Source organism: Notechis scutatus, chromosome Z (assembly GCF_049901735.1).
Source record: "Notechis scutatus isolate UNSWTSFEM ecotype Mainland chromosome Z, rNotScu1.2, whole genome shotgun sequence".
NCBI lineage: Eukaryota > Metazoa > Chordata > Lepidosauria > Squamata > Elapidae > Notechis > Notechis scutatus.
In genome coordinates, this window is record NC_142025.1 from 106897384 (window position 1) to 106969472 (window position 72089).

General features: G+C 36.5%; 3 protein-coding genes and 3 pseudogenes across 3 annotated transcripts; 2 read left to right on the forward strand and 4 right to left on the reverse strand.

Annotated features, from left to right (window-relative positions):
• Positions 1–6340: 6340 nt before the first annotated feature.
• Positions 6341–6934, reverse strand: LOC113424035 (olfactory receptor 5V1-like). Its single transcript, XM_026685641.2, has one exon. It carries the CDS (start codon positions 6932–6934, stop codon positions 6341–6343), a length of 594 nt encoding a protein of 197 aa, XP_026541426.2.
• Positions 6935–15692: 8758 nt separating this feature from the next.
• Positions 15693–16630, reverse strand: LOC113424036 (olfactory receptor 5BS1-like; annotated as a pseudogene).
• Positions 16631–39493: 22863 nt separating this feature from the next.
• On the forward strand, positions 39494–40414 carry LOC113424069 (olfactory receptor 5V1-like). The gene has a single exon (XM_026685671.1). It carries the CDS (start codon positions 39494–39496, stop codon positions 40412–40414), a length of 921 nt encoding a protein of 306 aa, XP_026541456.1.
• Positions 40415–54353: 13939 nt separating this feature from the next.
• LOC113424068 (olfactory receptor 5A2-like) lies at positions 54354–55274 on the reverse strand. Its single transcript, XM_026685670.1, has one exon. It carries the CDS (start codon positions 55272–55274, stop codon positions 54354–54356), a length of 921 nt encoding a protein of 306 aa, XP_026541455.1.
• Positions 55275–58813: 3539 nt separating this feature from the next.
• On the reverse strand, positions 58814–60888 carry LOC148129074 (olfactory receptor 5M5-like; annotated as a pseudogene).
• Positions 60889–66223: 5335 nt separating this feature from the next.
• On the forward strand, positions 66224–66818 carry LOC113424038 (olfactory receptor 5AN6-like; annotated as a pseudogene).
• Positions 66819–72089: the final 5271 nt, after the last annotated feature.

A 72089-nucleotide genomic window follows, 5' to 3' on the forward strand; every position in this document is an offset into this window, starting at 1 on the left:
CCTTCCAGCAGCAGCTCTGTCAGAGCCTAGAAGATCTGGCCACCTGTGCAAGTGCCTGAGTTATCTGAAGGACTATGCATGCTCCGTTCTAGGGAAAGGAGTGTGGTGTTCGGAAAAGACTGAGCTGAAGTCTTCACTCCGGTCCGTGTTTCCAGCGGGAACACAGACCGTTCCTATTGGCTGATGCCGTTTGACAGCTGGCTATAAAGGGAGCTGTCAAACGGCATCAGCTGCATGTCCACCAGCTGGCTGCCTTGTTAGTGTGGCAGCTGTGGCAAGCCTTTATTGTTTCAATAAAGAAAAAGCTGAAGTTCGCTCCATGTTCACCTCAGGTTATTCCACTGCTCTTCAACACTGACACACAAGATTGTCTGACTGAGTAGCTGACTATTAGCAACCCTTGGCTCTGAGGACTTTTCATCTATACTCTTGGATGGGATAGTACTGTTTCCCCAAAATAAGACCCAGTCTTATTTTTTTCCTCCAAAAGAGGCATTAGTTCTTATTTTCAGGGGATGTCTTCCACTGTCTTACCTCATGGTGGCAGCACCAACAGCCCCTCCCAGCAGGAGCCTATGTGCCTTCAGGAAAGACCTCTGTAGCCAAGAAATGAGTTCTGGATTGATGTGCATGACACTCCCTGGCCTCTGTTTCACCATCAATGAAATGGAGGCCAGGGCTGCTCCATTCACCTCAGCCTCTACCCACTTGCCTTGGTCTCTGCCCACCCTCCTTGGCCTGCTCCCATTCACCTCAACCTGTTCCCAATTGCCTTGGCCTTGACCTGTTTGCCTCAGCCTGCTCTCACTTAACTTGGCCTGCCCCACCCCCCACCTCAGCCTCCATCCACTTGCCTTGCTTCCCTGGATGCTTGCTTCACTTCCTGGTAGTAGCAGCTCTTCCTCTGTTCCTTTAAGACTAGTCCCTCTGATCAGAGAAGGCCAGTAATTTCAAGTGTGTTTTCTTTAAGACTGAGGACAATTCTCCTTTAAAATGAGCCATCCTGTTGAATTTATTTTTGAACATTTATATTGAATGATCTGAAAAAATAACATTTGGGCAATTGTTTTTGCCTGGAAGGCATAAATTATATCAAATCAAAAAAAAAAAATTATGATCTTTGGGCCAGAAAGAATATAAATATTTGGATTGTGACATTTTTCCAGCAAATGACTGCATGCAAATATTTGAGTCAGTTCAGAAGAAACGTTTTAAAAGATTGCTTGGGTAAAACTCCAAACATCTTTTATAACTGTAAAAATTGTGAGTCAGTGATAGTCTTTTCCTTCAGGCAGAAGTGTATGTGTGCCATTACAAATTCATTTGTTATTGCCTTAATCTGTAATCAAAATTTGAATCTTTTATTTAGGATATAGAAGGAGTTACCTTGTTTTATTTTGCTCAACTCTTCCCCTGGGCAAAATTATGCAAGTATTTATTTGAATTATATATAACCCTTTGTCAAATGAATAACATGTATGCATTTGCCTTATGCAAATTTTTATGCATTTGCAAGTGATTTTTAAGTAAAGGAATTAATCATAATCACACACAGCAAAGAGATTCCATAGAAATCCCAAAGATGATGGATGGATGCATGGTTACACATTCATGGAAATTTAAAGATTGCCTTTCCTCAAAGGAATATAATTAAAACTTAATATTGGAACACAGTCAAAACCAAATGAATCATTAAAAATATGAATTTCAGTTTATACTGAATAATAAAATCTCATTAAAAAGTTGCCTGGAATCAGCTCCATCACATTTGTTGTTTCTTTATTGTGATTGCTTTGGTTAGATTGGGCAAATGATACTGTCAATTCACTATGGAGGAATGTCTCCACATTTCCACACGATAACATGTGAGGCTGATCACCAATTATAAGGAGCATCTAAGTACATTTATTTATATAACTGAAGGTGGTGTAATACATTTCTGGATCTAAGAGGTTTATTGTATGGCAGAATATGTGCTATATTATTTTGTTTCTGAAATAAATAAAAGTAGCACCAAACTTTGGTTTATTTGTTTATTCCAAGTCCTTTTATATATCAGCAGGATTCAGATAATAAAGTTGGAAAAAGGTGAACAACAAATAACAGGACTATAGATACGTTGAGGCCTTTGAGAAGAGTGGCTCGGAGGCAAGGATAGTGACCAGGCAAGGTGAAGTCAGGCCAGGTGAGGCAAGGTGCCTCTTGACATGAGTGATATCAAGTTGGCCATTCCCACCCATTCACATGCCCATCCAGCCAGTCATTAGGGCAGAAAACCAATTAATCAACAGTTACATTATTTGAATTCTACCACTGTGTAAAAGGTATTGTTTAAATTACAAAATGAATTCAGTGTATTTTGTAGGTTTATGTAATTTCACAAAATGTAATAAAAATATCTCAGCTCGAAGTTGGAATTCAACTTTTAAGATTTATTTAGTTATATTATAAATCGTTTTCTAAAACATTGAGATTTGCAATGTTGTGATTACATATAAAATAATGATCTGTTCATAGCATTTCCACCAGTTTTAAGAAAATGAACTATACATGCCTCATGCCATTTTTCTCTAACATTTGATGTAAATTTAATATTTTTCTTTAACTGAAAATCCCTTGGTTGGGTATTTAATGCTCATCTAAACTCTGTATCAAAGTGATCATACACTTTTTGACTTGTTATCTTTTTGAGTCATATTTAACTAGTTTTTTTAAAAAATAAAGTTTAGCAGATGCTCCAAATTAAAAGATTTTCAAACTAACTCTACTATCTAAATACAGGTAGTCCTCAACTTACAACAATTCATTTAGTGACCATTCAAAGTTACGACACTGACAAAATTGACAAAATTTATGACTGTTTTTCACACAATTGCTGCATCCTCATGGCTACATAATCAAAATTTGGATGCATGGCAACTGATTCATATTTATGATGGTTACAAAGTTATTTTGATGTGATCTAATTAGAAAGGTTAGTTAATTTCCAATCAACTGCCACTGCAGCACATATAGTTCAAGTAGCTGAACCTTGATTCATCTGCAATGATAATCAAATAAGGTTGCAATCAATGGCCCTTCCAATATACTGTGTCTTGTACTTTTGCATTTTTGATAGTGCAGTTACAATAGAAATGGTGTATACTAACTACATTCATGACAAAATTTAGAATGCAATGATATTAGTTTTATGTAACATAATGATAAGAGTAAATTAATAGTAAAAGTCTGATAAGTTCATAAGTTACATGTCTTTTACATGTCAAGAGAGACTCCAATACATATTTGATTTGGAAGAAGATGAGTAAATTTTCTTGGATTACCACACTAATGGGAAACCCAGTGTTGGAAAACAGAAGGCCCATTTATGCTAGCTTCTGACTTTGATTTCAACTCTTTTGCTAAGCTAACAGGTTCATGGTCAGAGCTAATTGTTCCATCAAGATACATATTTTCATATTTTCTTCTGTAACTGGAACAAAGTATTGGTTATTTGGTTAATGGACAACATTGTTGCAACAGGTGCATTGGCACTGAGAAGATTGAACGAGAATTATACTCTCTCTATATATAACCATTATGTTCCAGGTTTTTCACCTATAGTGTATCATTAGTTCTTATCTTACATTCATTCATTCAACAACTGTTGAAAGTTATGACATCATTGAGATAACAATTGAGAAGATGTTCTAATCCTTTGTGATAGTAATAAATTCACTATGGTGGGAATAGCGAAAAACAAATCAGACTCCCAAAGTCCCCACCAGCTGAAGCTCTCAGCAGTACAGCTTCAGCTTCCAATTTCATATAACATAACATGATAGCTAGGTTCAGACTTGTGAAATTTCTCAGACACAAAACATGGAATGGCTAGTAAGAATTTTCAATGGTCTCTAGGAGAAAATCAACCTGGATTACCTTTGGAATCTCTCTAATTTAACATGGTCGAAGTAGAAATTAAAATAATTTTGCCACTGATTCCAGTAAAAGAGATGTTTGTTAAAGCATTTATCTTTTTCTTTCTTTCACTTTAAACCCTTATAATTTTGGACAATATAGCTCAGAAAACACATGTTATTGCAGATTGAATGTAGGCTAAAAGGAATTAGGTTGTTTTTTACATGTAGTCAAACACTCAGGTTTTCAAAGGAATTCACATAATAACTAATTTTTGTGCAATTATTGGGCAATTTAGTATTTTTATTGCAAGTGTTATAGCCAGGAAAAGAGATGTTACGTTTATTTTAATCAATTTATTTATTTACAGGTTTTATATGACTGTATCTCATACTCTAGCTGGCTCAGTCCAATCCATAAAATATGAATAAAACATTGTTTTTTCTTTGGGGACCAGACCAAATATCCTTACAGTGCAACCTGCCATTCTAGCCCTATGCCAAGGGGAATCTAGATCTTCAAAGCTCTTTAGAACAGAGATCTCCAATACCTGTGCTGCAGCCCACTACCAGGCCTTAAGCCATTCAGAATGGAAATGGTGAGCAGACATGAGCATGCACATCTTCACATGCATGAGCAGTGGATGAATGCATATATACATGCTCCATTTACATGAGTGCATGCTTGCCTATTGCTTACACAGAACCATTCATCTCCCCACTGCCAATCTGCAAAGATTGGGGAACTCTGCTTTGGAAGACTAAAATGGTAGGGTGGGGGTTAAGGTTGGAAAAGGATGCATTTAATAATTTCCTTGGAGATCTCCATATTGCCAACTCCAATTAAACTTTATGACTTAGAAAAATAAAAATAAATCATATATAACTTTTTTTAAAAAATCTAAAATTGAAATGAGCTAACCCAAATTAACAGACTCCATCAATTTAACATTCGATGAAAAAGTAAGCAATCTTATACAGTTTCTACATATATGAATTGAACTCTTCATATTTTTGTACCTTTCATGCCTTTTCATATCCTTCTTACTGTCTTGCTGTCATAATTTGGTGCAATCAAGGGCACGATGAGGATTTTTTGAGTTTTAATTTCAAAGCAAAATTCAATCTCTGAGAAAGATTCTTTCATGATATAAGCAAAACAGTATTCAATAAATAATTTAAAAGGAGCATTGGTCTTTATCATTGTCATTATATGACAAAGAATATATTTTAGAGCATTTGTAATTTATGCTTTAAATATCTTCACAAAGCATACATAAAATGGACAGTTAATCTTTGTGTAGAATTTTCAGTGTGAATCAAATTGTGTGAATTAGGACTAAAAAAATTATATCAGGACAGCAAAACTAGCTGCAACTGAAAAATAGCTTCATGATGAAAATATGCAACATATTCCCAAAATGTTGTTGATGACAGCTATCGTGATATGTAAAGTTAATAGAGTTTCTAAGCAGTACCTGATATTAAATGAGAGATTCCAACTTCCCAGATTAGTATGCAGATCACATTAAAGTATAAAATATATGCAATATAATTTATTTGATATTGCAAATAACCAGTTCGATTGTCTGTCTGTCTGTCTGTCTGTCTGTCTGTCTGTCTGTCTGTCTGTCTGTCTGTCTGTCTATCTATCTATCTATCTATCTATCTATCTATCTATCTATCTATCTATCTATCCATCCATCCATCCATCCATCCATCTATCCCTTCCTTCTCCTCCTCCTCCTCCTCTTCATCTTCATCATCATCTATTTACAGCATGTGTTTATGTACTGTATGCTTGTATTTTTGTATGTGTGTGTGTTTAGAAATTAGATTTGGGGGAAATACAGATAGATAGATAGATAGATAGATAGATAGATAGATAGATAGATAGATAGATAGATAGATAGATGAATAGATAGATAGATAGATAGATAGATAGATAGAGATAGATAGAGATATAAAGATATAGTGTATATTTTATGAGTTGACATATAAGATAGATAGATGATAGATAGATAGATAGATAGATAGATAGATAGATAGATAGATAGATAGATAGATAGATAGATAGATAGAAATACATGGATATGCAATTGGTAGAACCAATTTTTAAAAAAATACATTTTAAATGGGAGTTTATTAAAAAAAATAAAAACTATCAATACAATAAAAGATATCTATCTCAATTTTTGTATCCATATGCATTAAATTTCTTTTTCAGGTGGTTTTAAATACATTATTGAATACATTATTATACATTTTAGTCTCCAGTATCTTGGTTCTCTTATTCAATATTACATAATATTATACCAGCCCCCAAATAAGAAGTTGCCATTGGGAGATAGGGAGGCTGCCCTGAAACCAGGCTAAATTGTTAAACCTTTTATGATATGGCTACTGGGATTGCAACTATGTAGTTATAATGAACTAAAAATATTTCAGGCATGAGGAATGGGCCTCCATTTTCCAAACATTTTCAATAGGACTGATCTGATCTCTTTGTTTTTCAGACTGTAAATGATAGGGTTTAACATTGGAGTTAAAATGCTATATTGAATAGAGATTACTTTGTCCAGATCGATGAGTGATTCTGAACTTGGCTTTATATAGTGAAAAAAAGATGTAAAATAAAATAAACCCACAACAATAAGATGGGAGCTACATGTGGAGAAAGCTTTTTGCCTACCTTGTGATAATTTAATTTTCAGGATGGTTGAAATGATGCGAATGTAAGAGACCAGAGTGAAAAGAAATGAGCTAAAACCTAATGCAAACACAAATATTAGAAGAATAATGTAATTAGTGAGAGTCTCTGTACAAGACAAAGCCAAAAGTGGAGGAAGATCACAAGTATAGTGTTTAATGACATTGTTGCTGCAAAAATTGAGATTTAGCAAAGGAAGGGCATTGGCTATGGAATGAACGAAACCCAGGAGCCAAGCACCACCCACCATTTTATTGCATACCTCTTTTGTCAAGTATCTGCTGGAGTGCAGCGGGTGACATATAGCCACGTATCGGTCATAACCCATTGCTGACAGGATGAACACTTCTGCACCAGCAATTTGGAAAAAGAAGGCAATCTGTGCAATGCATCCTTCCCGGGAAATAGTTTTCTGCTTTTGGATAAAGTTTGCCAGCATTTTTGGAACAGTGACTGAGGAATAGCAAATGTCAATAAAAGCTAAATGTCTGAGAAAGAAGAACATGGGGGTCTGAGGATGAAGCTCAGACCTGATCACCATTATAATTACCATATTAGCCAGGATGGTGACTAAAAATATGATCATGAAGAAGAAAAGAAGGAAATCTTGTATCCGTGGATCATTGGAGAGTCCCAACAGAATAAACTCTGTTATTACAGTTTGATTTTCCAGTTCAGATGATTCAAGAATCATTAGGAATGAAATTTGATAAAGACACTTTGTGCCAGTCACCCTTTCTCAGTCCACAATGTCAGGCTTGCTGAACCAATTCCTGGCAGAACTGAATGGATCAACAGTTTGCTGATCCGAAAATTTGAACTCTGAACTTGCAAGAACGCACTAGAGAGAAGAAAAAGAAGATGTAAGCTATCTTTTCAGCATCGTACACTGTATACATGAGATATTCTTTCTCTGTATTGCATATGAATTAAAGTCATATATTATGTCACGAGAAACTGTTTCCAAGGCAAAACAACCATGCTAAAAATACAGATATGTTTGGAAGATGAAGATGAACTACATGTTTCCCTGAAAATACGACCTACCTCAAAAATAAGCCCTAGTCTGATTTTTTTGGCATGAGCCTAATATATGCCCTACCCCAAAAATAAGTCCTAGTGAAGGCAGTGAGCGTGGCCGTCACAGGATGCAGCCATTCCCTTCCCCAGTCTCATCATGGTTGCTCGGCCCCTTAACCGTGGCCTGCAGATCAGCTGACCCAGTTTTGTCTGGGAATTTTGTCTCTCCAGGTGCCTGGAGATATTTTCAGTATACTCTTGCTAGCCCCAGCCAGGCAACTTTGCAGCCAAGGGCCCCTTTGTTCCACAGTTCACCTTGTGGCTATGGAACAGGTGGCGAGCACAGTTTGCACTCTGCCAGGCCTCCAGTGTTGCTTAGGCTGTTACTACGATGAGGCAGAAAGTCATGCATCCTATCAGAATCAGCTCCCCCCCCCACCTCTACCATGCTGCTGCTTGAGAAAAGGACAGGCAATTGTGGAAGATTGTGGGACGCACCTGCTTACAATAGAAGCAGTTTTAATTTATGATTGCAAAAGATCTGACTAACACATTTTATCAAAAGGCATAAGCTTATATGAAAGTTTATAGGTAGTCTTTACTTCTCAAACACTCATTTACTGACTATTCAAAATTATGGCAGTGCCAATCAAAGAAACTTACAACTATTTCTTGTAATTTCAGCCATCGTAGCATCCCTGCAGGCACATTTATTTATTTGTTTGTTTGTTTATTTATTTATGAAAACGTATATTGCTGCCTACTTGCACATGGCAACTTCAGGTGGCTTACACAGATATAAAAACACCATATTAAAAAAATGGATAATAAAAAGAAAAATAATAAAACAATAACTCCCTACCCTTCACCCTGGCAACAACACACATTCATACAAGCCATTTAATGGGTTCCATCCCGCTCCAGGTTCCCCAGGCCCACTGGCAAAAGCATGTCTTCAGTGCCTTCCGAAAGAGTATTAGAGTGGGGGGCAGTCTAATCTCTGGGTAAAATGATGTTCCAGAGAGGTCCTGCCAGGTGTATCTCCCTAGGGGATGGTACCCACAACATTTCTTGCCTTCCCGCTCTAGTGGATCAGATAGATGTGACCAAAAAGAGATGGTCTCACAAATAATCTGGTCCAAGTCATGAAGGGATTTAAAAGTGACAAACAGCACCTGGAAGCAAATCGGCACCAATGCAGCTCCCGCAGGAGAGTTGATACATGAACACACATGCCGGCCACTGCATTTTGCACCAACTGGAACTTTCAGATGCTCCTCAGGGACAGTCCCACATAGAACACATTCAATAGTCAGAATATGTTTGCTATTTGGATCCTTGGAAACCAGATAAGAAACACAAAGGTCACAACTTCCCTCGGCCATGTAATTGCAATTAGTGATCTTCATTGCCAATTTCTGACAAGCAAAGTGAATGGGGAAGCCTGTAGAAAGTCATAAATGGCAATTGTATATTGTTGTATTGAATGATTGCATGGAATACACTTAATAAGTACAACTAAAATTTCTGCAATTGTTCTCACAAGTCAGCAGAGTCACATGATGTCACACTTTTTCTATGACTAAATGACTATTCCATTTAACAATGGAGTTGCCAGGCTCAATTACTATTTTCAGTAAAGACTACCTGTATATCTTTTCATAAAGTGTGTTTGTTAGAAAATGTGCTATCAAACTCCTCCAGAATTTTGCTGGTTAGGCTAAGATATATTGCTTTTTGCAATTTCCCTCCATCACAGTGCTTAAAAATAATTATATTTATTTACAGTGAAATGGTAATGAAGTAGTTGGTTTGAGGGAAATAATTTTTTTTTTTCATGTAAACATAAAGGAACAATACTTTGATAATATCTCCATGTGGTTTTGGGACTATATGGAGAAGTACAATTACCTATATTTTTCTTACTTATCTGTTCTCTCACATAATGATAATATGCAAAGTATTACATGGTAGAAAAATATTATACAAAATTTATTAATTATGAAATGGGATAGGTGCTAAAGAAAAAAAATATTCAAATAAGAATTTCCACGATTTACTCACTGTGAGATTGCAGTTTATTCTGATGATATGTCTGCAACAGTTCAATATTTTTCAGTGAAAATAATGAAACTATTTCCATGGAAAAAGCGAAAATACTTCATCTATTTTTATTCACTTTGGTATCATTCATACTAAAGTGAAAAATAAAGGTGATTTGATTTTCTTTTTAAACTATATTAAATAATATGTTATTTGTTTCAAGGGAATAATAGATAGCCCCTGAATTTGGTTCTGATAATGTCATTTTCTCAGTGCTTTTAAGGACTACATGTTTTTATTAACCATAATATAAACATATTTTGGTGGATAAGAAGAGACATCTATGTAATATCCCTTTTCCTTATGGAATTTATCCCAGGACATTTCTGCAACTCAGCATAAACTCTGTTGAGGATTTATATTGATGCGTTTTATAGTTTTGATGATTACATCAAATAAAATATAGAAAGAAGAACGTAATGATGTACTTTTAAATAAAAGGGCAGTGAAGAAAGATTTCTGCTATTGATTTAACTCATTAAAATTACCTGTATAACAATTAAACAGGTGTTAAATTTTCAAGCATATAAAATGCTATCTTAGTCTTTATTATTAAACATATAACTTTATTTATTTTTATTTTTATTTATTTGATTTGTCAATTGTTTACAAGATAATAAGTATAAGTGTATACATAGTTATGAATACATGAAATGGGTACATATAAGAAAAATAAAAGAAACAATAGGACAGGGACGGTAGGCACGTTGGTGCACTTATGCACGCCCTCTAGAGACCTCTAAGGAAAGGGGTGAGGTCAATAGTAGATAGTCTAAGGTTAAAGTTTTTTGGGGTTTGGGGAAGAAACTACAGAGTCAGGTAGAGACATTGGAAAGGGGTGAGGTCAATAGTAGATAGTCTAAGGTTAAAGTTTTTTGGGGTTTGGGGAAGAAACTACAGAGTCAGGCCAGACATTGACCACTCTGTTGCTGAACTCATATTTCCTGCAATCAAGTTTGGTGCGATTAACCTTGAGTTTGTATCTATTGTGTGCTCTTGTATTGTTATGGTTGAAGCTGAAGTATTCATTGACAGGTAGGACATTGCAATGTATACCATACTTAAATCAGACTGAAGACAGCATAATTCTATTAGCATAATTCTATTAGCATAATTCTATTATTAACAGCATAATTCTATTCACTGGATGCAATACTGTTGAAGACCATTACAACATATTTTTACTTGAATTCAAAAGAGTCATCAAACTATATGTACCAATAACAACTCCCAAAACAAAACAAAAAAGCAGATTACCCATATCAATAAGGAAACTTCAATCCAAAAAGAGATCACTCTGGCGGAAAAACAAATCTGGTCACGTTGCCAATTTCAAAACCGATACAAAATTTATGCCACCAGATAAAGACCGAATGCACCAATTATCACATTAAACAAGAGGAAAACCTTCTAAGCACCAATTCCACCGTGCTTTTTACAATTTTGTAAACAACAAACTAAAAGACTCAAGGTCCATCCCTCCCTTGATAGGACCTGATGGTAAAGACTGCATCGACGACACCATTAAAACCAACATCTTTAACACATTCTTCGGCTCAGTATTTGTAAACAGCAATGGATCATGCCCAGTATTTCCTAGCCAAACCACAGATAACAACAATGATCTAATACATATCGATTTCACAGAAGACAATGTTGAAAAAGCACTACGCAATCTAAAACCATCTCTATCTATTGGACCGGATGGAATATGTGCCTACTTCAAGAAAGCTATCCACTGTCATAGCCAAACCTCTAAGCATAATCTTTGAAAAATCTTTCAGAACCAGCTCCTTGCCTAACCTATGGTCACAAGCCACAGTCATCCCCATCTTCAAAAAGGGAGACCCAAGCCTAGTTGAAAATTACAGGCCAATCTCCTTATGCTGCGTCACCTGTAAAGTCATGGAATCAATTATTAACCAATCCATCATCCTCCACTTAGAGACAAATAACCTACTCTCCAATAAACAATTTGGTTTCAGAAAAAAACTATCCTGTAATCTGCAACTCTTACACGGCAAAAACATATGGACGACACAACTCGACCAGGGCAAAGCAATAGACGCAATCTACACAGACTTCTGTAAAGCCTTTGATTCAGTGGGACACGACAAACTACTCCTAAAAATAAAATCCTATGGTATCTCTGGACAACTGAATAACTGGATAGAAGCATTCCTGTCAAACAGACAACAAATGGTCAAAATCGGGAGCGTCCTATCAAATCCAGTACCTGTCAATAGTGGTGTTCCCCAAGGCAGTGTTCTAGGACCAACTCTCTTCATACTCTACATAAACGACCTCTGTGATCATATTAAGAGCAATTGCGTTCTCTTCGCTGATGATGTAAAGCTGTTCAATACCACAGACAATACTGCTACCCTACAAAAAGATCTTGACTATGTTTCAGAATGGTCAAACAAATGGCAACTTCAAATCTCAACAAATAAATGCTCTGTCTTACATATTGGCAAAAAAATCAGAAAATAAAATACAAGCTGAATAGTCAAGATCTTGTTGATGACCCATGCTCTGTAAAGGACCTTGGAATACTCACCTCTAATGATCTAAGTGCTAGAGCCCACTGCAACTACATAGCCAAAAAGGCATTAAGAGTTGTTAACCTAATCCACGTAGCTTTTTCTCTGGTAATATCACACTACTAACCAGAGCATACAAAACATTTGCTAGACCAATACTCGAATACAGTTCATCAGTCTGGAACCCACATTACGTATCTGATATTAGCACAATTGAGAAAGTCCAGAAATATTTCACAAGAAGAGTTCTCCACTCCTCTACTCATTGTAGAATACCTTATGCCACCAGACTTGAAATTCTAGAACTAGAAAACCTTGAATTACGCCATCTTCGGTCTAACTTAAGCATGGTATATAAAATCATACATTGCAATGTCCTACCTGTCAATGAATACTTCAGCTTCAACCATAACAACACAAGAGCACACAATAGATACAAACTCAAAGTAAACCGCACCAAACTTGATTGCAGGAAATACGACTTCAGCAATAGAGTGGTCAATGTCTGGAATACTCTACCCGACTCTGTAGTTTCTTCCCCAAACCCCAAAAACTTTAACCTTAGACTGTCTACTATTGACCTCACCCCTTTCCTAAGAGGTCTGTAGGGGGCGTGCATAAGCGCACCAACGTGCCTACCGTCCCTGTCCTATTGTTTCTCTTATTCTTTATTTTTCTTATATGTACCCATTTCATGTATTCACAACTATGTATACACTTATACTTATTATCTTGTAAACAATTGGCAAATCAAATAAAAAAAAATCAAGGTTTTCTAGTTCTAGAACTTCAAGTCTGGTGGCGTAAGGTATTCTACAATGAGTAGAGGAGTGGAGAACTCTTCTTGTGAATATTTCTGGACTTTCTCAATTGTGCTAATATCAGATACGTAATGTGGGTTCCAGACTGATGAGCTGTATTCGAGTATTGGTCTAGCAAATGTTTTGTATGCTCTAGTTAGTAGTGTGATATTACCAGGATTAGGTTAACAACTCTTAATGCCTTTTGGCTATGTAGTTGCAGTGCGCTCTAGCACTTAGATCATTAGAGGTGAGTATTCCAAGGTCCTTTACAGAGCTTGGATCATCAACAAGATCTTGACTATTCAGCTTGTATTTTATTTTCGGATTTTTTTGCCAATATGTAAGACAGAGCATTTATTTGTTGAGATTTGAAGTTGCCATTTGTTTGACCATTCTGATACATAGTCAAGATCTTTTTGAAGGGTAGCAGTATTGTCTGTGGTATTGAACAGCTTTACATCATCAGCGAAAAGAACGCAGTTGCTCTTAATATGATCACAGAGGTCATTTATGTAGAGTATGAAGAGAGTTGGTCCTAGAACACTGCCTTAGGGGAACACCACTATTGACAGGTACAGAATTTGATAGGACACTCCCAATTTTGACCATTTGTTGTCTGTTTGACAGGAATGCTTCTATCCAGTTATGCAATTGTCCAGAGATACCACAGGATTTTATTTTTAGAAGTAGTTTGTCATGTACCACCGAATCAAAGGCTTTACAGAAGTCTATGTAGATTGCGTCTATTGCTTTGCCCTGATCGAGTTGTGTCATCCATATGTTTTTGCAGTGTAAGAGTTGCAGATTACAGGATAGTTTTTTTCTGAAACCAAATTGTTTATTGGAGAGGAGGTTGTTTGTCTCTAAGTGGAGGATGATGGATTGGTTAATAATTGATTCCATGACTTTACAGGTGACACAGCATAAGGAGATTGGTTTGTAATTTTCAACTAGGCTGGGGTCTCCCTTTTTGAAGATGGGGATGACCGTGGCTTGTGACCATAGGTTAGGCAAAGAGCTGGTCCTGAAAGATTTTTCAAAGATTATGCTTAGAGGTTTGGCTATGGCAGTGGACAGCTTTTTTAAGAAGTAGGCACATATTCCATCCGGTCCAATAGATAGAGATGGTTTTAGATTGCGAAGTGCTTTTTCAACATTGTCTTCTGTAAAATCAATATGTATTAGATCATTATAGTTATCTGTGGTTTGGCTAGGAAATACTGGGCATGATCCATTGCTGTTTACAAATACTGAGTCGAAGAATGTGTTAAAGATGTTGGCTTTAATGGTGTTGTCGTTGCAGTCTTTACCATTAGGTCCTATCAGGGGTGGGATGGACCTTGAGTCTTTTAGTTTGTTGTTTACAAAATTGTAAAAAGCACAGGTGGAATTGGTGCTTAGAAGGTTTTCCTCTTGTTTAATGGGATAATTGGTGCATTCAGTCTTTATCTGGTGGCATACATTTTTGTATCGGCTTTTGAAATTGGCAACGTGACCAGAATTGTTTTTCCGCCAGAGTGATCTCTTTTTGGATTGAAGTTTCCTTATTGTTATGGGTAATCTGTTTTTTTGTTTTGTTTTGGGAGTTGTTGTTGGTACATATAGTTTGATAACTCTTTTGACTTCAAGTAAAAATATGTTGTAATGGTCTTCAACAGTATTGCATCCAGTGAATAGAGATTGCCAATCAAGGGATGAGAGATCGTTGTCTATAAGATCATAGTTGCCTTTTTTGAAGTTATAATTGGAGATTATGTCATTATGGTGGTTTTTGTGTTGGCGTATGTTGAGACAAAAGTCAATCATATTGTGGTCACTTCTGGAAAAGGGTTCTTTAGTTTGTATTCCGTAAATTAAATTCAAACTATTGCAGAAGATGAGATCGAGGCAGTTATTTAGTCTAGTGTTGTTGGTTACTAGTTGTTCCAGTCCCAGATTTGTAACAGCATTGTAGAAGGTTGCGTGTATGGTTTCAGTTGTACATTCATTTAGGGTCCAGTCAATATGAAGTAGATTGAAATCACCAAGAAAGATAAAAGGGTATGGGCAGGATGCTGCCCATGTTAGTAGTGTATTTAGCTTGTTTACATGTTCAATGTCATACCTCTAATACATGAATTTCTTTGCATGGTGGTACAATGCCTATGAGATTATCCTTCAGTTACAGTTCCAACAATTGTGAACTATGTATATGAACATTAAATGACAAGCCTCAGATTTTAATCAAAAGATAATAATAACATATTTCAATTTCTGTTAAATTTTCAACTGAAGTCTATACCTAAAAATGAACCAATGTAAAGTGTATTATAAAAATATATACAGAATGACTTGTTAGGTAATGGTATGGATATTTAAGGAAGAGACAAATTAAACTGGTTTAAATTACATAACTTTTCCGTATTAAAATATAGCAACCTTAAATATTTTGTTGGAGATCTATGGCTTTATACCAGGGACAAATGAAGATAAGAAATATTCTCACATTGCAGATATAAGTATCCTCTCATTTTTGTTAGTGGGGACTGGAGAGATAGGGAAATCATCTGGACATTTTCCTCCTAAGTTGGAACTAGAAGGGCTTTGGTGTTCAGAGTAACATGCTACCGATGATTTTTTATGGATTAGAAATGGGGTTATATTTTCCAAACAGTTTTACCAAAGCAGATTTGATCTCTTTGTTCTTAAGACTGTATATGATGGGATTTAACATTGGTGTTAGGATGCTGTACTGAATAGAAATCACTTTGTCCAAATCCATGAGTGATTCTAAACTTGGCTTCATATATCGGATGAAACCTGTAATGTAAAATAAGCCCACTACAATGAGGTGAGAACTGCAAGTATAAAACACTTTTTGCCTGCCTTCTGCTGAATTCATTTTCAGGATGGTTGAAATTATTTAAATGTAAGACACCAGGGTGAAAAGAAATGAACTCAAACCAAATATAAAGACAGAGATAAGAAGAACAATATAATTGATGATGTTCTTCTTACAAGACAAGGCCAAAAGTGAGGGAAGTTCACAGCTGTAATGTCTGATGGTATTGTCACTACAAAAATGCAGATTTAACAAAGGCAATGCATTTACCATACCATATAAGAAGCCCATTCCCCAGGATGTACCCACTAACTGTCTACATGTTTCTTTTGTTATATTTATGGTATAATGTAGTGGGTCACATATAGCAACATATCGGTCATAAGCCATTGCTGAGAGAATGAACACTTCTGCACAAACAGTTTGGAAAAGGAAGAAATTCTGTGCAATGCATCCTTCCCAAGAAATTGTTTTCTTCTTTGTTATGAGGTTTCCTAACAATTTTGGAACAGTAACTGATGAATAGCAGATACAAAAGCTAAATGTCTGAGAAAAAAGAATATGGGAGTCTGGAGGACAAATTCAATCCTGGTCACAAGTATAGTCACCATATTGCCTAAAAATGTCACTAAGAAGATGATTAGAAACAAGACAAAAAGAAAATATTGGAGATGAGGATTTTTTGAGAGTCCCAAGAGTATGAACTCTTTTATTTCAGTCTGATTTTCCATCTCAGATGATTCAAGAAAAATAAGATCTGTCCAAAATAAAAGCAGACAGAGAAATATTAATATATGATAAATATAATCAAATAAGAAATAAACAAAAAATGTAAATATCTATCTTTTTAAGATAGAACAGAATATTCCAGGGCACTGTGAAGAATAGATTACAAATGAGTTTGTTTAAGAAAAAAAAAATGAAATGAAATCACTGAATAGAAGGACAGTTTACTGGATTCTTTTTAGATATGTGATTTAACTGATTTTCCACTGTCATTCTCTTGTTAGTATGTTTACCCGATACAAAAATTAGGGTCAAAATTAGTTAAGGAATTCATGTATTCTGGGCAAACTACATTTTAGAAACTTTCCAGATATTGATGGATAATCTTCGGTGTAATATATTTTACTTGGTTTGACTTTAAAAATCACCCGAATGCTACAAGTAGTACAGAATGCAGCATGCTCATGATTTCAGTAACACCCAACTATGGAAACACCTTATAGCTGTACTATATAGGCTTTATATATTTATAGATGTAAATAAATAATAAATCTGGAAAAGTGCAAATTGCGACTTTCCTACAAGAATTATAGTTCTTGAGGTACAATTGAAGTACAATTCCAGGATAAGTTTACTTTTAATATAATACACTTGTTGCTGCCATAAAAACACTTACTGAATATTATTTTCCAAAATGATTTTTGATGTTTCTCCACTAATGCAGAATGCCATTGTCATGTCATTTCACAGATAGAAATAAAGTTAGTTCATTCCCAAAATTTATGGTATTATAATGATTATTAATTTCCATTTTTTTTAAAAAAAGTGACTTCTTATCATAGGGAATAAATTGATTTTGTTGCTTTCTTGCAAGCTGTAGAAAATATTTTGAAATGTAATAACCACTTATGCAGATCAACTATTCATATGTGGACCGACTACTTCATGATTTGGAGATAAACAGTAAAAAAAGGTTTTAATATAATCTGCATTCTTTAGAACAAGGTAGATTTGGGCATTTTTAGGTCATTGAAGAATTTTGCCTTAGGTAAAAATGATTTTTAATATTTTTATCAGAGCAAATACTTTCAGAAACAATATAAAACTTGAGAGAACTTTGAGAAAACTGCAGATATACATTTTAGCACCTTTTAAAGAGCATCTATATTTACACCTATATCTCTATCTATATTTACATCTACCAAGACAAATTCCTTGTGTGTCCAGTCACACTTGGCCAATAAGGTATTCTATTCTATTCTATTCTATTCTATTCTATTCTATTCTATTCTATTCTATTCTATTCTATTCTATTCTATTCTATTCTATTCTATTCTATTCTATTCTATTCTACCTAGATAGAAATCTTATATTCTTGTTTATCCTTTCCATGCACATTAAAGGCAAATGAAGACAGAATATACTGAATATTAATAAATAGGAAAAAGCAGACCAACCAAAATACAAGGGTTACAATTTGTAACAATTTCACAAAATCTGAAACAACTAATTGTACAAAGTAGCTTAAAACAACATAAACAAAGAACCAACTAATTGAGAATTGATTGGAAAAATATTTCAGGTAGAACATTAATGTTAGAGTAAATTTTCTAATGGTTTCTAGGAAAAAATAGTCTCATTAAAATGTGAGAATATAAAGATATGAAACTTACTCATATATCAATCTTGTTATATTTTGTTTCAAAGGTATAAGGTACTGGTGCTTCTTTTTTTAAATTATGCAGTCTTATAAAAATACAGGATATTTTCTTTTTCTTTTCATTTCTTAATATTATTTTAGGCCAACTGGGTGACACAGTGTTGTGCTGGTTTGGATCCTTTCTCCAGGGACATCCCAATTGATGTGGATAGTGAGTGAGAGGTCCAGTCCACAGCTGCTTCATTGTGGCATGCTTCAGGGCTCGGTATTTTCTCCGCTCTTTTTTACCAACTACATGATGCCCCCTGAGTAAGATCATTTTGCCACTATCTGACTGTCATATTTCTTATTTAGTTAGTTATTTTATTGTTTATTTTATTACTGTTCATCACACAATCAGCCAGATGTTCAGACTAGATTTGGCATTTTTATCTACCGTGTTTCTCATATAATAAGGCCAGGTCTTTTTTTTTTTTTTTTTGAGCCCTGAAAAAAGGGCTAGGCCGTCTTTTGGGTGGGCGGGCAGCAATGGCTTGGATGTTGACTTCAGCATTGGTGGGGAACTTCATATCAGGAGACCTTCCGCCACCATTGCTTTCCTTTCTCCCCATGCTGCCACAGCATTTGGAGCATTGCCGCGGCATTTGGTGCAGCCACGTGGCATTTGGTGCAGCCACGCAGGGCTAGCCAGGGCTCCTCCCTGCAACCGGAGCCTGGTGGAGACACTTGGTGGGGAGGCGCTTGTTGCCTTGGCCAGAGCTCTGCCACCAGGGAGGAGGGCTCACCTGTTAGCTGTGCTGGGTGCCCCAGACAAAGCTCTTCACACTCTGCCCGGTGCCAGGCAGGGATGGCAGCTGGGTGCTTCTCCTGGAGTCGGAGCGATCCTGCACTGCGGCCCCGAGAGATTCGCCTCCCCACATGGGGTCAGGTTGCCCTCTTGGGCAGGGGAGGCTTTGTTGTAGTAGGGCATCATTTTTAAAAGAATGGGCTTTGCCTTCGAACAATGCACAGGAAGGTGGCAACAGGAGTGCCTGAAGCCGAGTGTATCTGCCAGGCTCCAGTTTCAGGGAGTAGCCCTGGCCAGCCCCGCGTGGCTGTGCCAAACGCCATGTGGCTGCACCAAACACTGCGGCATTGCTCCAAACACTGTGGCGGCACAAGGAGAAGGGAAAGCAACGGTGGCAGAAGGTCTCCTGATACGAAGTGCCCCACCAACGCCGAGGTCAATGCGGGCAGCACCATATCCGGGTGTGCACCAAAAGTACTTGGGAGGTTGGGGGTGAGGCATGGCTGCCCGCAGGGTGCTCCTAACAGCAAGCCCCCCACCATTTCTCCCCATTTTTCATGTTTTAATAAAGGGCTTAATTTGGACAAAGGGGCTTAATTTCATTTTATGCCTATAAAACATTCTGGGACTTCCTATTGGGGGAGGCCGTATTGTCGGAGAAACACGGTACCTATTGAGTCTTTCCAAAGGAGTTTTATTATTTCAATGTTTTATTGACATTCAATGGTTTGTAAGTCACCCAGAATCAAGATCTGCGTTCTCTTCACTGATGATGTAAAGCTATTCAACACCACAGACAATACTGCTACCCTTCAAAAAGACCCTGACTATGTATCAGAATGGTCAAACAAATGGCAACTTCAAATCTCAACAAATAAATGCTCTGTCCTACATATTGGCAAAAAAATAATAATCAGAAAATAATATGCCACCAGACTCGAAATTCTAGACCTAGAAAACCTAGAACTACACCGCCTTTGGTCTGATCTAAGTATAGTGTATAAAATCATACATTGCAATGTCCCACCAGTCAATGAATACTTCAGCTTCAACCATACCAACACAAGAGCAAACAATAGATACAAACTCAAGGTTAATCGCACCAAACTTGATTGCAGGAAATACGACTTCAGCAAGAGTGGTCAGTGTCTGGGATACTCTACCTGACTCTGTGGTTTTTTTCCCCAAACCCCAAAAACTTTAATCTTAGACTGTCTACTATTGACCTCACCCCTTTCCTAAGAGGTCTGTAGGAGGGGTGCATAAGCACACCAACGTGCCTACCGTCCCTGTCCTATTGTTTCTTTTATATATTTTTTATTTTTCTTATATGTATACATGTATTCATAACTATGTTTTTACTTATACCTATTATCTTGTAAGCAATTGACAAATAAAAATAAAATAAAATAAATCTGGGTGTAGGCAAGACAGACAGCTCGTAAGACATCTAATAAATAAATAAAAATAGATCTCTTAGAAGTTTAGAAGCAGAAAATGTAGGAAGTTTCTTGATCTAATTCACAGGAGTAGAGTTTTGGCATGAAACAAATTGAAGCTTAATTTCATATTGATTGGATGATTGTTCTTCAAATCATCCTCACATCCTGTTTAAGTAAGAAGGAAATGTCTTGTTGATGTTGATATAATCCCAGAGGCAGGTCCTCTTGGTGATGATTCAATTCCTCTGGAAAAACCTTCCTAAAAATCTGCATAGTTACAACAGTTTTATTTTTCTTAAAATCTGTAACATCTTTTCTTCTTGAGGACTTTTGGTGCATGAGATATAATGGACACACTAGGTTACTAACATAACCTAGAATCAATACTCTTTGTGTTTTTGCTAATTATCTATAGCTTATCTCTTGTGGGAAACCTGATGATCATTATTATGGTGGTAATGGATTCATGTCTACAAACAGTCATGTATTTTTTTCATGGCAATCTATCAATGGCTGAAAACCACAGTGCCTAAGTTGCTGAAAAACCTACTTTTACAGAAGAGGGTGATTTCATTCCAGGGTGTATCACCCAATACCACTTTTTCTTTGCCTTTGGTGCCACTGAATTGTGCATACTCACCGTCATGGCATATGACAGATACTTTGCAATCTGCAGTCTGTTACTTTATTCCACCATCATGAATTCTAAGACTTGTAAAAATGTCACTATAGTGTGTTGGCTTGTGGATTTCATGTGTCCCGTTTTACCTGCAATTATGTTAGGTCAAATATCATTTTGTAGCCCTAATAGAATCAACCATTTCTTCTGTGATGCTGGGCAGATATTTTGCCTGGCATGTACTGATACATACGCCATCCAAATAGTGGGATATGGCTTGAGTTCTGTCCTTGTAACATTTGCTGTTTTATTCATTCTCATTTCTTATAAGCAAATTATCATTACAATTCTGAAAATGTCTTGTGCAGATGCCCAAAGAAGACATTCTCTACTTGTGCCTCTCAACTGTCAGATGTCACCATCCATTTTGGGACTCTTATTTTAATGTATGTGCAACCAGGAGTGAAATACAAATCAAATGTGAATAGTAGTGGCCGTCTTTTATTCAATGAGAACTCCTCTCTTGAATCCTATAATACACACTCTTAGAAATAAGGATATAAAAGAAATAGATCCTAAAGTTCCATTAAAGCCCCTGGCAAAATTCAGCTGTGTGGGAAGGATTCCAAGGTTGATTTGTTCATAATGGTTGTCGTATTTTGTAATAATACTCCTAACACATGAGTTCTCTGCACACAAACTGCTTTATTTTTCTTAACTCCTCCCTTCCAGTTCCTTCATACTGTGTCACCTCAAAATATGTCCCTCAGGAGTTCCGGTTTGTCAGGCTTCGGAGGCGGCAGGAATTCGTGTTTGTGCGCGATCCCTGCCGCTCGCTCCCAGTGCCTTCGATCAATTGGATTGGGAGGCTATAGTTATCCTGTAGGGATAACTGAAGAGAGAGAGATCCGGGCAGGGGTCTGGGGATATCGCACCCCCCTTCCCCAGCCGGCTTAACTCCCTTTTCCAAAGGTGGTGGAGCGGCGGTCAGCAATGGCTGCCACAAAGAACCTCTCAGCCGGACAAGTTTTGTGCAGGAGGAAGTGAAGAAAGTGAAAGCTTTTGGCTGAACCGGGATGACAATCAACATCTGAATACCCTGGAACTTTGGCTCTTTAAGTGATATATTGTTTCCCAGAAGATCGTAAAGCTGCGGTTGAAAGTGAAAGGGAAAACTTTTTTTTTCTCCTCACTCTCCTTCCCTACGGAGACAGCAGATGGAAATCGGAAATACCGCTTTGGCAGCAGAAGATACTAACTTTGAAAATTAAAGCCAAGGGGACATTAGATTTCTAAACACTGACATTTAAAAATTAAAATGTTTTTGCTTTAAGTGGGAAGGAAGAGAGGTAAATGATTTATTCAAGATTTGTTGAAGGAGATTGCTTGGAGTTTTATAAGATCAGAGATTAAATTGCAACAAAACTTCCAAAAATACCTTGGAATTGTGTAATTGAATTCTACCCCAGGAAGAGAAAGTAGAAGAAAGTGCTAAATGAAACAGACTGTGCTGTTTGTGCTGACTTTGATTGCTTGATGACTTTGGGACTTTTGTGAACTATCTTTTGAAAGATCAAGAAAACATTTGGACTGTTTAATTTTTTTTTTACAATGATATCTTTTGAAGAACTGAAAATGCAATTTGAAAAGTTAAAAGAGGAGGAAGAAGAAGGCAAGGGCTCCTTTGAATCTATTTTTCGTTTCTTAGAAATGGCAATTTCTACTTATCAGGAAATGCAACAAGATGCAAGAAGGCTGGGATGATGAAGAAGAAGCCACCTTTAATGGACATTTGATTTTAATTGAGAAAGAAAAGGGTAAAAAGGAAAAGAAAATGGAGAATTTAAGTTCTAAAAAAACAACCAAGAAAGATAAAAATAAGGTGAAAAATTGATATAATGTCAGAAAGCAACAGAAAAGAGGAATACAACAGAGGGGAGACTAAAAGGCTGGAGATTGAGAGGGGGGTTAAAAGGCTAGATTTGACAAGGAAGGAAGGGAAAAAGTGAAGGGAAGTTATAAAGGCTTAAAACAAGATGTTAATAAACAGGTTTTTCAGAGATAAAGGGTAAAATATAATCTAAAGAGATTCTGCAAAAGTACATAAGATTGTATTGTAGTATTTGTGTTTGAAATAGAGTTAGAAAATTGGAATAACATATGTGTTAATAGAATATTGTAGGGAATGTGTAAAATGTCTAAGATTTAATTAATAGAGTTTAATTAATTAATTTGTTATGGAACATTATTTTTAATATACTATAAGCTCATTATGTTTTTATTTTAAAATGTTATGTAGAATGTACTAAGCAGAATCAGAATAGAAATTATGTCTTATTTTAAGTGTTAAATTTGGGGGAAAGATAGAAAGGTGTCATACTTCAACCAGTGATTACAGGAAAAAGTTTGTGTTAAAGAGAAAAGATAAATAGATAATTGAAAAAGAACGGACAAAAGATACAAGTATAATGATTTAAATTGAGATTAAATAAATAAAATAGAAATAAGAGAGTGAAAAGAGGGGAGAAGACATATGGAAAATATAGAATGTTAAATAAGATATGAAATAGTATATAAGGTGAGCATGAATTTGATTTATGTCTGTACAAAAAGATGTAACCCAGGGTTAAGCCGCTTTCTAAAAAGAAGTTTTATGTTTTTATGTTATGTATTTTGTTTGTTTATGTTTGTTCATTGAGGATTAATGATGTTGGATAAGAACATATGAAACAGTAATAATATGAAATATAGTAATATGAAATAGATGAAAGTATAAGTTTAATGAATAAAATTGAACAGAAATAAAGGAAGAAACAGTGAGAAGTTGGAAAAGAGTAATAAGAAATGAAGTTGAATATATAAGATGCATATTAAATTGTGTGTGGAAACGCGATAATTTAGAATTATGTTGTATTTAAATAAGATGTTTTATTTGTTTTGTTAAGCAGTTTTTAGAAAAGATGTTCTATGTTCTTATGTTTTATGTTTTGTTTGTCTGTGTATTGTCTTTGAAAATTAATAAAATTTGTTGTTTTTTTTTAAAAAAAATGTCCCTCAGTACTCTCTGTCTAACATTGGTTCCTCTTCACAGTTAAACATCAACATGTTCCATTTACCCTACACCACATCCCCCTTTTCTAGAGAACAAAGGGTAGACTACCTTTGTCTCACCAGACCTTAGAGGATTATTCTGCCTCTTTTGTTGAAGGTCTGTTCCTATCTAAATCCTGTAGGGAAGAAAATGTTATCATATAACTATTTACTAATCCAATACACCTAACTGTGTTTAAACTATTCTGCTTCTCAGATTTCTTACTGGACTACACATCAACATTAACTCTTTTTCACTTTCTCAGTTCACAGATTCAGTCTCTCTGGTTTAACTATAGCTCTCCCAGACCTTGTCCTTGGGGTAGCTGTCACACTAGGAAAGTTTTTAAGTATTTTCCCAGGTGATGTAGAAACTTGTTCACTGTTTGTCTCTGGCAACTCCTGCTGCTCCACCGCTCCTCCTTCACTTGCATGTGTGTGTAAGGGTATCAAGTGCTGATGATTGCGTCTCACCACACCTTTAGGTACATCCACCAGATATGACCTTGGACTCATGTGATTCTGCAGCACAGTCCAAGATTCTTTTGTAGCAGTGACCCATACATGCTCTCCTGGTACCAAATCACTAAGAGGTTTTGCATGATGTCTCCTGTTGTAGTATTCAGTATTCAATTTCCTCTTCTCTCTCTCTTTACGAGCAAAATGGTCAACATCTGGCAATGCTGGGTCTAGCTGAGAGGGAAGAGTTGGCACAGTGGTACAAAGACATCGCCTCATAAGCAGTTGAGTTGGATTGAACCCACTCTGTAGAGGGGTAGCTCTGTAGGCAAGCAGGGCCAGATAAGGGTCGCTAGCCTTTTTCAAGAGACTTTTCACTGTCTGAACTGCACGTCCAGCTTCTCTGTTACTTAGTGGAAACTTTGGACTGCTGGTAACGTGTTTGAACCCATATGTGGATGCAAAATGAGAGAAATTTTGACCAGAAAACTGTGGTCCATTGTCTGACATCAACTCCTCTGGAATCCCATGCTGGGCAAAGATTGACTTCAGATGGACAATGACATCAGTTGACTTAATGATTGATAGCAGTGCAATCTCGACATATCTGGAGAAATAGTCTATCACAACTAAGTATGTTTTCCTTCCAAGTACAAACATGTCAGTCCCAAACTTTTGCCATGGTCTTTCAGGGCACTCAGATGTCATGAGTGGCTCTTTAGGATTCTGATGCTCTTGAATACATGTCCTGCATTTGAGCACCATTTCACTGACCTGCTGACTGAGTCCTGGCCACCACACAGACTGACGAGCCCATTCTTTGCATTTCACCACCCCTTGATGTCCTTCGTGCAGCCTCTCCAACACCTCATTCCTCAGAGTGGATGGGATCACAAGCCTAGTGTCTTTCAATAGTAATCCATCTTGTACAGTAAGTGTAGCTCGTTCTGGCCAGTATCCTCTCAGTGCAGGTTCCTGTTTTGCATGCACTAGCCATCCATCTGCACACAATTTCATGACTTGAGAGCAAATACTATCAGCTTGCAACTGCTCTTTTATGATTTCCATATATGTGTGGCTAACAGGCAAGGTGTCTACTACACAGTCCACATATATGTTAGTGCTTTCCATTAGCTCCAGTTCTGCTTTGGACATGTGAGAGTCCATAGGTGAATGTGACAATGTGTCTGCTGTCCAAAGTGACTTTCCAGGCACATGCACAATGTAGTAAGAGTAATGCACGAGCCTCATCCTGAATCGCTGAATTCTCAAGGGTAGAAGATCTAGTGCTTGGTCTCCAAACAAACTGGCAATTGGTTTGTGGTCAGTCTCCAGGCAGAAATGCTTTCTTAGGAAGAAATCCTGAAATCTTTCACATGCCCAGGTTAGAGCCAGGCCTTCTTTTTCCACCTGTGCATAGTGTTGTTCAGTTGGAGTGAGTGAACGTGATGCGTAAGCCACAGGCTTCCATTTATCTCCCCACTCTTGAAGAAGAATGGAGCCCAAGCCATATGACAATGCATCCACTGACACTTTCATCACATTGTTCGGATCATACATGGCCAGCACCGGAGGGGAAGACAAAGCATCTTTCAATCGCTTAAATGCCCTGACCTGTTCCACATCCCAAACCCAACTGTTTTTCTTAGAAAGGAGATCACGAAGTGGCTTGTCTTTTTCTGCCAACTGAGGGATGAACTTCCCCAGCTGGTTTACCATGCCAAGAAAACTCCTCAGTTCGTTCACACTAGAGGGCTCCTTAATAGCTCTGATAGCCTCTGTTTTCCTTGGGTCAGGTCGTATCCCTGCATCAGAGATGATGTGACCCAAAAAGACCACCTCACTCCTGGAGAGTTCATACTTATTCACGTTCAGAGTGATTCCCGCCTTTTCCAGTTTTTTTAGCACTGCATGGAGTCGATTGTCATGTTCTTCTTGGTCCCGTTCCCATACCAGTAGATCATCAATATGGCAAACTATACCTTCCAGCCCCTGTGTAACTTCTGCCATCATACATTGGAAATGTTCGGGTGCTGGGGCAATGCCAAATGGAAGATAGTTAAAGTGGAAACGCCCGAAGGGTGTAATGAATGTGGTACACTTTGCTGAATCCTCGGTGAGGGGTATCTGCCAAAACCCCATGTTGGCGTCTAATTTACTGAATATTTTAGCACCAGCCAGTGTTCCAAGACTCTGTTCTACTGATGGTAAAATGTATTTTTCACAGCACACATACTTGTTCAAGCCAGTCAGGTCCACAAACAGACGCACCTTTTTGCTGTCCTTCTTGGGAACCACTACCATGCCTGCACACCAGTCTGTAGGCTCTTCCACACGAGTGATTACTCCCAAGTTTTCCATGCATTGAAGCTCATCTTTGACTTTCCCCATCAATGGTAGGGGAATCCTCCTTGGGGTTTTCAAAGAGAAAGGCACAGCATCGGGTTTGAGCTTAATACAATAAGGTTGTCAAACCTCCCCTAGGCCACTGCATAACTTAGGGTAGCTTGATTTCAGGTTTTCCATGTCAATAGTGTCCACACGAACCAACAGATCAAGAGCTACAATAGCTGGCAGTCCCAGCAAAGGCATATTCAGGTTTTTGACCACATACACCTTCTCTGTAATTTGTTTTGCTCTTTTCTTTAGCTGTAGTTTGGCAAACCCCATCACTTCCAGTGGAATTCTCCCTGGATCCAGTAAAGGTCTCTCTGCTTTTTGCAGCACTGGCACCTGTGTGTTGTGAAAAATGTTGGCGAAATTCTTCTGTGAAACAACAGTGACATCTGCTCCAGTATCCAACTTGAACGTGATGTTTTTATCCATCATTCTGATTTCCACAGTCCATGGATCAGCATGTGATGTCACAGAGCCGAGAAAGAAGCTTCTCTCCTCTTCCTCAATGCCATGCACCGCCTTGCTTGCAAAACATACACGTTGATAGTGACCCTTTTCCCCACATGTATGGCATTTAGCATCCTTAGCAGGACATTCCTGTCTAGAGTGAAGCATGCCACCGCATTTGTGACACTGGGGGTCTTTAGTGTTTTTGTTCTGCCTGCTTTGAGGCTTTGCTCCATCATTCTTTGATCTGCTGAATTTTTGCTTTTCTTTCTGATGCCTGCCTTTAAACAGTCTGTCCAAAGAGTTCACATCCTTTAGGTTTACAGCACTAGCATCACTTCTCAATGTGGTTTGCTGTTTCTTAATCTCCTCTGATTGTCTTGCCATATTAATAGCTTTATCCAGGTCTAGGTCTTTTCCATTTGCATGTATTCTGATAGCTGTGTATCGACCAAGCCTACTACAATCCTGTCTCTGATGAGCTCGTCATGTAGTGCTCCATAGTTACAGTGTTCTGCTAATACATACAGCGCTGTGACAAATGCATCTACTGTCTCATTTGCTTCTTGTTTGCGCATATTAAATCTTGCACGCTCATATACAAAGAATGACTGAAAGCCATCTCTTACTTTAGTATACTGATGCTGATCAGCTTCACTGAGTTTCAGGCCATGCAGAACATCATCTGCTTCGTCTCCCATACAGTAAATCAAAGTATTCACCTGATTTTCTTTGGAGCTTATTGCGAGATTGCTTGCTTGCCTAAATCTCTCAAATCACCGTATCCATTTTGTCCACTCATTTGGTTTGGTAAAATCAAAGGGCTCCAGTGGTTGGATGTTAAAAGTAGTGCTGGGTGTGCTAGCCATTCTGCTAACTCCTTCCTCATTCTGCTCATCCCCACTGCCGCTCATTTTCCTCTTTTGGATAGACCTCATTGTTCCGTTACCGTGTTACAGAACTTCTGACACCATGTCGTATTTTGTAATAATACTCCTAACACGTGAGTTCTCTACAAACAAATTGCTTTATTTTTCTTAACTCCTCCCTTCCAGTTCCTTCATACTGTGTCACCTCAAAATATGTCCCTCACTACTCTCTGTCTAACATTGGTTCCTCTTCACAGTTAAACATCAACAGGTTCCATTTACCCTACACCACAATGTTGACTGAAATCATACTGAAGAGAATCAAATGGTATGATTGCCATATCTTCTTTTAATGATATACAATGATAGCTGTCACTTGAATAGTAATAAACATTAGCTTTATCAATGTTTTCACTGCATGTATAGAATATAACAACCTGTATGACAGGGAAAGACTGTATGCTTTAGGTTTGTAATTTTCCTGGAAATACTTCTATTTTCATGGGTAAAGACATATGGTACTTTTATTATGTTAGAAAATACAGTCTCTTCCTAATTTTTTTTTAGTATATCAGTTATACTATTATATTATTTAGTATATTATTTTATCTGTATACTTTGCACAATTAAATTATGAAAGATAAAAGAATAGAAAATTTGAATTTTTAATTACTAGAAAATCAAACTCAGTTGGATATAACACATTGCTCTTATGGAAACAATTTATTATGATAGTTTCAATGCTTACTTATTTGTTTGCTATAGAAAGGGTGAGTAGACTTTACAATATGTCTTGTGACAATATAGACCTTAAATGATATTAAATTAAATTTTGATATTGAAAAGTTATGTTCTTCACTGGTGACTGATAATCAAAAAAGTTAGTTATATCCTGAGAGCTACAGAAATATTCAGATGTGTGTCTAGTCTATTATTGCTGCAAAAGTATTCCACTCTTCAACAGGAATCACACTGTTTTAGACAACAACTTTAGGATTTGAGTTCCTCATACATCAGTGTACCATAAACATCACATTACCTGCAAAATTTTAGTCAATTTCAATGCTGCTGTAATTAATGTTCATTATGGTTCTTCATGTTAAATATTACTAGGACACTAAAAGATGTGTGTGTGTGTGTGTGTTATCATAAACATTTATTTTAAAGGTTGTAATGATATATTCAATATAAAAAAGGAAAATGATTTTGAAATTTAGTTTTGGATTATAGATGGACTAATCATGGGATTTTTAGTTGAAATAAACATTTTTCTGCTATTTTCTATATTGAAAAAAATTGGTGTTAATGTTAAAAGGTTGTTCAATTTCTTTGACAATAAAGTGTCATTGTTTTGTATTACTTCAAAGATGGTTTAAAATATATTTTTGATAAATGTGTTTCAATATACTGCAATGTTTTATTGAAGCTGAATGTTAGTTTAATGGTTCTTGTATAACATACAATAATTTTGTGTTTCCCAAATTGATTTTTCTACATAATCCACTATTTAATTTAAAGAACGCACAGAACAAGAAATATAGAATTTACCAAAGGAAATTCTATGTCAAATAGTTACTTTAAATTAGTGCTTTACTTTGACTTACACAGCATTCTAGATACAAAAGGGTAGTTGGCATATGTGCATATCATCTTCCACAAAATCTAAGTTGCAGATTTATGGATTCAGATGATATGTTTCAATGGCTTTCATCACTTCACCAGAAAGTCCTTCCTACTGAGCTATAAATTAGAAGCAGCTTTATAGAAAATTTGGTCATGCATGTCAGAATTTTTTTTTTAAAAAAAAATAACAGTGGTGCAAGAGATCTGAATCTGACAATAGTAATATTACAACACTGGGGAAGGTGTTGAGAGACAGTAGATCTGTAGTTTGAAGTTCTGGAAGAAGTTGATTATTTGCACTCACTGCCACTATTGAGACAGCATTGATTGGGGTAACCTTTGATGGATTTTGGGTGGGTGTAGTGTATCCATCCCGATTTTCCTTGATCTCTCAGAGAGTTTCAATATAATTAATCATGGTATTTGAAGCTGAATGGTTTCATATTTAAATTTGGGGCAGCCTATTGCTGTGCCAGAATGGTTTTTTCTTCATCCTGATTGGTTGGGAGTCTTGGTCTGTGTTTATTGGTCTTGGAGTTTGCTGTGTTCTGCTTGATTGGTGTTTCTAATATCTTCTGTCTGTTCTTTGGCTCTTGTTGTATCTTGATTGGCTGGCAACATTGTATTACTTTATTGGAGGCCTTTAGTGCAGCTTGGCTCCCGGTAAATGGATGGCTATCATTAGTTAGGAAGCTAGGTTTCATCTGGGTGCCTGGTTGGGGTGTGTTTGAGCTGGAGGTATCAGAGGGGATCTGTTTGTGCCCAGGTGTTTGCCTGGCTTGTGGTGTGGAGATTTTTTTGTTTGTGAGTGCAGGCTTCCAAATGATTGACAGTCTGGTGGAATCATCTCTTCTATTCATGCTTTCAGGTCTTTTTTCAATCTCTATGGCTTCTCTGATGATTCTGTGGCTGGGGTTTTCTATAGTGGCTAGGGTTTTGGTGCCATTGAAGTTGATGCTATGACCTGTGGCTTCCATGTGTTGGACTAGTGAGGAAGTGTGTTCCAGCTTTTTGACTGCATTTTTGTGTTCATCCAGGCGGGTACTTATTCTTCTATCGGTCTGTCCAATGTATGTGGCCGGGCATGATGCAGGGGACTTCGTATATGCCTTGGTTTTCAGGTCAATTTTATCTTTGGGGTTTCTAAGGATGGCTGCTATTTTTCTGTCTGTTTTGAAGGCAGTCTTGATGTGATGTCTGTGTAGTATCTTACTAATTTTGTCTGTAGTACCTCTTATGTAGGGCAGGACAGCTGTTCCATAGGTCTGTTCATCTTCTGGGTCTCTATTATGTCTCATTGTGTTTCTGTGGATCAAGCCGGTGATTTTGGTTTTGTGGAAGCCGTTGGCTGTCAGTACTTTAGTCAGGGTGCATAGTTCAGTCTTAATGTGTGTCTTGTCTGCCAGGCATTTGGTTCTAGTAATTAGTGTTTTAGCCACGGAGTTTATCTGTGCTGGGTGGTGGTGGGATTGGGCGTTGAGGTAGCGGTTGGTGTGTGTTTTCTTCTGGTATACGGTGTGTCCTAGTGTGCCATCTGTTTTTTTTTTTTTTTGTAGATTAGTACATCTAGGAATGGCAGTTGTTTGTTTGTTTCTGTTTCCATGGTGAACTTGATTTTGGGGTGTGTGCTGTTTAGGTGTGTTAGGAAATTGTTTAGGTTTTCTTTTCCATGGGGCCAAATCACAAATGTGTCATCGATGTATCTTAACCATAATTTGGGTTTGTGGATGGCATTGGCCAGGGCTCTGGATTCGAATTCTTCCATGAACAGGTTTGCAATGACGGGTGACAGTGGTGATCCCATAGGGCTCCTTCAATTTGTTTGTATCTTTGTCCTTTGTATATGAAATATGTGTTAGTTAAGCAGTGTTCTGTTAGTTCCATGAGGTGTTTAGCTGGTTGGTATTTATTTTTGATGATTTCAAGGGTCTCTTTTATCGGGACTTGAGTGAATAGTGAAACCACGTCGAAACTTACAAGCAGATCTTCTTGCTCCACATGTAGATCTTTGATCATTTCAAGAAGCTGCCCCAAATTTAAATCTGAAACCACTGTAAAAGTCTGACTCACAGATGAACACTATACAGAAGCCTGATGATGGCAGATGAGATTCTGCCGAAACGTTTCTACAACTTTAAAAGCACAACTACAATGAAGTGGGAAAATACCTGAACAACGCTGAATACTATATATATATCTGAGGTTCTCGTGGGTATTTGTATGTGGATCTTTGGTTATTCGGGTTTTCTCCGCGTAAGATTGGAAGTATCTAGGCAGCGTTTGATGAAGTCTCATTCATCATCTTCAGGCTTGTGTCTTAAGCTCTGTGCTTCTCAGAGTATTTCATTTCTGAGAAGCACAGGCTGACACAAGCCTGAAGATGATGAATGAGACATCATCAGCGTTAGATACTCTCAATCTCTGTGAGGCCAATAACAAGATATATATATATATATATATATATATATATATATATATATATATATATATATATATATATATATATATTCTTAAGTTTTTGCGGGTACTTACATGCATGGCCTTCAGCTTTGTTTGGGTATTTTCCCACGTCATAGTAGTGGTGCTTTTAAAGTTGTAGCAACCTTTCAGCAGAATCTCATCTGCCATCATCAGGCTTCTGTATGTGTCCGTCTGTGAGTCAGACTTTTACAGTGGTTTCAATTAAATTTGGGGCAGCCTATTGCTGTGCCAGAATGGTTTTCTTCATCCTGATTGGTTGGGAGTCTTGGTCTGTGTTTATTGGTCTCGGAGTTTGCTGTGTTCTGCTTGATTGGTGTCTCTAATATCTTCTGTCTGTTTTTGGCTCTTTTGTATCTTGATTGGCTGGCAGCATTGTGTTACTTTATTGGAGGTCTTTAGTACAGCTTGGCTTCGGGTAAATGGACGGTTATCATTAGTTGGGAAGCTGGGTTTCATCTGGGTGCCTGGTTGGGGTGTGTTTGAGCTGGAAGTATCAGGGGGGATCTGTTTGTGCCCAGGTGTTTGTCTGGCTTGTGGTGTGGAGATTTTTTTGTTTGTGAGTGCAGGCTTCCAAATGATTGACAGCCTGGTGGAATCATCTCTTCTGTTCATGCTTTCTGGTCTTTTTCAATCTCTATGGCTTCTCTGATGATTCTGTGGCTGGAATTTTCTATAGTGGCTAGGGTTTTGGTGCCATTGAAGTTGATGCTATGACCTGTGGCTTCCATGTGTTGGACTAGTGAGGAAGTGTGTTCCAGCTTTTTGACTGCATTTTTGTGTTCATCCAGGTGGATGCTTATTCTTCTATTGGTCTGTCAATGTATGTGGCCGGGCATGATGCACAGGGACTTCGTATATGCCTTGGTTTTCCAGGTCAATTTTATCTTTGGGGTTTCTGAGGATGGCTGCTATTTTTCTGTCTGTTTTGAAGGCAGTCTTGATGTGGTGTCTGTATAGTATCTTACTAATTTTGTCTGTAGTGCCTCTTATGTAGGGCAGGACAGCTGTTCCATGGGTCTGTTCATCTTCTGGGTCTCTATTATGTCTCATTGTGTTTTTGTGGATCAAGTTGGTGATTTTGCTTTTGTGGAAGCCGTTGGCTGTCAATCTTTTAGTCAGGGTGCATAGTTCAGTCTTAATGTGTGTCTTGTCTGCCAGGCGTTTGGTTCTAGTAATTAGTGTTTTAGCCACGGAGTTTATCTGTGCTGGGTGGTGGTGGGATTGGGCATTGGGGTAGCGGTTGGTGTGTGTTTTCTTCTGGTATATGGTGTGTCCTAGTGTGCCATCTGTTTTTGTAGATTAGTACATCTAGGAATGGTAGTTTTTGTTTGTTTCTGTTTCCATGGTGAACTTGATTTTGGGGTGTGCACTGTTTAGGTGTGTTAGGAAATTGTTTAGGTTTTCTTGTCCATGGGGCCAAATCACGAATGTGTCATCGATGTATCTTAACCATAGTTTGGGTTTGAGGATGGCATTGGCCAGGGCTCTGGATTGAATTCTTCCATGAACAGGTTTGCAATGACAGGTGACAGTGGTGATCCCATGGGGGCTCCTTCTATTTGTTTGTATCTTTGTCCTTTGTATATGAAATATGTGTTGGTTAAGCAGTGTTCTGTTAGTTCCATGAGGTGTTTAGCTGGTTGGTATTTATTTTTGATGATTTCAAGGGTCTCTTTTATCGGGACTTGAGTGAATAGTGAAACCACGTCAAAACTTACAAGCAGATCTTCTTGCTCCACGTGTAAATCTTTGATCATTTCCAAGAAGTGGTATGAGTTTTGTACATGAGAAGCTGCTGTTTCAGCATGGGGCTGTAGCTCTTTTGCTAGGTGTTTAGCTAGGTTGTGTAGTGGTGCTCCTCTGGAGCTGACTATGGGTCTGAGAGGTATGCCTTCTTTGTGTATTTTTGGGAGGCCGTATAGTTTGGGGCATTTGGAAGATTTCTCTCTGGGTATGATCGTGTGTTGGATCTCTTTGCTTATGTGGCTGGTTATAATTTTCTTCTTGGTTAATTTTTCCAGATATGTGGTTGGGTCTGTGTTTATGGGTTTGTATGTGGAGTCTTGAAGTAGGTCTGTCAATTTTGTTTCATAGTCTTTTCTGTCCATGACTACAGTGGCATTCCCTTTATCTGCTGGGAGGATGATTATGCTGCTGTCTCTTTTCAGGGTTTGTAGCGCTTTAATTTCATTTTGCTGTAAGTTGCTTTTTGGTGGTTTGCTTGTGCACCCTGACTAAAATATTGACAGCCAACGGCTTCCACAAAAGCAAAATCACCAACTTGATCCACAAAAACACACTGAGACATAATAGAGACCCAGAAGATGAACAGACCCATGGAACAGCTGTCTTGCCCTACATAAGAGGCACTACAGACAAAATTAGTAAGATACTATACAGACACCACATCAAGACTGCCTTCAAAACAGACAGAAAAAATAGCAGCCATCCTCAGAAACCCCAAAGACAAAATTGACCTGGAAAACCAAGGCATATACGAAGTCCCCTGTGCATCATGCCCGGCCACATACATTGGACAGACCAATAGACGAATAAGCACCCGCCTGGATGAACACAAAAATGCAGTCAAAAAGCTGGAACACACTTCCTCACTAGTCCAACACATGGAAGCCACAGGTCATAGCATCAACTTCTATGGCACCAAAACCCTAGCCACTATAGAAAATTCCAGCCACAGAATCATCAGAGAAGCCATAGAGATTGAAAAAAGACCAGAAAGCATGAACAGAAGAGATGATTCCACCAGGCTGTCAATCATTTGGAAGCCTGCACTCACAAACAAAAAATCTCCACACCACAAGCCAGGCAAACACCTGGGCACAAACAGATCCCCCTGATACCTCCAGCTCAAACACACCCCAACCAGGCACCCAGATGAAACCCAGCTTCCCAACTAATGATAACCGTCCATTTACCCGAAGCCAAGCTGCACTAAAGACCTCCAATAAAGTAACACAATGCTGCCAGCCAATCAAGATACAAAAAGAGCCAAAAAACAGACAGAAGATATTAGAGACACCAATCAAGCAGAACACAGCAAACTCCGAGACCAATAAACACAGACCAAGACTCCCAACCAATCAGGATGAAGAAAAAACCATTCTGGCACAGCAATAGGCTGCCCCAAATTTAAATCTGAAACCACTGTAAAAGTCTGACCCACAGACGGACACAATACAGAAGCCTGATGATGGCAGATGAGATTCTGCTGAAACGTTGCTACAACTTTAAAAGCACAACTATAATGACGTGGGAAAATACCGAACAAAGCTGAAGGCCATACATGTAAGTACCTGCGAAAACTTAAGAAAATATATATATATATATATATATATATATATATATATATATATATATATATATATATATATATATATATATATATATTTATATTTATATTTATATTTATATTTATATATATATATATTTATATATATATATAAATTAGTGGCTTCCTCTTTCCTCTGAGGTCAGAACTGAGGGCTATCAATTTGTATGGAGACAAGTGCTTCCCCTATTATAACAGTCTCAGACATAGCCTTTAAAAAGTCTCTGAAAACCTGTCCTTTCCTCAGGGCATTGGGTTCAAGATATTGATAGAGCTATGATATGTCTATAGTTTAGATTTATATGTTGATAATATAGGGTCCTCAACCCAGTTTCTTCTGAATTGGATTTATGTAATTTAGTTACATATCCACACATTATATCCTACAAATTGGTAAAAAAAAATCAGTACACCAAATACAAACTAGGTGGATATGACCTCGTTGATGATCCTCACTCTGTCAGGGACCTTGGATTTCTCATATCAAATGACCTAAGCACCAGAACTCACTGTAACAGCATTGCCAAAAAGGCATTAAGAGTTGTAAATCCAATCTTACAAAGCTTCTCCTCCGGAAATATCGAATTGCTAACTAGATCATAGAAAACTTTTGCCAGACCAATACTCAAATACAGCTCCAGAAGTATTTCATGAGAAGAGTACTGCACTCCTCGCTCACAACAGAATACCCTATATCACCAGGCTTGAGATTTTGGGCTTGGATAACTTGAACTATACCGCCTATGGTTAGACTTAAGCGTAGCACACAAAATTATCTACTACAATGTCCTACCAGTCAATGACTACTTGAGCTTCAACCACAACAATACAAGAGCACACAACAGATACAAACTCCATGTAAACCACTTCAAACTCGATTGCAGAAAGTATGACTTCAGCAACAGAGTGGTCAATGCCTGGAATGCACTACTTGACTTTGTTGTTACATCCTCTAACCTCCACTCCTTTAACTCCAAAATAACCACTATTGACCTCACCCCATTCCTAAGAGGTCTGTAAGGGGTGTGCATAAGTGCTCCATCGTTCCTACCATCCCTGTCCTATTGTCCCCATTTATTCATACCTATTTCCTGTACTCTTACTCATGTTTATACTTATACCTATTATCTTGTAAGCGATTGACAAATCAAATAAATAAATAAAATAAATAAATCATCACCAGCATCATGAAGATACATTCTGTAGAGAGCAGAAGAAAAACTTTCTCCACCTTCAGCTGTCATCTAACTGTGGTGGGTTTGCTATACATGACATAGCAGTGTTTCTTCCATTGCACTAGATGAGCTTTTCTCTATTCAATACAGCATTTTGACTCCCATGCTGAACCCAATTATCTATAGTCGGAAAATTAGGAAGTGAAGAAGGCACTTAGAAGAATAATTAGAAAAAAGTGAATACTAGACGAGTGCAGGGCTACAAAAATGAATTTATCTTTGTACTGATTATTTCTTTGCTCCATTCTGGATGGAAAAGACCTTTTCCTGAACAAGCAACTCTGTGATCTGAAGGTTCTTCTCTTTCATGGGTGGAGCTGAGAGAAAAAAGAGTAACTTGCCCAAAGTCCCATAGCTGGCTTCATGCCTAAGGAAAAACTACAATTCATAGTCTCCCAGTTTTTAACTTGATAACTTAGCCACTACATCAAATTGTCTCAGTAGCATTATCATATTTCTAACCCCTGAAATTATTTTGTACACATTCAATTTTTGTAAACAATCCACTAAAATCTTACTCCAGTTGTATTGTCTACTAGACAATGTCGCACAAAATATTCATATAGAGAAATATATTCATGTATTTTTTTCTATCTGGCTTACATTATTGATTTTATCTCTAACAATGTGCAATAGTTTCTGGTGTTGATGCTTCTGTTCTATAAAAATGTTTGGCCCTGTAATCAAATGTTGCTATATTTCTGCCAAAAGAAGGAATTTTTCATTATCGTGTTTACAAAATTTATCCTCTGAATTATCTCCTCTGATTATTGCATCAACAAAACCATGTATATACTACCCATTCAAATATTAATGCCTGTAGTTTCCCTGTCTTCATATATTCTTTCTCCTAGAGCATCTTTTTTTTACATCAGTTTTAATTTTAATCTTAATTGCTTAAGATTTATGTTGAAGTACATTTTATTTTCTTTAGATTTTCCAAAAATATACGGTAAAGGCTGCCAATTTTTGCTTGCTTTTGCATTCTTGAGTTGATTTGTTGTCCATTCTATTTTGAAACATCTTGCAAAGGAAACAAAACCAGATTTCTTTGATATTGAATAAAGCAACCAAATTCTAGTGATGTCATTTGGAAGAATTCACATGTACTAAGTTTAAAAAAATATTTTATATGCACTATCTTTTAGGAAGTTAAATTTCTTATTTTAAGTGTATATTTTCAATAAGAGCATCCTATATTTTAGGCACATTTATCAATGTTCTCCTGTTGTTCTTTTGTAGAGCATTAAATCTGTAGCTTTGAAGATCTCTGGAGAAAACAGATGATTAATACCAACTGTAGTCAGTTTTCAGGTCAGGATATAGCACTGAGACATATGGATAAACTTGATTGGAATAGTATATTCATCCTAGTCTTTCCTGACATCTCAGTGAGATTCAATATCATCCATCATGATGTATTTCTAAACAAACCGAATAACATCATGGTTCTTCAGCAATTTTCTCCTTCCTCTGAGGTCATTTCCACATAATGTTGTGGATATGTATATGGTGGAGTGTACTTTCTCTGCTATAACACCTGTTGTGGGGGTGTGGGCGGTTGGGGCGATTTCTTTTCTTTTGGTTTCTTTTATCTTTAATTAAAAAAATAGTTTTTCTTTTCTTTTTCATCCCTTCTTTTAAATATGAAGAATTAATGAGCTCCTCCTCATACAAACAAGTGTTTGAAAAATAATTATAAGCCACTGATAATCATTAGAAAGGAGTTTTCATATGGGGATATTTTTTTTCCTTATGGAGTACTTTTTTTTTAGATTATGGAATTTATATTGTATATAGAATGGATACTTCAAGAATAAATTCTGCCAGCATGTTGTTTTGGAAAAAAAAATGACACAACAGTTGATGGGGTGGGTAAATGGACTTGGAATGGGGGTCATTGCTCAGTCCATACTTTCATGTTTATTTTGAAAGGTAAAATAAAGTAAGTATAATACTTCTGTTCATTTCTTGCAAATATATTCAAATAAATACTTTCACCTTGAAAGTTTTCATGATGATGTGTATATTACTTGAATGGTTAGAATTCTAAACCTAGCTATATTTTCACTTTGTTGTTGTTTTTTTGTTATAATCAACTAACTGGAAAATGCTAATACTTCAGAAAATCTGTCTTTCCAAAATTAATGGATTCAATATGTGCAATTTTTTTATATATTCTACTTTCACATAACTTTTTCATATTGACTCATTAGATTTACTTTGTTATATATCTTTTTTCAAAATATGCAGGAATTTCTAGGGCATATACAGTATATCACTCACCATGAATCTGAGGGAATGTGAGAGAGAGTTGAAAGCAAAAGAATTTAGTATCATATAAAATGAGTTGTACTTTGTCCTATATCTTTATTTACATATTTATTTTTATTTTACAGATGAGTAAACAAAAATGGACAATCAAACTGATTCATTGGTCTTCCTTTTTCTTGGACTTTCCAGTGATCCTCAACTACAGATTTCCCTTTTCTTGATTTTTTCAATCATTTTTCTACTTACACTGTCAGGAAACATCACAATAATTTTGATTATAAGAATGGATCCTTCCCTCTCTGCACCCATGTATTATTTCCTCTCTCATTTGTCTTTTGTTGATATCTGTTACTCTACAGATATTGTTCCTAAGATGTTAATGAACTTTCTTATGAAACGTAAGGAAATTTGCTTCACTAACTGTGTTACACAAATGTTTTTCAGTCTTCTATTAAGTGTTACAGAGGTGTTTATACTTTCAGCCATGGCATATGATAGATACATTGCTGTTTGTCATCCGCTTCATTACATAATAATCATGCATAAAGTATTATGTACTTATATGGTTATTGGAGCATGGCTAATGGGCTTGTTGTTTGCAACCATAAACATAGTTCCCATATTTGGCATACAGTTTTGTGGCCTTCCTGAAATTAAGCACTTCAGCTGTGAACTTCCAGCATTTTTGAAAGCATCTTGTTCTGACACTTTTCTTAATAATATTATTCTTTTGTTTTCTGTATTGATTTTTGGACTTAGTTCCTTCTTACCAATTTTGATCTCCTATATCCACATCATCAGCAGCATCATGAAGATCTATACTTCAGAAGGCAGAAGAAAAACTTTCTCTACCTGCAGCTCTCACCTCATTGTGGTGGGTTTGCTATACATGACAGGAATGTCTCAGTACATGAAACCTAGCAATTTTTCTTCAATTACACTAGACAAGCTTTTCTCTATTCAGTACAGCATTTTGACCCCCATGTTGAACCCAATTATTTATAGTCTGAAAAATGAGGAGGTAAAGAGGGCACTTAGAAGAATATTTATAAAAAAGTAAAATGCTAGAATTGTTTTTATGCCAGTGTTGCTTTATTTTGTAGAAATTTGTATTGAGTTCATGTTAGAATTGCTGTAAATCATTTTGTATAGGGTCATTGTTTCAAAAAGGATCTGAGTTACTCATGAGAAACCTAAGTATTGTTATTCTACTTTAGTGAGTTTGGGGCTTATACATTAAATTTATTATTATTTCATTTGAAAACATTCATGATCACTCTCCACTCTCTGTGTGTATATAGATTTAAGTATCCATTGGGCCTCTGTGTTTTTACAGACATCTATGTTTCGAAGATATCATGCTAACACACACACACACACACACACACACACACACACACACACTTAAGCTCGAAAAGATTAGTGAATTGCATCGGAGTGTGATGATGTTTCCAAAGTTATAATTCTGTCTTCTGGGCCAAGTCCTGCCATTTTGTCTTTTCTCTTTTAGGTATATTCTGAGAGATATAAATATTAAATAAATAAATATTAATTATCCCTAAAAGAATGGCTATATACATGCTGAAATACTTTTATCAGAATTTACCAGATTGAAGAAATTATAGAATAAGAATATTTCCATATTAATATCTTCAAAAGAAATATTATATCCTTTTGCTCTGATCATTTTATTTCACTGACTCCACTATATATTGCTACTTCTTTGCCATCTTCCCCATATTTCTTAATTAACTGCTTATTTTGATTAAAAGATATGCCATTGCTTTTGATTCATTAGCATATATTTAGTGACATTTACCGTAGTGACATGGACATTTATTGACATTGATGACATTTTGTGATATATACTTTCAAATGTTCAAACTGAAAACAAAGGATCTAGTAGTATAATTTTTTTTCCTGAATTCAGGATTAAAATATGGAATTTCCCCCCAGTTTTTAAGATTTATTGTATGGAATAGTGAGAATTCAAAATAGAATATGTTATTTTATTTTTTATCTTGAAGTCCATAAAGCAGATTGTATAATGTTCTAAAATTTCCCAAAGAATGAAGGAACAAATGGATGATGGATTTAAATTATAATAGAGGGAGCCATTCAAATGAATTCATGAAAAAAAAGTTCTACATGTTAAGCTTTTTTGACGGAATGCAAGGTCTAATTTTAAAAATCAATCAGATTTGGTTTGAAATAGGTTATAATTAATTTCTCACAGGGTTAAAAGAAGTTTGAGACTTAGAGGAACATTTAGACAATATTTGGCACTCCATATAGCACGATCAAGGAATTTTAACACCATATACTATATATTATGCAATAGCAAGACAGTAAAAGTATCTATTTTTAAGGAGAAAAAGAATTGAATTCCAAAACACATAAAAAGTATATATCTATCAATACTGTAAATCAATTGGAATATGAAAAAAGTTTGTAACAAATGCTTATGCTTTAGCACTTTTTTTCTCTACTTCCTTTGTATTTTGAATAACAAATTGTGGAGCTTTTAATTTAAGATTTAAATTCTTACATTGTTGAAATAATTTAATGTGCTGTATTTTATTATTCATTTTTTAATTTGTGGTATACTAAACACTAAATGTAAAATCTTGTTGATTCCTTTGATATTATATTTCTATTCCAATTATTTTTTTCTATTTTAATTTTCCTTTCTGTTTCCTTGTCTGGTCTTTTTTTCCCTTTTAAAATATAATGTACAAAAACACAAACAGACATGTGTATGTGTACATTTATGTGTCTATCTGTGTGTATGTGTTAAGGTCATCAGTCTTAGGTGACAATTACATTAGAAGTTCATTTGAGATAAACTAATTCAACTCCTAGCCAATTGCAGAAATTCTCTGATATCCTTTCAGGTAGAGATTACCCAAGCTTTTATTAAAAAATCCTAATATTATCTCTGACAAAAGTAGGAAGTTACTATGGATTCTACAATCTATTATTTTACCTTAAATCAACCTCCCATATTAAAAGCATCCTCTTCTGAAATTTTACTAATACTACTAAATAATACTAAGTAATTAAAAAAATAATACTAATACTACTAATACTACTAATTCTTTTGACTTCTGTTTTGATTTGTGAAGTTAGTTCCTTCATAAAAACTTCAATTGTATTCTCTATCTATTGGACCTGACGGAATATGTGCCTGCTTCTTAAAAAAGCTATCCACTGCCATAGCCAAACCTCTAAGCATAATCTTTGAAAAATCTTTCAGGACCAGCTCCTTGCCAAAACTATGGTCACAAGCCACAGTCATCCCAATCTTCAAAAAGGGAGACCCCAGCCTAGTTGAAAATTACAGACCAATTTCTTCATGCTGCATCACCTGTAAAGTCATGGAATCAATTATTAATCAATCCATCATCCTCCACTTAGGGACAAACAACCTACTCTCTAATAAACAATTTGCTTTCAGAATAAAACTCTCCTGTAATCTACAACTCTTACACTGCAAAAACATATGGACTACACAACTCGATCAGGGCAAAGCAACAGACGCAATCTACATAGATTTCTGTAAAGCCTTTGATTCAGTGGTACATGACAAACTACTCCTAAAACTAAAATCTTACGGTGTCTCTGGACACCTGCATAACTGGATAGAAGCATTCCTGAATAGTCTGAATAGTCAAGACCTTGTTGATGATCCAAACTTTGTCAAGGATCTCAAATGACCTAAGTGCTAGAGCCCGCTGTAACTACATAGCCAAAAAGGCATGAAGAGTTGTTAACCTAATCTTACATAGCCTTTTCTCTGGTAATATTACACTAATAACTAGAGCATACAAAACATTTGCTAGACCAATACTCAAATACAGCTCATCAGTCTGGAACCTACATTACATATCTGATATTAACACAGTTGAGAAAGTCCAGAAATATTTCACAAGAAGAGTTCTCCACTCCTCTGCTCATTGCAGAATACCTTATGCCACCAGACTTGAAATTCTAGACCTAGAAAACCTAGAACTATGCCACCTTCGGTCTGATCTAAGTATAGTATATAAAATCATACATTGCAATGTCCTACCTGTCAATGAATACTTCAGCTTCAAGCATAACAGTACAAGAGCAAACAATAGATACAAACTCAAGGTTAATCACACCAAACTTGATTGCAGGAAATATGACTTCAGCAACAGAGTGGTCAATGTCTGGAATACTCTACCTGACTCTGTGGTTTAACTTTAACCTTAGACTTTCCACTATTGACCTCACCCTTTCCTAAGAGGTCTGTAGAGGGCATGCATGAGTGCACCAATGTGCTACCGTCCCTGTCCTATTGTTTCTTTTATTTTTTTTATTTTTCCTATATGTATCCATGTATTCATAACTATGCTTTTACTTATACCTATTATCTTGTAAGCAATTGACAAACCAAATAAATAAATAAATAAATAAATAAATAAACAAATAAATAAATAAATCCTACACTATCATAAAGATCCATTCCAAAGGAGTCAGGAGCAAAGCTTTCTCTACCTGTAGCTCCCACCTCATTGTTGTGGGCTTGTTATATATAATGGTGTTGTAATGATGAGGCAGTCGAGTTGTTTGATCATGAACAACTGAATTTTGATGATGATCTTTATTGGAGTATAGTCTTGCATTTATATACATTTTAGTTATCCTCCATCATTGGTTAACTTTGGTTACTGTTTAACTTTCGTTACTGTTTAGTACAGTAATCCATACAATTAATTATCTCTAGTTAAAGTCTAACATGTGTCTACTTCCCCTCTCTAATCCTCCTTTATCCATAGATTAGTGACTTTGTTTGCCTGAGTTGTATTTGCTTGGAAACATTCTTTATCTGAGGTTTGCCATCCGAGATTGGAATATTCCTGCAATTACAACTCTACATATCCTCGTTTTTTTTATTTTAAATGGAGGATTCAAAGATTTATAAATGTATCACAATTGAAGAGGGTTAAGAGAGGGGGAAGTGGGATGAAACAATGCAAATTTGGAATACATTGAATAAAACAAAAGGTTGCAATTAGTACAATAATAATAATTATACCATAAAAGAAAAACTGTCTGAGCCAAGACCAATCAGGGAGCCAATTGGTTAGCCACTCAAAAGGTGAGTAATGAGCATGGATATTATTTTGAATGTATGATTGTAAATTGGCAAGCTCATCCTCAATAGTTTTATTCAAAGAATGAAAATGCACAGAACATCCATGGCGTCCAACTAATGTACAGAACCCTCCCTAATGGGCTAAAAGATAGTCTATGGCAAAATGCTGCTGTAAGACAACTTGTTTAAGTCTTCTATTTCATGCTGTAAACCACGAATAATAGCAGCGGTAGCATTGATGGATTTTTCAAGTCTGCAGGTGAGACCAAGAATAGATTGTCTGTTTTCTTGAGCAATTATGCCAGGATAAGAGCCTAGAGTAAGGACTCCTGTAATGGCCCCTGCCAATGCACGGCCAAATGTAGAACCAGAAGACAATTGTGTGTCAATAATGACTTCATCATTACATGTAGGCCCCAGAGAGGAACGCCACTGTTGAGTTGATGGGAGCGTACCTATTTGAACAGGTAGAATAAAATAACCTACAGTTGCACATTGATAATTCTGAGGATGAACATTAGTAGCATATTTATCAAAAAAGAACCACATATTAGGATCCTTAAGCTGCCAACCAGCGCATATCGATCCTGTATTAGATTGATCAGAGGCATTAAAAATAGGAAAATTGTCAGGATCCATGTCAGGAGCTACATTAATTCCATGCAAAGAAGAATTAAAGGTACCTGACAACCAATAGTAGTCAGAACAATAACTATAATTCCCTAGCTTTTTAAATATGTGCTGAGCAGCATCATAATCAGACCAATTATGAAGCCAAGTGTGTTTAACGTGACAACAGAAACACAGACCCCTTGTAAATTGACTAACTTTCAAGTAACGCCAATGGACAGAATTCAATTGAATAGGGGGTGTAGAAAATAGCCAGGAGTGTGAAATAGATTGTAGTTGTGAAACAATAAATGTAGAAGACATGATCAAGTTAGGGGTAAAAGAAATTTGACCAAATGCCATTGGGGGCTCATAGTATAAAGTAATATTTGTGCCATGGGTCATAAACATGTATTGGGCATGACGAACCCACAAATTAGAGTTAAGACGAACCACAGAAGTGTCATTTTGAGCAGAAACACTATTAACCATAAACAAGAAAATACAAAGAAAATGGTAACAGAGTTAGCAGTAATAATAGCAAAAACAGCAGCAACAAGATTTTCAGGAGTCTGAGGTAATGAGGCCTGTTGCAGTGGTTGTTGAGCTTGATATGTAGTAGATTTAACCTGGCCCCAAGTGATGGGTTGTGGGCGCGTCGACCTTGGAAGACGGACTTCCATGTTCAGATGAAGATTGAAATCCGGAATCAGGTTGTGAAGGCCCTGATGCCATGCCATGATACGGACGAACACAGCGTGCTGGAACCCACACTGCTTGTCGAGTAGAAGGATCTTCCATGGTGGCGTAACCACGACCCCAGGTGATCAGCGGTGTAGGGCCTTTCCAGGTTGGATCTGGAGCTTGGTGATACTTTACCAAAGGCCTTGATAACAATTCAGTAGTTCGAAAATGCAAATTCACAGGTGAGTCTGCAAGAGAATCTAAAAAAGTTAAATAATTCCAAGTATATAATGCTACAGCAATGAGATTTTGAATCTTTCGCAGATGGTAAGGGCCAGACTCAGTTTGTAATTGTTTCTGAAGCAATGCCTTAAAAGTACGATGAGCTTACTCAACTATAGCTTGACCCTGAGAGTTGTAAGGAATTCCATGCACTAAAGTAATATTCCATTTCTGACAAAAGGTTTGAAGTTCCTTACTAATATAAGCGGGGTAATTGTCAGTTTTAAACTAAGAAGGCCAACCCATTACAGCAAAAGAGGATAGGCAATGAGAAATAACATCTGAAGTACGTTCATGTTTTGAAGCAGTAACCCAAAGGAAGTGTGAATGAGTGTCAGTAGACATATGAAGATAACAGTATGGCTTAAAGGTTGAAAATTGAGTTATATCCATTTGCCAAATTTGATTAGCTTGGGTTCTTCGTGGGTTGACACCCACTGGAAAGGGAACTGCCAGTTGCTGACAAGCTGGACAAGCATGGACAATATCCCCAGCTTGAGATAATGAAATTTTAAATTGCTTTGCAAGCAATTTGGCATTTTGATGAAAATAAGAATGACTAGCAACAGGATCAGCAAACAAAGACGCAACATCCTTTAAGGATTCATCTGCCTTCCGATTTCCTTCAGTCAAGGCATTAGTAAAGGGAGTATGACTTCGAATGTGTTCTACATACAAAGAATACAAGCGAGTTTCCAAACTATTATTTAAAGATAAAAACAAGGATAACAAATTCTTATCCAAAGAGAGAGCACAATAAGAAAAGGGAAGAGATTGCATAGCTAAATACACATATTGAGTATCAACGATCAAGTTAATAGGCTGGTCATTGAACAATCGTAAAACCAAAATCAGAGCAGCCAGCTCAGCACGTTGAGCTGAAGTCTGCGTGGCAGTAAATTTAGAATATCATTGTTGTTGAATCTGCCAGACAACCACACCCCTTGTAGGTGATCCATCAGTAAAGACTGTAAGAGCTTTAGAAATAGGATTTCGCACAAAAATGGAAGAAAAGGCCGGATTTAAAGTAGTAGTAACCACTATTCTAGGATCCTTGGGTAAAGAATACAACAAGTTTCCCACATATTGAGAAAAGGCTATCTGATATGATTCTGAAATCATCATCAAATGCTCATGTTCAACTTTTGTACGAGTGAAAGCTATGCTAATGAGATCCTGTCCTTTAAGATGTAAGACTCGTTTACGACCTTTAATAATCAAATCCTTTAATGCTGATTGATAAGGAAAAATGTTTCTAGGCAGAGTAGCTGACAAATTAATCCATTCATGAATGTTGACCGCTTGCGGGGACACATTAGAATAAAGACATCCCGTGGGTAAGGGTGTAGTGGGAAGAATAGCTAAGCAAAGTCCTATTGTTAAGGATGTTATCCTGTCCACATTAACAAAGGATGAGAGGAGTTCAGCTGATGAAGTAAGCCTGCAGATAAAGAAGTTGATCCAAATCCTGCATCCCCACGATTACCTATATCAGGAGATGGAATTTCATATGGAAGAAGAAGCAATTGAGCAACAGAAGAATTACAAGGAAGAACTTGAGGAAGATTCACCCAAATCTGAATCATGAGGATACCAGTGTAATCTGAATCTACTACCCCAGGCACAACAAAATAGCCCTTTTTGTGTGCAGAAGAATGAGGAAAAATTAAGCCAACTAATCCCGAAGGACCTTTAAATTGAGATGGAACTATTTTAACTTCCATGGGAAATTTAAACTCAATTTCCTCTTGAATGATTAAATCGATCCCAGCACTACCAGCTGTGGCTGGGGAGGAGTGAGAGATACTGCTGGAGGAGTCAGAGTGATGGGAAAGGCACGCTTTGGATTCTGAGTGGGTGCCACACCCATTGGCAAGTTTCCCGACCGAAACCGACATTGATTGGCCCGATGAAATCCCTTTTTGCAAATAGGGCACTTCTTAGAAGGATGATTCTGACGCATAGAAAGTGTAGAACGACAGTCCTTCTGAAAGTGGCCAGGCTTCTTACACTTAAAACAGTTACCAATTGGTCGCTGTCCTTTCTGAATAGCAGCTGCTAACATATGCATTTTACAAGTTTGTGATCCAATATCCTGGCAGACTCGCAGCATATCTGCCAGAGTGTAATGAGCAGTAGCCTTTAACAGCTGTAAAGCTCTTTTACAATCTGCATTAGTATTTTCAATAGCTAACTGGCGAAGAAGTTCACCAGCAGCTTCCTGATGATCAAACTGCTGTCTAATTGCTTTTGACAGATGCTCAACAAAGTCAGCATAAGGCTCATTGGCATTCTGTCGAATTTTTGAAAAATTTGCTCTAGATTCTCCAGCTTGGGGTACCTTAAGAAAAGCACAAAAGGCACATTCAGAAACAATAGTTAACATAGCTGGAGGAAGAACAACTTGAGTAGGAAATGTACCAAACGGTCCAGAACCAAATAGCTGCTCAACTGTATATGCTCCTCCTCCTCCTAAAGCAGAAGCTTGAGCATGTCTCATATATTCACTCTCCCAAACCACATATTGCATGGATGTTAAAATCATGTGAAATATTTGCTTCCAATCTTCAGGGATCATTGTATAACCATTTTTTATTCCTTCTACAAGTCCTCTTGTAAAATTACCACTAATAGTCTGTAGTCTGCCTTTTTTTTAACTCTCTTAAGATCTGATAAGGCAGACCCTCCCATTCTGCTACTTGCAGTCCAAGCTGTGGCCCCTGACCAGGACGATATTGTACTGGACAAACAGACATTCTGCAAGTTCTGTTCCTGAGACAGAGGCATCCCTTTTACAAGTCTCTACCATTTTCTCAAAAGAAGATTGAACAATAGAGTCAGGAGGCTTTTGCCCTGTATCTGCAGGACCTGAGGAAATTGAAGACATATATTCAGGTGAAGAAGGGGGACAAATGACAGCATTAGTATAACATGAAGGTGGAGGTGTTAAAAGAGAAAGTTCATTGTGACCAAATTTTTCAATTGCATGCCTACATAAATGCCACACATGCAAAACTTCTATTTTTGCTCAAGGTTCAGTATGTAATGTTTTCCCAATACGTTCCCAATCAGTTAATTTTAAAGACCACTTTTCTGGGTACCATAGGCACTGAGCTGCAATCTCCTGGAGCAGCCTTAAGATATTTCTCTGTGGTACCTCGGTATTATTTTTCTTCAAGAAATAGCCTAATTCATCTACATGCTTCCTTTGTTCCTCAGAAAGTGAAGACCTCATACTTACAGAAACCAAAAGGTTGAAGAAATCACAAAGGGTTGAAGGTGCACCAAATCCTTGCTGGACAAAGTAAGAGGGTCCCTGTTCAGGCACCACTTCTTGTAATGATGAGGCAGTCGAGTTGTTTGATCATGAACAACTGATGATGATGATCTTTATTGGAGTCTAGTCTTGAATCTATATACATTTTTAGTTATCCTCCATCATTGGTTAACTTTGGTTACTGCTTAACTTTCGTTACTGTTTAGTACAGTAATCCATACAATTAATTATCTCTAGTTAAAGTCTAACATATGTCTACTTCCCCACTCTAATCCTCCTTTATCCATAGATTAGTGACTTTGTTTGCCTGAGTTTTTTTGCTTGGAAACATTCTTTATCTGAGGTTTGCCATCCGAGATTGGAACATTCCTGCATTTACAACTCTACATAACGGAACTGTTCTATTAGATTAAAAAAACAGCAGTGTTTCTTCCATTACATTGGATGAGATTTTCTTTATTCAGTATAATATTTTAACTCCAATTATCTATAGTTTGAAAAATAAAAAAGTGAAGAGGGCATTTGGAAGATATATGCAAGAAAAATTAAATGATTGAATTTAGTTTTGCTTATCATTATCCCAATATTTTGAATTGGATCTAAATTTAATTCTTGTTTAGAGTAGCACAATTCTCTTTTTTTTAAAGGACTACAAACTCTAATTCTAATCTTTGATGAGTTTGGATATAATTCATTAAACTCATTCTTTATGAGAGGAGGTTTAAAATGAGTGTATTTCTAGCTCATTCTCTTCCCCCTCCCATATGTGTTTACATATGTGTACAAGATAAGATCGCTTCCTACTGCTGCATGCATGTCCTTCACTAAGTCTAAGTCTTTTCACTTTTAAATGTTTTTATAGCATTTTCCCCACATGATTCCTTATACTGATAATGGTGATGATGATTATGATAATGATGATGATGATTTAATAATAGTAACAGTTACATGATGATAAAATGCTTTAAAAAGGCATGTTCATTATTGCTCAAAGAATGGCTACAGATTTGCTGAAAGATTTACACCAGAATTTATTATATTCAACACAACTAAAAACACAATGTTGCAAGCCAATCAAGACAAAAAAAAAATGCTACAAAACAGACAGAAGATATTAGAAACACCAATCAAGCAGAACACAGCAAACTCCAAGACCAATAAACACAGACCAAGACTCCCAACCAATCAGGATGAAGAAAAAACCATTCTGGCACAGCAGTAGGCTAGCCCCAAATTTAAAATTGAAACGGCTGTGAAAGTCTGACACACAGACGAACGCAATACAGAAGCCTGATGATGGCAGATGAGATTCTGCCGAAACGTTGCTACAACTTTAAAAGCACAACTATAATGACGTGGGAATATACCCGAACAAAGCTGAATACCATACATACATACATACATACATACATACATACATACATACATACATACACTTCTACCTCAAATTATATATATTTTTCAAAAGAATCACTCTATTTCTTTCATTCATATTCTCAACTAGAATGAAGACACAGCTTTTGTCAAGAAACCAATTAGAGGCATACATACCCTTTACTCTTTTTGAAGGTGTGTGCAATCTAAAATTTTCAGAAACATATTTCAAGCCCCACAATATATTTGAAATGAGGTCTAATGCCATAAAATCTAGCATCACACATATACATGCTTATGTGATATTGTTTTATCTGCTAAAGGAGCTGCCAATAATGTATTGGTTTCTACTCATAAAGCACAACGGTCCTTTTTTAAAAAAGAGACAACCAGACTTTCTGTTTTTTCTTAGAAGATGTTTTGCTTCTTGGATGAGAAGCAAAATGTCTTCAATGAAATACCAGAAAGTCCAGTTGCCTCTTGAAAAAAAAAGCACCTTTGGAACAACCATGATGACTGAGCATCTCCATAGACATATTCATAAAGCCCTTTATATCCCAGACCCTAAATATCTTAGAGACCATTTTTTTGCAAATTGTTCAAGTACAACTTATTTGAATAATTATGATGCATATAAAGGGAGGGCCCCCAACAATGGGTGTTCCACCTAGCATCTCCTCTATTTAGAAATAGTTAATCCTCAAAGTAAGGATGGGCCTCACTAATGACTTTCTGGAAGCAGGAGAAAACATTAAGAACCTTAGTGTCATACTAAATGTTAATAAATTTTAATAATGATTTTGAATATTTAAATTGTGAACATGATTGTGGAATTTTTGTGTTTTATTTCATTTTCTGAAATCTACAGTTTTACACTATAAATTCTGCTAGTCATTTAAAGGGTTGCAGGTGTCAAGCAGTAACCATATTCCATTTTATATTAGGGAATGAATGAAATGGGATAAAATATTTTATTTTCCTAAAGTTTTATAACCAACTTGAAATAAAATCTGGCATTCCATTTCACATTAAGTTCAAAAACATTGAGATCTCAAAATAAATCTTTACTACTGTATCTTTTAAACTAAGGCCATAACTAAGGAAATAAATAAGCACTACCTATTAAAGAACTTGAAAAAATAGACTGCAAACACAAAAAGAAAGAAAATGAAGAGTGAGAAAGGAAATAAAAATAACAGAACAACAGAATTGGTAAATGCCTTGGAGGTTTTATAGTCCAACCATCTGCTCAAGCAGGAGACCCTATATTATTTCAGACAATGATTGTCTTCTTTAAAACCTCAAGTTTATGGAGGAGACTATGATGGTGGAGGAGGAGGAGTTTACTGTATGTTTGTAGTATACTGCACAGAAAGAAAAGTCATGGCATTCTTGAAATAAACTTCCTGTATTGCATATGAATTATACTTTTTTAACAATAGCCATGATGTAAATGCTTATAAGATAAAATCTGAATTTATCAACTATTGTGCTATCCATTATTTTAGTGTGACAGTCCTTATCATTGTGTTATCCTAGTTTTCTAGTGACTCATCACATAAATACATTTAGCAATAACACAGCAATATTTTTCTAGATTTCAAAATCTCTCTTTTCCCCTCATCTTTCCAATCGTGGACTATTCAAGTACCAGCTGATATTTCTATTCAAGTACCAGCTAATAAGTGATACCTATGTTGAGAAAAGGGATTTTTTCAAAAGGAAGAAAGTATATAAATCCATGCTGATAAATGTATTAATGTTGTCACCAAAAAAAATCAATCTTGTTAAAAAAAATATTGGCAAAATATACACAAAAGTGAAATGGCAAACAGATGAACGTTTACAAAAAAGGACAACTATAACTGTGAAACAACATTAAACCATGAATCCAATCCGACTGGTTCTGCAACATTATACTGGGATATGTATATTTGCCTTTATTAACATTGAATCATGGCTTTGAAATCCCCTAGAGTTTACCCTTATATCTCCTATATAGATGGGAACCACATCATCTCTTTTCAGTCTTCTGGTAGCACTGGGGAAGTACCAGAGGACTGGAAAAGAGCTGATGTGGTTGCCATCTTCAAAAAAGGGGAAAAAACAGACCCAGGAAGCTACAGACCAATTAGCCTAACACCAGCACCCAGGAAGATACTGGAAAAGATAATAATAATAATAAAAAAAAACAGATCTGTCAACATCTAGAAACAAGTAAAGTAATAACTAGCAGTCAGCATGGATTTGTTAAAAACAGATCATGCCAAACCAATTTTATTTCATTCTTCAACATAGTGACTAAATTAGTAGGCCAGCTAAATGCTGTGGACATAATATATTTAGATTTCAGCAAGGCATTTGAAAAGTAGACCACAACCTACTTCTTGGTAAGCTAGAAAAAAGTGGAATAGATACCAGATAGACTCACAACTGGCTGACAAACTGTACTCAACAAGGAGTCCTTAATGGGTCTAAATCTACATGGAGGGAAGTAAGCAGTGGGGTGCCACAAGGTTCTGTCTCAGGCCCAGTACTCTTCAATATCTTCATTAATGACTTAGATGACAGAATAGAAGGGAATTTATCAAATTTGCAAATGATACTAAGCTGGCAGGTATAGTTAACACCCAAGAAGATAGGATCAAGATCTAGATGGATCTTGACAGACTAGAACACTGGGCCATATCTAACAAAATGAAATTCAGTGTAGAGAAAGGTAAAGTCCTACACTTAGGCAAGAAAAACCAAAAATACACATATGGATTGGGTAAAACTAGGCTCAATAGCAATAACAGCGAGAGGGATCTTGGAGTCTTAGTGGACAACCAGCTAAATATGAGTCAGCAGTGTGCAGCAGCAGCAGCCAAAAAAGCTAATGCAATCCTAAATTGCATTAACAGAAGTATACAATTGAGATCAAGTGAGGTACTAATACCACTCTATAAAGCCTTAGTAAGACCACACCTAGAGTACTGTATCCAGTTTTGGTCACTATATTATAAAAAAGATGTTGAGACTCTAGAAAAAGTACAGAGAAGAGCAATCAGGGTGATTAGAGACTGGAGACTAAAACATATGAAGAACGGTTATAGGAACTGGGCTTGGCTAGTCAAGTGAAGAGAAGGACCAGGGGAGACATGATAGCAGTCTTCCAATATTTGAGGGGCTGCCACAGAGAGGAGGGGTCAACCTGTTTTCCAAAGCACCTGTAGGCCAGACAAGGAATAATGGATGGAAACTGAACAAGGAGAGATTTAACTTGGAAATAAGGAGAAACTTTCTGACAGTGAGAACAATCAACCAATGGAACAGCTTGCCCTTGGAAGTTGTGGGAGCGTCATCACTTGAGACTTTCAAGAAGACTCAAATGGACTGCCATTTGTCAGAAATAGTGTAGGTTTCCTGCTTGCGTGGGGGGTGGGACTAGATGACCTACAAGTCCCTTCCAACTCTGATTGTCTGTTATCTGTTATCCTAGATATAAATTGAAGCTTTTCAAATGTTAATGAAGTTTATAAGTGGTAAAACCATATTCTCTTTTCTTACCCCCTTTCCACCTCTTTACATATGCAAACACAAAAATAACATACAGGTAAATAGAGACTCATCTTTAAAGTATCCATATGTAACTGAATATAAGTTAGATCAAGTATTTATTTTTTGCTTAAACATTCCTTTAAGTGCTCTCTTCATTTCCTTATTTTTCAGACTATAAATAATTGGATTCAGCATTGGGGTCAAAATGTTATATTGAACAGAGATAATCTCATCTAGTGTAATAGAAGAAACATTGCTGGGTTTCATGTACTGGGACATTCCTGTCATGTATTGTAAGCCTACCACAATGAGATGGGAACTGCATGTAGAGAAAGCTTTACTTCTGCCTTCTGCAGAATGGATCTTCATGATGGTGGAGATGATATGAATGTAGGAGACCAATGTTGGTGAGAAGGAACCAAGTCCACATATAGCAGCAAAAGACAAAAGGATCACATTACTTAGAAAAGTGTCAGAACATGATGCTTTCAATAATGGTGGAAGCTCACAGCTGAAGTGATTAATTTCACGGAGGCCACAGAAATGTAATTTAAAAATGGGCACTGTGTTTATTGTTGCAGATAGCAAGCCTATTAGCCATGCTCCTAAAACCAAGTAAGTGCATATTGCTTTATTCATGATCATTATGTAGTGAAGTGGGTGACACACAGCAGCGTATCTATCATATGCCATTGCTGACAATAGGAAAACCTCTGTAACACCCAGTAGAAGGGTACAAAACATTTGTAAAATGCAGAAAGTGAAGGAAATAGTATTTTGCTTCATAAGAAAATTCATTAACATTTTAGGAACAATATTAGTTGAATAACACATATCAACAAAGGACAAATGAGATAAAAAATAGTACATGGGTACTGAGAGAGAAGGGTCTATTCTGATTATCTGAATGATTATGATATTTTCTGACACTGTGATGAGAAAAATAATTGAAAAGATCAAGAAGAGCCAGTTCTGTAGTTGAGGATCACTGGAAAGTCCAAGCAAAATAAAGTCAGTTTGGTTTTCCATTTCTGCTTATTCATCTGTAAAACAAGAATAAACATACAAGTAAAGATCGCTAACCAGTGTGAAAGCTCACTATAGTTCCTAAAATTAAAATAACCAGAGCTGTCTTAACACATTGGCCTGATGGGCACTTGCCTGTGGGCCCCATGAGCATAGGGGCCCCATCCTAATCTGTGTAACTTAACCCTTCAATGCACTTTGTATCATATAAATAAAGCAACATATTTATAAGTTTTACTGCATTTTAAAATAATATTAACATGCAAATATATGTTTAATTTTATTGACCATTTACATTTTTATTTCTGTAAGTAGTTGTCATAGAGGCCTCAGTACACTGTTTTGCCCGTGTCCCATAATACTGTTAAGATGGCCCTGAAAATAACCATGTATAATTTTAGCTGTCACTGCTTAGTATTATTTTCAAAATGTTCAAATGTAGTGAGTGTGCTGAATTGGAACATAGAGCCTAGAATTTAATAGTTTATATCAGAATGATTCAATGAGTTAATATGGAAAAAGGATATTTTAAAATCAGAATGCATGAAAGTTGCCATGCACTGGTGCCCTATTAGTTTTAAGAGATAGGTATTTCCCAATTAGTTTACTTGTAATTAAATAGGAACATTCAGGTGGTTTAAGAATTGTCACTATTTCAGAAACCAGCTTGTTATTATGAAGATTCTTGAAGATAGAGGGAGGAAAGGAAAGAAGGCAGAAAAGATGCACTTACCTTTTAAAGCGAACTTTTAAATATGAAGAGAGCAAATACCCCAAAGTTAAAGTCACTTATTTAGATGAGTTTTTAATTAATCAAAACAAACCTTTGTTCTTTCCATAAGGCAGAAAGTATTCTGAGCATAATATTACCTGTTTTCTATAAGAGCAATATTCTACTGCTTAAAAAAGAATTATTCCAGAAGGGAAAATACTCCCACTTGAAATTTCTTGCCAATAATAATCACAAGTTAGTAATACACCTACTTCTCTAGTAATACCCCACAAATTCTATCATAAAAAGCTACCTGTGTTGCAAGAGTAAAATGTGACTAACATAAGCAGGAGGAACACTTCTCTGGGATGAATGGAGCTTTGGGTATATTAAGACACTGAGTTGAGGAAAATGAATCAACTCCTTTCACATCAGGCAGACAAGACATACAAGATCAATAGATTCCCAAAGGAGCAAATGGTTAAGGGATTTCTTGTGTGCTCACAGAGAGTTATCAAAAGAAGAGAGGAACAATACCACTACATTTCATTCTCATAACCCACAATCTATTTCCTTTGGGAACTTATGAGAAGAGGAATATTCTGAAGAGGAGAGTGATGTAATGGAATTTGTGGATGACCTCAGAAAACAAGGGGAAGAGATGCTGCCTCAGACAAAAGAGGAAGAACACACACACACACACACACACACCGACTTAATTGTCAGAAAAAGAACCTAAGGAAGGATTTGCCTTAATGGATCAAGCAGTTAAAAGTGTCAATGGGAAGTTTTTACTTTCAGACTTGTAGGATTCTGCTACTTTAGCCTTAACATAAAGTAGAATTAGCTCATTGAGTCTTATTTCCTTCCTGGTTTACCTAGGAGGACTGATAATCAAATGATCAGATCCAGTTTTGTGGATTTCCAGATTCATTGTATTTTTATGAAACACTAGTGCAATTTAAGTTTATAATTGTAAAAAAGAATTCAGTTACGAAACATAATAATAAAGAAGAATAGAAACAAAAGTAAAATATGCATTGGGGAAAAAAGGAAGAATAGAAATAAAAAATAAGAAAAGAGTAAAAAAAAAACTAAATGTATAAAAAAGTGTTCCAACCTCCATCACAATAAATATAAATAATTTCAGTAACTTTACTCTTTTTAATTTATAACCAATAGTCCCTTCGTCCCATCTTCCATCTCTGATCTATAAACAAATCCTTTAAAAAAAATCATTAATTCAAAACAGGTGTTAAAAGCCTAGTAAGAATTGCCAGAAATAACAACATATCTATTTTAACCTTAATCAAATAAGCCAATTTTATATTCCTTAATTTTACTTCTATTGTAAATGTTTAACTGTTAATCCATTCAAGTAATGTTATAGAACTTGATTTCTTTATATTCCTTTTTTATCCCTTAGCCAAGACTTATTCAAGCTTTAATAACAAAACTATTTGTTATTAAACTATTTGTTATTTAACAAAACTATTTGTTATTTGACAAAACTATTTTTATAAATCCAGTATAATTATCTAGGTTACTCTGATTGCTTTATTATTTGTAATTCTCTTTTTAAAGCATCAATCAATTTCTTTTAGATATCCAATAACATATATTTTTCTATGTCATTTTTGTAGCCTGACATTTGTAGGTCTATTTTCAGGGTCAACTTTTCTATCTTGTTAAATAAGACTTATTTCTCTTCTGCGGATTCTTCTGAAACATCTTTTGGACACAATCTGTTCATAGAAGCAAACATCACTGTTGTCATTGCAGACATTAACTTCTTATTCTGAATGCACTGCAATGCAGAGAAGTGGAAATGGTTGTGGCTTCCTGGTTAAAAAAAAAAAAAAAGCTTCTGGAAGACTAAAGATTAAGAAAGTCAGCTAACTAGCGGTACTCTCCCAATAAAGCGAAAGGGGATAAAGTGCATTGAAACTTGAATGATTACCAGGTAGATCAAACTAGGAAACTGAGGCCATATAGGTTCCAACTGGCATATTGGTCCAGTTATGATTGTCGAAATGAGCAGCTCAGATCTTTATTTCTTTTCTTTTTCTAAATCTGGAGGCAAAATTGTAAGGTTTAGTAATCTTGGAAAATAATCCAAACTAGAATGAAACAAATCTTTAAAAGTTTAATTCACATTTCAGTTAGTGATGCTAAATCATGCATTCCTTCAAAGTATAGTGAATTAGTTTATTACATGCTATGTTCTGCAAGAATACACTATGCCTTTTAGTGGAAAGGATATTTTATACTTTATATGGAACAATGACTCACTTAGCTACTGGAGTAAGCTTTGATACCTAACTTTGTTTACATTTAACATAGATATAATTCAAATTTGAATACATTCCTGTATTACAAGTGAATACATGGCATTATGCCATATATAAAATGTTTGTCTTTGCATATATTCTATGTTTTAATTGTATCGGATTTCTAAATAGAATATGCCTAGAAGTGTGAATACGTTTTATTAGAATTAGTCTAATTTTGTGATTTATCCTATGCAGACTGTGGCTGCTGATAATAATACTTTCCTTGAAGCTTAACAGCATTGTTTGTACTTTTAAAATGATGTGATTAATTAAGTTATTTGCAATCAATTAATTATATACTGGAAAATTAGAATTTCTTTGTAACACCATTGTTTATTCATTTTACTTTACTCTTTTTTTCTTTTGTTCCTTCCACTTTCAAGCTTAAATATTTTTCCTAAATTGCCTAATAAACTAATAAAAATTATAAAGTTTATACTTTTTGTACTGATATTTATTTCATTAAAATGAAAGAAAAAACATGATTTTGATGATTTTCAAAGAAAAATATGAATAAAAGTATTTATATATGTATGTGTTTGTGTATGTATATGTGTGCATGCATGCAAAAGGATCACATTACTTAGAATGTCAGAACATGATGCTTTCAATAATGGTGGAAGCTCACAGCCGAAGTGATTAATTTCATGGAGGCCACAGAAGTGTACCGTATTTGCCGGCGTATAAGACAACTTTTTTGCCCTGAAAAACATGCCTCCAAGTGGGGGGTCGTCTTATACGGCGAGTATATAACAAAGGTCGTCTTATACGCCGGCAAATACGTTGTTGTCACTCGGTGCAAGAGCGACGGGGCGGAGCTCCGCAACTTGCGAAGCCCCTTCAAGCCCAGCCGGAGTCTCTCTTCCTCCTCCTCCCCCACCCACCCACTCCGCTCGTGCGAGCGGACAGGCAGGCTCCAGGCTTTTCCCCCATCCCTCACCTCCTTCCATCCCCTCCACCCCCCCAGTGGCAGAAACTTCGCCGCACGTGGGGACGAGTGGAGGGGGTGGGAGAGCAGCGACGCAGCTCAAAGCTGAGAAAGCGCCATCCTTGCTTTTGTGCTTCGGGAAGAGTTCGTGTTTTTTTGTTTTTTTGTTTTTCTCCCAGGAATGGGATGCTGCTCGTGCGATTTTCTTTGGGAATTTTTCTCTTCCCGGTTTCAGCCTTTGCTCCGAATCCTCCCCCCCCATTCACTTCTGGAAAGGATGCTTGTGTAACTCTTTTCCTAAGCGTTGCTGGGGTGGAGGGGGGGGCAGTGTGCAGCGTGAGCGAGAGGCTCTTTTCCTTTCTCCCTGAGCGCAAAACCGTCTGCCTTCTTCTCTCTTGGACGGACCGAGCAAGGCTAATAAGATAATAATAAGATAATAAGATAAGATCCTAAGCGCGTTGTGGAAACAGATCTGGATCTCATTGGAGAAAGGTAGCAAATGAATGAACTGGACTTTTGGCAAGTCTCGGGTAGGAATTAGATGCTTTCTGGAAAGTTAGTGAGCAGGAAAATAGACATCCTTTCCGCTTTCTCCCAGCGTGGGTATTTCATTATCCCTCCCTGTAAGAAGTAACAACCACAAAGCCAAGGGAAAAAACGATGCGCAGGAAAAAGCCACAGTAGGAAGCAAAGATTTCTCCCCCCTCTCTCTGAAATAATTAATGTCGCAATCAGTGTGGTGCACCCTTGGAGACAAATTGGTTGGGGAGGTGGAAAGATATTAAGAAACAACTCGACTGTTTTTCGTCCAGTTTTATTTTATTTATTTATTTTCCCTGAAAAAGCAGATCGCTCAATGGTGTCACAAAGAAAGGGAGAGGAATTGAGTGCCAGCCTGAGAAAGGCGAAGCTGCCTCTCTAAAGCATTTTGGTGGCTTTGTAAGTTTGGGGGAAAGGGGCGGGGGTGTCAATCAAGAATTATATCCAGAATACCCCAAGTGTTACAACTTAGCGTATTTGCCGGCGTATGACTTTTTGCCCTGAAAACATGCCTCCAAGTGGGGGTCGTCTTATACGGCGAGTATATAACAAACTCTATATTTTGAGTGGAAATGTTGGGGGCTCGTCTTATACGCCCAGTCGTCTTATACGCCGGCAAATACGGTAACTTAAAAAAGGGCACTGTGTTTATTGTTGCAGATAGCAAGCCTATTAGCCATGCTCTAAGTAAGTAAGTGCATATGGCTTTATTCATGATCATTATGTAGTGAAGTGGGTGACACACAGCAGCGTATCTATCATATGCCATTGCTGACAATAGGAAAATCTCTGTAGCACCCAGTAGAAGGGTACAGAACATTTATAAAATGCAGAATGTGAAGGAAATAGTATTTTGCTTCATAAGAAAATTCATTAACATTTTAGGAACAATATTAGTTGAGTAACACATATCAACAACGGACAAATGAGATAAAAAATAGTACATGGATACTGAGAGAGAAGGGTGTATTCTGATTATCGGAATGATTATGATATTTCCTGACACTGTGATGAGAAAAATAATTGAAAAGATCAAGAAGAGCCAGTTCTGTATGGAGGATCACTGGAAAGTCCAAGCAAAATAAAGTCAGTTTGGTATTCTATTCTATTCTATTCTATTCTATTCTATTCTATTCTATTCTATTCTATTCTATTCTATTCTATTCTATTCTATTCTATTCTATTCTATTCCTGAATTTTCATTTATTCTTGCCTTATCATGCATAAAAATTATCCTGAACAGATAACCATTAATGCTTAACAGTTCTATGGTCTTTTTATATTATTTTATATTATTTGTCAACTCTTTGTCCAAAGCCTCATAATATATAGTATCTCAAAATAACCTCAAAGGAAAACAAGGAAAGAGGAAAGTTCTCTTATTTTTCCATCATATATTGTGTTTTTCTTATGCAACACTGCCTGCTTTACATATCTAGGTCCACCTCACCTTCTTTAGTCACTGTGGATGAATATTATCTATGCAATATAGTATTTGAACTTGCTGAATCAATTGTTTTAAAATTTGAAGTAATATATCTGCCAAAAAACTAATAGAATACAAAATGTTGATTTCCCATGTAAATAAAAATAAAATATTTTCAGAATAAAATGGTTATTCATTTTGTTGGTCCTTGTATGGTGATGGTGTTGATGGTAGTGGTGATGGTAATAATGGTGACTATATTGATAACTATGATGGTAATTTTAGTATATTTTATCATTAAAACATGAAATTCCTTCCTTCCCTCCCTCCCTCCTTCCTTCTTTTTCTCTTTTTTCCTTACCTCTTCATTCTCTTTTCTTCTTGCTTCACCTCTTTCTGTATTTTTCCTTCCTTACTCTCGTCTCATCTTTCTTTCTTTCTTTCTTTCTTTCTTTCTTTCTTTCTTTCTTTCTTTCTTTCTTTCTTTCTTTCTTTCTTTCTTTCTTTCTTTCTTTCTTTTTTGTCTTTTTCCCTTTCTCCTTTCCTGTCCCTTCTTGGATGCTCAAATGCAAAAGAAGAAACTGTTGGTTTGTTTTGATAGCCCTCTGCCAGTAAAAATAGAGGTTTTGGCCATGATGGCCTCCTCAAGCCCTCTGTCAGCAAAATGGAGCTTGGAGGAACATGTGTGCCCCCCACCCCCCAAGCTTCATTTTCACTGCCAGAGGCACCACAGGCCAGACCTTTGCTGTTTCCAGGCCAGCCTTGTAGCTATATCTAAACATCCTGTAGGCCAGATCTGACCCATGGCCTTGAGTTTGACACCCCTGGTGGAAGAGATGAAGTTGTGAGCTGATAGCAAATAATAGTCTGAATCTAGTGTAGTACATGTCTTCCCAGTTGACATGATAGTGTTCTGCAAAATATGAGAGACAAAGAAAAAAATAAGCAGTATTTTAACTGAGAGAGTAACAGAGGGATCTCCAAAGAAATTTGTCTGCATTCATATCTTAATGTAAAATTAGATGCATAACCAAATACCTAAAACAAAACATCATGAAAGTGGATAGTTTGCTTTGAATCATTTTTGTTCAATCTATTCATGAAATTATTATTTTTTAAAGAATTTTATTATTTCCAATAAACAAACATACACAAACAAAACACAAAACATGAAAACATAAAACATCTTTTTGGAAAGCGGCTTAGTCCCGGGTTACATCTTTTTGTATAGACATAAATTCAAATTCATGCTCATTTTTATATACCATTTCATATCTTATTTACCATTCTACATTTTCTATATAGCTTCTCCCCTCTTTTCACTCTCTTAATTCTGTTTTATTTATTTCATCTCAATTTAAATCATTATACTTATATCCTTTATCTGTTCTGTTTCAGCTGTCTATTATATTTTCTCATTAACACAAAATTTCTCCTGTAATCACTGATTGGAGTATGACGCCTTTATATCTTTTCCCTAAATTTAACACTTAAAATAATACATAATTTTCATTCGGATTCTGCATAGTACATTCTAAAGCTACATACTATATTTTAAAATAAGAAAAAATTATAAGTTTATAATATAATTAAAACAATAATCCATAGCAATTAAACTATCATTAAAATTAATATGCATTTAAGTCTTAAACATTTTACACATTCCTTTTCAAAGGAATGCTTCTATCATGCTTCTATGGGAACCCTTATAAATATTGCTTAATTACTTCCTCCCCGTTTCACTTATATTTTAAAGTATTTTGAAAATAAAATGTTCCCATTACTTCTTAGTGCAATTCTCTCATATTTCATTTCATTTATTTTATTCAAAAAAAATTCACTAAATTACATTAAATATTTAATCCCATTTTATAATCATATATAGTTCCAATTTTCTAACATTATTTCAAATATAAATACAACAATATAGTCTTATGTACTTTTGCAGAATCTCTTTTTTAGTTATATTTTTACCCATTATCTCTAAATAAATCCTGTTTCTTTACATCTTGTTTCAAACATTTGTAGCTTCTCTTCCCTTTTTTCGCTCTTTGCTTCTCCAGTCTAGCCTTTTAACCCCTTTGTCTCTTGATCTCCACCCTCTTCTGTATTCCTCTTTTCTGTTGCTTTCTGACATTGTATCGACTTTTGACCTTATTTTTCCCTTTTTTGGTTGTTTTTTTAAATCTAAATTTCTCCATTCTCTTTCCCCCCTTTCCCTTTTCTTCCCCAGCTAGAGTTGCTTGTTCATTAAAGATGGCTTCTTCTTCATCCCAATCTTCTTGTTCTTGTAATTTCTCATAAGTAGAAATCACCATTTCTAAGAAATGAAAAACGGAGCCAAAAGAGCCCTTCCTTTCTTGTTCCTCTTCTTTATACTTTTTGAATTCCATTTTCAGTTCATCGACAAGTAATGCCATTGTAGAAATTTTTTTAAACAACCCAAATGTTTTTAGTCTTTCAAATAATAGTTTCCAAAGGTCCCAAAGTCACCAAGCAATCCAAATACACACAGACTGTTTTGTTTAACACTTCCTTCTTTTTACACTTTCTCTTCCTGGGGTTACAATTGCAAAGTTCCAATTAAAATGTATCTTTTAGAAGTCTTGTTACAATTTAGCTCTAGTCTTGTAAACTCCAAGCAGCCTCCTCCAGCAAAATCTTAATCTTAATTCTTTTCCTCTCCCTTCCCACTTACAGCAAAAAAAAGTTGTTGTTTTTTCCAATGTTCAGAAATCTTTATTGTCCCCTTGGCTTTAATTTTCCAGTTTAATTACCTGCTGATGCCAAAGCGGGTTTTTCCAATTTCTCATTCATCTGCTGTCATCGTAAGGAAGGAGAGTGAGAAAAAAAACCTTTCCTTTTCACTTTCATTCGCTGCTTCCAGATCTTCTTTAGGAGCAATGTATTTTTGATGAACTTTAAATTCCAGGATATTTTAAATGTTGCTTGTTATCCTGGTCAGCCAAAAACTTTCACTTTCTCAGCTTCCTCCTGCACATTCTTTTCCAGATGAGAGCTTCTTTGTGGCAGCCATTTCTGACCGCTGCTCCACCGCTTTCAGAAAAGGGAGTTAAGCCGGCTGAGAAGGGGGGTTGCGATTCCTCCTGACCCCTGCTGGATCTCCCCTATCTTCAGTTACCTCTACGGGGTAACTATAGCCCTGAATCCGGCTGGATCGGGGCACTCCAGGGGCGAGCGCAAGCAGAAACCGCGCACGATCGTGGATTCCTGCCGCCGCCAAAGCCCTGCAAACCGGAAGTCCCTCTATTCATGAAATTATTGACAAGGGAGAAAAGACCCAAATGAGATAGAGTTCCTTCAAATTCTCAGAGAAAAGCAATAAAGAAGAAATTGACAAGGCCAGACTTTACAATGGAGTCTAAACAAACAAACCATCATTATTTCAACAGTGCAATTTTTCTTACTTCTCATGTGGTAATTAATAAGCTCAAGAGACTAATTAGGAAATTTTCAACTTTAAAACTCTACACCTTGGGCAACAGGAAAGAGAAAAGTGGAGAAGATAAAATTCAAATGTAAGTCCTGCATATGGATAGTGTCTGTCTCCTGAGAAGATATGTATAATTAGATTTAACATCATATCACCAAGGAAGCAATAAAATAACTTGGATACTAAATACATATTAATATATAAATTGTTCATCTATAGGTTTTTCACAACTAAGAACATGTACAACAATTCAAAACTACAAATCTATAGAAAGCATCAGAATTTATTCTACACTGTTTTATATAAAATGAGAAGCAAGGGAGTAAGGAGTGAATTTCATAAGAAAACAAAACAGATTTTTCTTCTCCTCTCATCTGAAAAAATCATTTCAATTTTGATCCTAGAGTGAGGTATTCCAAACAAAACATGTACAATTCTGCTGGGAAAATTGAGTCTTTGAGTTTGCATTACCTGTTTACTGTGGAACTTTTCTTAATTTTAGTTAATGTGCTACTTGGAAAGGTGGGAACTCTTTCTAGAAGATCAGAGAACTAGTTGAGGAAATTAAGACATGTATATTGTGATAAGTATGCCAAATCTTTGGCATAGTATTGACTAGCTAATGAAGTTTAGTTTTCACATTCATTTTCAAATATTCAAGATCTCCCTCCCCCTTATTTTCCTTATTTTCTTTTTTATGACTTTATAGTTAGGCTTAATTTTGTTAAATGATTATCCTATAATAGATCTAAAATTGAAAAAAAAATGGAATAATGACAGATTCATTTTCATCTTTATACGTGTGTACTTGTCTTTAAATTATTTTTATTTCCTTCCTAGTGTGTTCCTGCAGGTTCAATCTGGACATGATCCATTGTTGTGGCAAGAATTGACCAAACAGCTTGTCACTCAGGCTTAATTTTGTGGGCTGAGAAAGATTGGCTTAAAATAACCCATGCCTAAGGTAGGACTGGAATTCACAGTCTCCTGGTTTCTAGCTTTGTGGCTTACTCAATATACCATACTGGCTCTTATTAATTTAAATAAAAGATGTCCACCTAAATTCAGGTGACATTCTTTCAAATTTATTAGCATTATCTTTAATTTATAGTTCTATTTTTGTTTTTTATATTAATTTCTTTTTCTTAGAAAAGGCCATCAGCCAAATTCTATATCCTTATAAAATATAAAGTTGTTAATTGATCTTTCTTTTTCTCTCTTTTGAAGTTCCCACACAGTATGGAAATGGAAAATCAGAGCATCACTGTGACTTCCTTTATTCTTTTAGGATTTTTGTACAATCTGTATGGAAATATTTTCCTCTTCCTGGTATTTTTCCTTATATACGCCATAACTTTGGTGGGAAATATGACCCTGGTGGGAAATATGATGATTGTAGTAGTTACAATTCATTTTCAAAGGCCTATGTATTTTTTCGAGAACACCTGGCTTTCCTTGATTTTTCTTCTGTTACTGTTCCAAAGTTGCTAGTCATGTTCTATGCAGGCCAGACTATTATATATTCTGCTTGCTTTAGTCAAACATTCTTTGTCTTTCTAATGGGGACCACTGAACATTACATTCTTGCAGCAATCGATATGCTACCATTTGCAAGCCCCTCCATTATGTGCAAATTATGAACAAAGCATTTTGTAGGCTGCTGGTGCATGGGCAGTTAGTTTCTTATGTTCTACAATAAATGTTTTACCTATTTTGAGGTTAAGTTTCTGTGGACCAAATATTATCAAGCATTTCAGTTGTGAATTTCCAAATCTTCTTGCACTTTCCTGTTCAGAAACTTTTTTCAATAAACTGGCATTCTTCATGACAGGAAGTATCTTTGCAGGTAGTTCATTAATTATTATTGTACTTTCATATATCTATATCATCTCAACTATCCTGAAGCTGAACTCTGCAGAAGCAAAAAGAAAAACTTTCTCTACCTGTAGTGCTCACCTTATGGTTGTGGCTTTGTATTATAGCACTGGATGTTTTAGGTATATGAGGCCTAGCACAGCCTCTTCAATTATTGTTGATGAACTCTTCTCTATTCAATATGGTATTTCAACACCCATGATAATCCCCCTTATCTACAGCCTAAAAAACAGGCAAGTGAAGGTATTTATCAAAAAGCTAATGGGCTACAAACCATAGATATGTAAAATCTAAACTGTTTTGTTATTAAACAGGTTGACCAGTCTGTTGTTATTGAGCAGAAAAATAAATGAAACATATTGGAATTTTTTACCCAAATATTGTTATTTGGTATAGGTGAACAGATATAACTGGATCTTGGTTTAAATTCATTGAAGTATTCCCACCCTCAGCTATGGTTCCTACTTTCCAAGATGGGCTCAGAATTCTCTGCCTTATCATATAGGATTTTTGGCCAAGCTACTCTGCCACTTTAACCAGTGACACCTGGCACTGAACTCTTTTTTTCATTGCCTTGGAGGCAAGCAGTTAGATCTGTCCTGTGTTTTTCCTTTTCTGAGGTGTGAACTATGTGTGGTGCAAACATTTCCTCTGACTGAATTAAAAAATAATTGTTGACATTCATTCTTGCTTTTCAAACATTATGGCTGCCTTGGCTCTCCTCAATATTTTAATTTATTTTTTCTTTCTTTTGTTTATTACTTTAGCATAAGATAAAACCTGGATTAATAGGATTAGTGATTTAAACATTTGTCTAAACATTTATTTATTTCAGATGCATAAACTGCATACACACACACACTCACACACACATACACATATGTATGTATGTATGTATGTATGTATGTATATGTGTGTATATATATATATATATATATATATATATATATATATATATATATATATATATATATATATATATATATATATATATATATAGACACACATACACACACATATGTATGTATATGTATGTATGTATGTATGTATATGTAGGTATGTGTATGTTTATATATACATACATACATATATGGTATTCAGCTTTAATAATTCTGTGGCCAATATGAAGTCCCCTGTGCATCATGCCCGGCCACATACATTGGACAGACCAATAGAAGAATAAGTACCCGCCTGGATGAACACAAAAATGCAGTAAAAAAGTTGGAACACACTTCCTCACTAGTCCAACACGTGAAAGCCACAGGTCATAGCATCAACTTCAATGGCACCAAAACCCTAATCACTATAGAAAACCCCAGCCACAGAATTATCAGAGAAGCCATAGAGATTGAAAAAAGACCTGAAAGCATGAATAGAAGAGATGATTCCACCAGACTGTCAATTATTTGGAAACCTGCACTTACAAACAAAAAAAATCTCCACACCACTAGCCAGGCAAACACCTGGGCACAAACAGATCCCCCTGATACCTCCAGCTCAAACACACCCCAACCAGGCACCCAGATGAAACCTAGCTTCCTAACAAATGATAGCCGTCCATTTACTCGGAGCCAAGCTGCACTAAAAGCCTCCAATACAGGAACACAATGTTGCCAGCCAATCAAGACACAAAAAAAGCCACAAAACAGACAGAAGATATTAGAAACACCAATCAAGCAGAACACAGCAAACTCCAAGACCAATAAACACAGACCAAGACTCCTAACCAATCAGGATGAAGAAAAAACCATTCTGGCAAAGCAGTAGCCTAGCCCCAAATTTAAAACTGAAACAACTGTAAAAGTCTGACTCACAGACGAACACAATACAGAAGCCTGATGATGGCAGATGAGATTCTGCCGAATTGTTGCTACAACTTTAAAAGCACAACTATAATGACGTGGGAAAATACCCGAACAAAGCTGAATACCATATCTATCTATCTATCTATCTATCTATCTATCTATCTATCTATCTATCTATCTATCTATCGTATTCAGCTTTGTTCGGGTATTTTCCCACATCATTATAGTTGTGCTTAAAATTGTAACAACGTTTTAATGCAGAATCTCATCTGCCATCATCAGGCTTCTGGTTGTGTTTGTCACAACCAGATGAACACAACCAGAAGCCTGATGATGGCAGATGAGATTCTGCCGAAATGTTGCTACAACTTTAAAAGCACAACTATAATTATGTGGGAAAATACCCGAACAAAGCTGAATACCATACATGTAAGTACCCGCAAAAACTTAAGAAAACAAATATCAGACCTCTACGGGAAGGAAATAAACAGCCAGACCAAAACCTATGAGAAGCTGGAAGTTAAAAGAGCAGGAATACTATGTGACCTCAAATTTCTACGCAGCTGCAGAGACAATAATGCAACACCAACCTGCTTCAAATTAACATTTCATCACAGCACAGCAGCTACTAAACGTATCCTGAAAAGAACTGAAATGGCTCTACTCAGGAACGAGCTCCACAGAAAGAGATTCCAATTGGATCAGTTAAACAAAGATTTGCTAGCACTACACCTGGAATTGAGCAGCAAAATCCACCCTCTACTTTGGGACAAGATAAAACAACTTACAACTTGGAGAGCTGAAACTGAAACCACTTACAAAAATGACAAACTCTTGAAGAAACTAAAGAAATTAGAACATGACAAGAAAGCCCCCAACAACTCACAACAACACCTGAAACTATTAGTATATAATGTTTCCAACAGAGAACTCACCAAAACAGAAACAGATGTCCTAACCAAAGGATTCAATTATGCTATAGCACCCCCAAAAATCCCCACAGAATCCATCATATGTGCAGTAGAATCCAGCCTAACTAAATTAAATACAGATGAAGCTGATAGAATAAGACACCAAGTTACTAACATCCTATGCACAAGCAAACCACCCAAAAGCAACTTACAGAAAGAAGAACTAAAAGCGCTGCAAGCCCTAAAAAAAGATAGCAGCATAATCATACTTCCAGCAGACAAAGGGAATGCCACAGTAGTAATGGATAGAAAAGACTATGAAACAAAATTGACAGACCTACTCCAAGACTCCACATACAAACCCATAAACACGGACCCAACCACATATCTGGAAAAATTAACCAAGAAGAAAATTATAACCAGCTACATGAGCAAAGAGATCCAACAGACAATCATCCCAAGAGAAAAATCTTCCAGATGCCCCAAACTATACGGCCTCCCAAAAATACACAAAGAAGGCATACCTCTCAGACCCATAGTCAGCACCAGAGGAGCACCACTACAAAACCTAGCGAAACACTTAGCAAAACAGCTATAGCCCCATGCTGAAACAGCAGCTTCACATGTACAAAACTCATACCACTTCTTGGAAATGATCAAAGATCTACACGTGGAGCAAGAAGATCTGCTTGTAAGTTTCGACGTGGTTTCACTATTCACTCAAGTCCCGATAAAAGAAACCCTTGAATTCATCAAAAATAAATACCAACCAGCTAAACACCTCATGGAACTAACAGAACACTGCTTAACCAACACATATTTCATATACAAAGGACAAAGATACAAGCAAATTGAAGGAACCCCTATGGGATCACCACTGTCACCCGTCATTGCAAACCTGTTCATGGAAGAATTCGAATCCAGAGCCCTGGCTAATGCCACCCACAAACCCAACTATGGTTAAGATACATCGATGACACATTCGTGATTTGGCCCCATGGAAAAGAAAACCTAAACAATTTCCTAACACACCTAAACAGCACACACCCCAAAATCAAGTTCACCATGGAAACGGAAACAAACAACTACCATTCCTAGATGTACTAATCTACAAAAAAACAGATGGCACACTAGGACACACCATATACCAGAAGAAAACACACACCAACCACTACCTCAATGCCCAATCCCACCACCACCCAGCACAGATAAACTCCGTGGCCAAAACACTAATCACCAGAACCAAACGCCTGGCAGACAAGACACACATAAAGACTGAACTATGCACCCTGACTAAAGTACTGACAGCCAACGGCTTCCACAAAAGCAAAATCACCGGCTTGATCCACAAAAACACACTGAGACATAATGGCGACCTAGAAGATGAACAGACCTATGGAACAGCTGTCTTGCCCTACATAAGAGGTACCACAGACAAAATCACTAAGATACTACACAGGCATCACATCAAGACTGCCTTCAAAACAGACAGAAAAATAGCAGCCTTAGAAACCCCAAAGATAAAATTGACCTGGAAAACCAGGGCATATACAAAGTCCCCTGTGCATCATGTCCAGCCACATACATTGGACAGACCAATAGAAGAATAAGTACCCGCCTGGATGAACACAAAAATGCAGTAAAAAAGCTGGAACACACTTCCTCACTAGTCCAACACATGAAAGCCACAGGTCATAGCATCAACTTCAATGGCACCAAAACCCTAGCCACTATAGAAAACCCCAGCCACAGAATCATCAGAGAAGCCATAGAGATTGAAAAAAGACCTGAAAGCATGAATAGAAGAGATGATTCCACCAGACTGTCAATTATTTGGAAGCCTGCACTCACAAGCAAAAAAATCTCCACACCACAAGCCAGGCAAACACCTGGGCACAAACAGATCCCCCCTGATACCTCCAGCTCAAACATACCCCAACCAGGCACCCAGATGAAACCTAGCTTCCTAACAAATGATAGCCGTCCATTTACTCGGAGCCAAGCTGCACTAAAGGCCTCCAATAAAGTAACACAATGTTGCCAGCCAATCAAGACACAAAAAGAGCCACAAAACAGACAGAAGATATTAGAAACACCAATCAAGCAGAACACAGCAAACTCCAAGACCAATAAACACAGACCAAGACTCCCAACCAATCAGGATGAAGAAAAAACCATTCTGGCACAGCAGTAGGCTGCTCCAAATTTAAAACTGAAATGGCTGTGATAGTCTGACTCACAGACGAACACAATACAGAAGCCTGATGATGGCAGATGACATTCTGCCGAAACGTTGCTACAACTTTAAAAGCACAACTACAATGACATGGGAAAATACCCGAACAAAGCTGAATGCCATACATGTAAGTACCCGCGAAAACTTAAGAAAACACACACACACACACACACACACACACACACACACACACACACAATAAATATCTGATTGTCCATAAAAATGATTTTTTGAAATGGTACATTTTTGCACCATTTTTTAGTTTAAGCTACCATACTGGTTAATAATCAGCACTATACAAACAGGAAGATTTTGGTCTTTATTGAATTACCAGTCTTTCCCAGATCACAAAATTCAGGGGAAATTTCCATAAGATGATCTTCTGTTAATATGTTCAAATTAATGGGATTAGATTTTTGTTCAGATTAATTAGAATGCTGTCAGCTTGGACATGTTTATGTGTTCAAAAGTGAAGAGCTCAAAGACAATTAGAGCCAATCGTTTGCTATTATTTGAGGGCAGTGGTTGACTTTTGTGGGGTATGTGCAGGGGTGGGATTCAAATTTCTTAACAACCGATTCTGTGGGCGTGGCCTAAT

Coding starts and splice junctions, on each gene's coding strand:
- LOC113424068 (XM_026685670.1), bottom strand. CDS start 55,274: ATGGAAAACCAAACTGACTTTATTTTGCTTGGACTTTCCAGTGATCCT.
- LOC113424069 (XM_026685671.1), top strand. CDS start 39,494: ATGGACAATCAAACTGATTCATTGGTCTTCCTTTTTCTTGGACTTTCC.
- LOC113424035 (XM_026685641.2), bottom strand. CDS start 6,934: ATGGGTTATGACCGATACGTGGCTATATGTCACCCGCTGCACTCCAGC.